The 72089-nt window shown below is 33.5% G+C and overlaps 7 protein-coding genes and 1 long non-coding RNA gene across 9 annotated transcripts; 7 read left to right on the plus strand and 1 right to left on the minus strand.

The window, feature by feature from the left end:
• Nucleotides 1-10153: 10153 nt before the first annotated feature.
• On the plus strand, nucleotides 10154-15156 carry LOC145123516 (F-box protein At5g49610-like). Its single transcript, XM_079058725.1, has 6 exons — nucleotides 10154-10370; nucleotides 10989-11149; nucleotides 11428-11573; nucleotides 12704-13897; nucleotides 14745-14793; nucleotides 14967-15156. Exons 4-5 carry the CDS (start codon nucleotides 12748-12750, stop codon nucleotides 14756-14758), a joined length of 1164 nt encoding a protein of 387 aa, XP_078914851.1. The 5' UTR covers nucleotides 10154-10370; nucleotides 10989-11149; nucleotides 11428-11573; nucleotides 12704-12747; the 3' UTR covers nucleotides 14759-14793; nucleotides 14967-15156.
• A 2408-nt stretch (nucleotides 15157-17564) lies between these two features.
• LOC145125230 (disease resistance protein At4g27190-like) lies at nucleotides 17565-20909 on the plus strand. The gene has a single exon (XM_079060721.1). The coding sequence runs from the start codon at nucleotides 17920-17922 to the stop codon at nucleotides 20830-20832; it is 2913 nt and encodes a 970-aa protein (XP_078916847.1). The 5' UTR covers nucleotides 17565-17919; the 3' UTR covers nucleotides 20833-20909.
• Nucleotides 20910-23162: 2253 nt separating this feature from the next.
• LOC145123608 (uncharacterized) lies at nucleotides 23163-27475 on the plus strand. 2 transcript variants are annotated; one of them, XR_013715209.1, is made up of 7 exons: nucleotides 23163-23367; nucleotides 23470-23627; nucleotides 25614-25954; nucleotides 26225-26326; nucleotides 26605-26705; nucleotides 27046-27195; nucleotides 27260-27475. It is a non-coding gene; the product is annotated as an uncharacterized LOC145123608 (long non-coding RNA). The 2 variants fall into 2 exon arrangements; XR_013715210.1 differs by lacking the exons at nucleotides 25614-25954; nucleotides 26225-26326; nucleotides 26605-26705; nucleotides 27046-27195; nucleotides 27260-27475 and adding an exon at nucleotides 24879-25578 and having other exon boundaries at nucleotides 23165-23367; nucleotides 23470-24168.
• A 2531-nt stretch (nucleotides 27476-30006) lies between these two features.
• Nucleotides 30007-31414, plus strand: LOC145127251 (putative F-box protein At1g53550). Its single transcript, XM_079062472.1, has 3 exons — nucleotides 30007-30060; nucleotides 30331-30809; nucleotides 30886-31414. Exons 1-3 carry the CDS (start codon nucleotides 30007-30009, stop codon nucleotides 31412-31414), a joined length of 1062 nt encoding a protein of 353 aa, XP_078918598.1.
• Nucleotides 31415-45101: 13687 nt separating this feature from the next.
• Nucleotides 45102-47767, plus strand: LOC145127252 (uncharacterized). The gene is made up of 3 exons (XM_079062473.1): nucleotides 45102-45702; nucleotides 45800-46863; nucleotides 46961-47767. The coding sequence occupies exons 1-3, from the start codon at nucleotides 45102-45104 to the stop codon at nucleotides 47765-47767; spliced, it is 2472 nt and encodes an 823-aa protein (XP_078918599.1).
• Nucleotides 47768-47820: 53 nt separating this feature from the next.
• LOC145127253 (uncharacterized) lies at nucleotides 47821-48744 on the plus strand. The gene has a single exon (XM_079062474.1). The coding sequence runs from the start codon at nucleotides 47821-47823 to the stop codon at nucleotides 48742-48744; it is 924 nt and encodes a 307-aa protein (XP_078918600.1).
• A 7118-nt stretch (nucleotides 48745-55862) lies between these two features.
• LOC145123482 (putative galacturonosyltransferase 12) lies at nucleotides 55863-58961 on the plus strand. The gene is made up of 6 exons (XM_079058697.1): nucleotides 55863-56215; nucleotides 56300-56364; nucleotides 56452-56610; nucleotides 57532-58122; nucleotides 58195-58497; nucleotides 58571-58961. Exons 1-6 carry the CDS (start codon nucleotides 56005-56007, stop codon nucleotides 58850-58852), a joined length of 1611 nt encoding a protein of 536 aa, XP_078914823.1. The 5' UTR covers nucleotides 55863-56004; the 3' UTR covers nucleotides 58853-58961.
• A 36-nt stretch (nucleotides 58962-58997) lies between these two features.
• On the minus strand, nucleotides 58998-60850 carry ILR3 (basic helix-loop-helix (bHLH) DNA-binding superfamily protein). Its single transcript, XM_079058698.1, has 5 exons — nucleotides 60544-60850; nucleotides 59925-59987; nucleotides 59728-59805; nucleotides 59488-59650; nucleotides 58998-59396 (listed from the first exon to the last, which is right to left on the minus strand). The coding sequence occupies exons 1-5, from the start codon at nucleotides 60687-60689 to the stop codon at nucleotides 59133-59135; spliced, it is 714 nt and encodes a 237-aa protein (XP_078914824.1). The 5' UTR covers nucleotides 60690-60850; the 3' UTR covers nucleotides 58998-59132.
• Between the last annotated feature and the right edge of the window lie 11239 nt (nucleotides 60851-72089).

The raw sequence follows: 72089 nt of genomic DNA on the forward strand, positions 1-72089 counted from the left end.
TATAATATTTAGTTTGCAGATTATAACAACAAATGAAGCTTAACGGTAAAAAAAGTTGTTAATAAAAAAAAACCAAACTCAACTCATGATAATGTTACAATAATTTTTTAACTAATTATTAAAGTCAGGGAACTGCAATGGGTACTTCTCTTTCTCGATTGTTATATATTCATCCCTAATTCTCATTTTATCTTCCAAACGATCCTTTTGCACCTTAAGCTGTATCATCTGCGTGTCCTTCTCAGCAAGCCATTTTTCAGTCATTTTGATTGTCTTCTTAGTCTTTTTTATCCATTTTTCATGCTCTTTGATTTTGTTTTTATTGAGGTCTATCCATTCTTGAGCTTGTTTGCATTCCGATGCAATTTCATTACGACGTTGACTAAGAAGTCGGGATGACTCTTTATCCTGTTCTTTTTGTTCTTCAACCTTTTTCAATTCTTCAAAATTTTCATCCGACATATATGGGCCTGCTGAAGAGGGTGTAAAAAAAGGGTCGAGTGCATCACAGTAGTAATAATCTACTTCGTTGCATGAGCAAATTTCGAAATTTTGTGAGGAACTCATAATAAAGTCGTGATTTTAATAAAATGGTGCTATAAGTGGTATTTATACATACTAGTAATCTGCAAATCACAGTCCAAATGAAACCACTTCGTAGTCAGAGTTGTAATTCATAGTCAAACTTTGAAATGACTAGACATTAATGACAAGTCACTATAGTAACCTGCAAATCGTAGTCAAACTTTGAAGTGACAAGACATAAATGACTATTTGACATGATAAGTCACTGTAGTAACCTGTAAATCGTAGTCAAATTTTGAAGTGACAAGACATAAATGACTGTTTGACATGATAAGTCACTGTAGTAACCTGCAAATCATAGTCCAAATGCAACCATTTCGAAGTAAAAGATTTAATTCATAGTCCTCTATTTATTATTATAAATAGATGTTTAAGCGCTACGAAACGAACACCCATATCATCTAAACGAAACCAACACCCATATTTACAAATGTCGTCGAATGCAGCAACTTCTTCGAATGAAGTACATGCTTCCAATTCTGAACGACCATGGACGACAAACGAGCTGTTGGTTCTAACACAATGTTGGCTTAGTGTTAAGGAGGGTGTACCGTTGCTTGCTCCCCCGCATTGCCTAGTAGGTGATGAATGGACCCGCATAACAACTTTGTTCAACAATGAGATGGGAGAAGGACAACAACGACAACAATCAGATGTTGTTAGTAAGTGGATGGATATAAAGGAAGAAGTCACATGGTTCAATCGAGCGTGTAATTATGTGAAAAGTACCAAACTTCGTTGTCGAGACGAAGAAGAGTTCTTGGAAGTTGTTACAGATTTTTACATCTTGGAGCGTGAAGGCAGAGACTTCGAATATGAGGAAGTTTGGAAGGTTGTTAAAAATAATCAGTATTTCATGTAGACCGCTCTATTTTCCGTTAAAAATAACCCATGGACTTGTTTTTTATTTTAATGCTTTGTTTGTAGTAATGTTTTAAGTTTAATGTTTCATGTAATGGTTGTTAGTTTAATACTTTAAGTTTAATGTGTTGTTTTTAGTAATGTTTTAAGTTTAAGGCGTATACTTGGAATATTTGTAATGTTTTAAGTTTAATGGTTCATGGAATTGTTGTTAGCAGTGTATTGTAATGTATCGTGAAAACTAATGCAATGAGCATTTATTAATTAAAATTAAACATAGGAGGTGCATCCAATACATACCTAATACATGAAAATAACCTAGTACACACATAATAAATAGAAATAGATATTAAATAAATGGGATATATTTCAAAATATTCCAAGGGGCTTCAAACTGGAATTCCAACCCGTCACTTAATGACTTGTATTCCTCCTTAGCAGCTTCCAAGATGACCTCCTCAGTAGCATTTAAACGGGTGTCGTCAATTTTGGTATAAAGATCGTTGAATAATAGAACTTCAGTTTTCATTTCATACCATCTTGCTAAGATGTCCAGTTCTTCACGATGGTTTGCTGTAGTCATTCGGTTTTCAGCGTTGAAGATATTGGTTAAACGAGTCCAAAACATTGGATTGTTCAACTTGCTGGTTTCGTACACATGAATATATGCACGTGTAAGAACCAAGTACTCCTCATTGCTCCATGGTATTGAATTCATTTTTAGTGAAACAAAGAGAGTAAATTTTCAAAAATAATATATAAATAAGTATAATATCGTTTAGTAAAATGTTTTTTAACTTAAAGTGAATTTATAGTAGTTTACACACAAAATCACAATCAAATCTTCTAATTTGTCTGCAATTCATAGTCCAACTTAACTGAAGAACGCAATGTACTAACTGAGAACACAAGAGATCATTGTTCGAATTGACAAGGCGTTGCATCGAATGACAACACAATACACTGCTACTTGAGTTGACAAGCCATTGCACCGGCAAAATAAGTACTCACTATAAATTGTTGTTGATATCCATTTTAATTGTATCACATTGCATTTTCACCTTGCATCTATGGACTCACCTGTACCACTTAGATGGAGCAACGAAGAGGAGGTCGCTTTGGTTCAAGCTTGGATTGTAACTGTAGATGAGGATTTTCCACCGGGTCCGCCACAAGTTCGCGCTGGATCATTTTGGTCTCGTGTATGTTATTTGTTTCACCATCAAATGGGGCGTACTCAATATCGAAGAAGAAGAGATGTCAAAGTGAAGTTTTTGGATTTGAAAAAAAAAGGTCAAGCATTTTCAACGTATTTATAACGAGCTGGATAATGAACATGCGAATATGGATGAAGACATTCTCATACAGGTGGTTATGAAACTATACCGTTTTGAATCAGATGGTAGGGAGTTTACCCATGGGGATGCATGTAATCTTTTAAAGAATGTCCCTCACTTTTAATATCAATGTTGGTTAAGTTGTTTGTTTTTCTTAGTTACGTTGCTTGTTTTTGTACGTTTGTTTTGTGAGTAGTTAATAAACGTCCCTTACTTTTAATGTATTTTGTTTCCTCAATGACAATTAAAAATGAATTAAGAAAACACGTCCATAATCAATTCATTAAAACATTAACCCATAACTAGTACATAGCAGGACATAAAATGCAACGTCGTACATAAATAACTAAAACATAATAGGACATAAAATGCAAACAGGGTACATGAATAACTAGTACATAATAGGACATAAAATGCAAACGGGGTACATGAATAACTACTTCTTTTTGGGAGGTAACATGACCACCCTTTCGTTTGGTATTTCCCAGTGCACATGTGATGGTATAGAATTCACTGGCTCAGATCCAAATGCAACTCGATACACGACAACAATGAACTTATAATCAACCATTTCGTGAATGGCTTCAGACGTGCGGGCTCTTAGAGATGCTATAGCGTGGCCACATGGAATACCGCTTTTTTGCCATTTCCCACAACTACATACCCTACGTTCAAATTTTACTTTCCTGGTGTCGAAATTGTCATCGACTTCAAATGTCTCCCCATACATATGTCTTGCCACCCAATTATAAGACTTATTCACACGCTTTTGAACCTTAATCTCAACATAAGGAGTCACCCCAACAGACAACCTCCCTGCAATATTTGTTAATTTTAAATTAATAATACAAGAAAAAACAAAATATAAGTATAAAGTTACCTGCAACTTTAGCCCGTTCAGCATACGTTGATTGTATCGACTTATTGATTAACTCAATTATCGTTGTTATAGGAAACTCACGTGTGGACGTGGATATAATTTTCACCATTTCTGGAATATCAATCGATTTAACATTGTAACATAGTTTTGGGAAAAATGCTCGTGCCCATTTTGAAATTGCTTTATTGTTAAGCCAGAAAATTGGACTCCTAGGCAAGGTGCAGAAAGGTGGTCTCTTACATACATTTTGCAACCTTTCCAAACACAAGTAAAAATCATGAACACTATATGCATTGCATGACTTCCAAAACAACGTTTCGACTTCTGTATCATTATGTCTGACAGAATCTCGTATTTTTCGAGCTATATCTTTAGGACAATATCCATGATACGAATCTGGGTAGACTCTATGAACAACAAAGTCTATTTTATCACATAGGTTGCTTATGAAACCAACCTTTGTATCCTCACCTAAACACTCTTTTAACTTCATCATGAACCATTCACATGATTCTTCACACTCTAAGGTTCCCAAACCAATTGCTAAGAGTAGGGGTTCATGGTTTCCATCCAAAGCCACCGCAAAGTACATTGTTGTCAAATAGTTGCCAAGTAGGGGTAAATAACCCACATATATTAACGATACCATGCACATAAGGAAGGTACGAATCTGCATAAAAAAACGAACACTTATTAGTGATAAGAAAAGAGTAAACGAGATACATTACCAAGAAATATTAATTAACTCAATAAAACAAATATTTTATACCACACAACCTAAAGCCACGAAACATAATTGAAAGAGGTTGGTATCCGTTTTCTTGATGGCTGTGAAGGTATTAGGATTTGTTCTTTGAAGATTATGCAAGAATATTGGTAGCTGAGAAAAGCTTCTTTCGGTGTGAGTACTCATTTTCACAAGCAATGAAAGTGTTTTACAATCATCACACGAATCCAATTATAATTATATACAAGTTGGTGCTTCTATGCAGTTCATACTTCATAGTTCAACTTTTTGAATTCATAGTCAAACATTACTGATCGATAAGACAAGACAATGTACTTGTCTACAGTTCATAGTTCAACTTTTTTAATTCATAGCCAAACCAGATGATTTCATAGTCAAACATCAGTGATCTACAAGACAACACATTGTACTTGTCTGCAGTTCATAGTTCAACTTTTTAAATTCATAGTCAAACCGGATGATTTCATAGTCAAACATCAGTAATCGACAAGACAACACATTGTACTTGTCTGCAGTTCATAGTTCAACTTTTTTAATTCATAGTCAAACCAGATGATTTCATAGTCAAACATCAGTGATCGACAAGACAACACATTGTACTTGTCTGCAGTTTATAGTTCAACCTTTTAAATTCATAGTCAAACTAGTTCATTTCATAGTCAAGCCTACTTGTCTGTAATAAAATTTCTTCTATAAATGGATGTAAAATCACTCCATGAAATTTATCTGTGAAAGTAAGTCATTTTTGATCGAATAAATCAGGCGAATGACATATTGCAATTGCGGAGGTGAACGTGTCATTAGGATATCGGGTACAGCTAAAACCCCAGGAAGATTATTTTACGCTTGCCCATATATGGTATCATGATCTTAAGTTCCTTGATATTTACACCCTCATATTTTAATGACAACTATTCTTATTGTCAATGTTTAAATATACAGGGACCAAAATGCAGGTTTATCAGTTGGGTTGATGAAGAGAAGGACCAATCGTCTATAGTAATAGCTAAAGTAGCTAACTCTAATAAGCACTTTCAATCAGAAAATAAGAAGTTAAAGACAACCTTGGTTTGTAGTTGGGTGTTGTTTTTGGCAATTATTTTTTACAAGTTGTAAGCTTATTAATATTATTTTGATAGTTTTGAAGTTGTTACGTCAATAAATTGTTGTATTTCTTGTTATGTTTAAAGTAGTGTAGTTGTAACGTTAAAACAAATGGTGGTGTCGTTGTTATGTTGTAACTATTGAAGTTATTAGTACGTCATTAAATTGTTGTAATTGTTGTTATGTTTAAACTTTTGTAGTTGTAACGTTAAAACTAAAATTAGACTAAGGGTTTACACGTTTGTAGTTGTAACATTAAACGCTTAATAATCAAATCCAACATTCAATTACACACACACACACACACACACACATATATATATATATATATATATATATATATATATATATATATATATATATATATAATCCAACTACATAGGACCAAGACTAGACCCCCAATAAATTTTTGCCATCCTTTGGCGAATCTCTAAAGTTGCGTTTCTTGGGTCAATAAGTTCACGTATTGGTTGACCTGAAACTAATTGTTCCATAAACATACAAACAAAAACAACGCAATCTCCTAACTGACTACTTTGTTGGGGAACATTTGTTTCCAAAATGAATTTCATATTCAATTGAATCCTTGGGATGTTCCTCCAGGCCCAATAGTTAATCTTGTCTAAATGATCTGCTACCCGAGCTTCAAATTTGGTAAAGGTTCCATCAGAGTTGAATTTTTCATAAGCCCCCTTACCGAGACTGTCATGAAGATGGACCTCCATTGACTCCAATCGTAGTTCCCCAAATAACAGTGATTAGGGAATGAATGAATCGGCATTAGGACCTATCCAAAGTTAAAAAAAAATATTTATCTTTACATACCACAATACAAAAACAAAACGACAATAACAAAATTAATTTGAAAAAATAAAATTCAGTTTACCGTATCCACATTCCACCAAACAACCATGAAGTTGGGGTATGTAGCAATACCAACGATAAACACCCTCCAATCGTAACCTTCCTCAACATGATGGCAAGCAAAAAAAATTTGGAGGCATTATTGTATACCGGTCGCTATCAATTCGTCTCTTCATCAGTAGTCTATACCAAATGGTCATGCTGCAAAACTTATGATACTTTTGTTATTAACTAATAAATAAAACACAATTACAATAATAAATTAAAAGATATTTTACCCCTGCGTCCAACCATCCGTCGTGTGTATGCCCAAACAACGCACTCCAAATATCTCTACCTAACACAAAATTGTACAAACGGTGCTGCACGTTATATGAATGAAATAAATATTTATGTATCACAACCTCACCGCCTGCTACATAAGGTTGCAAGCGCAACTCCGAGAATTCGTGAACAACAGCAAATGCTGGAGGACGAACGGGGCTTGTTGATTTGCTATCAACCTTCTTCTTTGGTCTTCTTTTTTGCTTCGGTGTCGTGTGCAACTAAAACAATATTGAAATGTTTAAATCTCTATCTTTCAAATAATTCACATAAAAATAAATTTCTATAATTACGATATAAGCTTTTAAATTGAACGAATAACTCGGTGTAAGGAGTACACATATACTTTGATGGATTTCGAGCCCTAGGTCTACATGGTGCAACTTCTTTGCCATCAAAACCACAATCATCATAATAATTTACATTTCCCGTAATTAATAATTCTTCCTCCGACACCTAAATTAATAAGAAATAATCTTTAATTAAAAAATGTATGGATCTACTATAAAACAAAAAAAATAAATGTAAGTATAACAACCTCTTTAGCTTCATTATCGTCAATATCAAACACATCATCATCGAATTTGTTCTACTACGACTCGCATTGTCTATCCTCTCCTCCAACTCCTACATTAAAATTAAGACATTATAATTATTAACGAAAGACACAGTTACATTAAACAATTAAAATCGTAATTGTAATATATATAATAACCTTGTCGTCTTCAATATCACAAAAAACATTTTCATTTGTTTTATTTTTATTCATCCCTTTATCTTCTACAACCTACATTTTCAGCTATATAATATTAACAAAAATTTTCAATTATGTAAACAAATTATATAAAAAATGTAGCGTGTAACTAACCGCTTCACCAAAATTTGTTTGGAATACTGCAGGGTCCTCAAAACTGATGTTCTTCCATATATCTTCATTATCCACTTCTTCTACAAACACCTCAGTAGGTTCTCGGTTCATAAACACTTGTTGCTCCGGTGCATGTAGCCGTTTCAACACCTCCTCTAACCTAGGTTTCCCACTACGTCCACCTCTACCGTGAGAGCGACCACTAGACGACATACTAGACACAGATTCGTCTTGTCTCCTAAAACGGTCACGTACTGGGGATGGAACTGAATTCCGTTCACCATATAGATACTCTTCCCATGACATATAATAAGAAGATGTCATCTCATCATCACTAGGTGATATTTTATTTCTTGGACGTTGTCCCTCCTAAAAAAATTTAACATATTATAAATGCATATATAAAGTGTAATAAGGAATTTTTTAAAATTAAAACAATTTTTATAAACCTTTGTCATTGAAAAAATTTTGTTCACATCAACCCATTTCAAATTTTTTGTGTCACTCCATCGTTTCATCCGAGACATGTCTCTGTTTTTTCTCAACACAAATCCACCACCACGAACAGTTGGAAGCATCTTATATATCAATATCTACAATTTTCACAATTATAGTAACTAACACAACAATAAAATGTTACAAATAATAATAAATTTTTATACCCTAAATGGCGCCGTAAATCCTGAAACGGAGTATTTAAATGTTTGACGAGGCTCCGGCAGTGAAAAATATTTATTTATCTTGTTCCACGTATCCTCAAGGTCGTCATAGGTAAAATCCCATAAATAGCTACCACAAGCAAAACTGCAAAAAAAAAAATTATAATATACATTAACATTAATAATATGAAACTTTCAAAGTAAACAAAAAATACATGTTTCACACATCCAAATTCTCAGCCAAAAAAAACCAGTCTTGTGGCACCCGATCGTTTATTTCTTTTCCCAAAAATCCTTCACACAAAATGTATATCAGACAGACTCTAACCGCATCATCGTCGCTAGCTTCTAAGAATGGACGATTTAAAATAAAACTTTTCAGGTCACCGATTTTCACCGAACTATTTGTATGGTTCGGAAATAGACGTTCACGCAATAAACATCTTTTTTCAGTACTAATTTTTTTTTCTGACACTTTTTTGCCAATCATTTTGGGATACTCGCCAAAATTAAACCTGATTATCAAACAAAACTCTTCCGGGCCATATACCATTTTCGTATCCTCCACTCTAAAATATAAACGTTTTATGCCATTTGAAGATAAAACAGCGTCCGACCGTATCTGATGAAGAAACATCTTGTGGAACAACAATATGTCCCCTTGTAAATGAGGGACGTCCAACAAATAACCAAATACAGTTTGTCTAAAAATATCGCGTCTAGCACCATCTAACACCTCAAATACTTCCCAGATGTTACATCCAGATCCTTTTAAGTTCACAATAGCTTTAACATTCAAATTATTATAATCATGCTGCAAAAAACAACAACATATTAGAAAAGTAAACAACTATTTCCTTTAAAAATATCTGGATATTAAATGGAATAAATAATGCAAAATAATCCAAAATTCAAATAATGCAAAAATAATCCAAAATTCAAATTACAAAATCCAAAATTCAATGCAAAAACCAACATTCAATAAATAAATTTAACATTTACGCTGAAAAAAAATAACATACTATAACAATTTTTAAACTTAAACGAAAAGTATATACAATTTTTCAACTTATATGACAAGTATACAATTTTCAAGTTATACGGAAAGTATACAATTTTGTAACCATTATTGTAACAAATTTTAAACTTAAACGACAAATACATACTATATACAATTTTTCAAGTTATACGACAAGTATACAGACGACCACTAACCAAACATATTGTAACCATTATTGTAACAATTTTTTTTAACTTTCAACTTAAAAAAATAACGTATTCTAACCATTTAACTAAATGTACAACAAGGCAATACACATTCTACGCAATCTATACTTGTACATTCATGCAACCACTAAGAAAATAGCATAAAAACTTCAAGGATACTAATAAACAATATTACACAATTAGCCAATAACAAAAAATATAGTTTCATTTTCTTTTACAAAAACTAATAGAATAAATAATAAATAAATATAAACATACACTAAATAAATGTTGATCAAAACATAAAATGAGTTAAAATCTTACCATATTTTCGGGATTGTTGAAGAAATCGTCCATTTTGTTGAAGAAATCGTCAAAAGAAATCGCAGAGAGAGAGCATCTTTCTAAAATGGAGAGTGAAAAATGAAGGAAAAAAAAACGTTTTTATACAAAAATCAGGTCAAAATCGCAGATGGACTTTTCCATCTGTGAATGTACAAGTGCCTAAAGCACATGTACATTCGCAGATGGAATGACAAAATCGCAGATGGACTCCATCTGCGATTTCAGTGGCTATATTTACAATTTCGATTATTTTCTGGCTATTTTACACAAGGTGATTAATGTATTTGGTTAAATTTGCAATTATCTGGTATAAATATTTTTTGCAAAAACTCTTTTTAATTCTTTATTTCTTTCTTCAGCTAAACACTTTGAGATAAGCAAATCCCAAACAAAACCTTTCGTGTAATCCTTGAACACGATCAATAGTGATGAATCTTCATCGCACAAACTTTCGGTTCTTAATCTTCTCCCATGGCGATCTGCCATGTTTTCATCTACAATTTCATGGATTCCTTTCACTGGATTGCTCTTGCTCCATGGAAATCAAAAGTTATTGTTTTTGTGGGAAGCTCGGGTTCCATAATTACAGGTAAATCATACTGTTGACCTATTTGTCTTTCTGAAATCCAACCAAGATTTCAAAAAGGTAGCTCACTATGTCAAGAATCGAGCATACTTTTCAAAATTAAAACTACCTTAAGGGAAAATCATTCATGCAACATGTACTTTATTAGCGACTGAATTGTGTGAGTAGCATAGTTTGAGTAAATCCGTGTGTGATTGTGTCAAATTGTCGAAATGAGATTTTAGAGAAGCTTCTGTTTATGGTTAGCCTCAATCGTTATCAATCATATACCTATGTTGACAATTAGGTAATTCTCCACTTATTTCAACAATTGGTTGTCTTGCATAAAACCTTAAAATCATATCACTTTGTACAAAAAGTTGATTGTTTTGATCCTAACTATTAGAATAATAATCAGTTTTACATAACACTCTAAACAGATAAGTTTAATCACATCCAAACATCTCCTAGGATTGAAAAACACTGACTTGCTTGTGTATGCTCAATCTGTTGATTGTCAAGTTTTCCAACTATGCACAACCATAGCAATTACCTTTTTAATCAGGAGATTTACTGGAACACAAAATGATTATCATTATTATCATTTTATCTTTTTATCTACATTAACTTCTTTTATTTCAGAGCATGGATGAGCTGATGGGCATACATTGGCTTCCATGTGGATTGATGCATGTATTCCAGTCACAAAGAAGTTTTTCAATACCAATTGCTTCCTTTGCATATTTGCAAAGATGCAGTTTCTATTCCTCAAGGGTCACTCCTAATGCCACATAGGAGATAATGTAAGCTTTTCCATTCCAAAGATATGATTTTTTTATTTGTGGGGGGTTATGTCTGACTATGTAAGAGGATAATAGCTCATTAAAATAGTTTGAACGGATTAGAGATGAATACCCTTTTCATTGGTCTTTTCATTCCATAAGTTTGACAAGTGAGGGTATGTATTTGGTAAGAATACACATAAAGAAAACGTGAACATTTAACTCAAGTACTCAACAAAAACAAGTCAAAGTACATAAATCCACGGCTTTTTCTGATTCGGTTATATAACTTTTTATAGAGATGTGGACACGTGGATTATGAAGCGGTGTGAAATTACTTTATGCATTCATGAAGCATTTATAAACACAGCTAAGGAAGCAAATGTGCTTAGTGATCTCCGCTTCTCTTAGGAATTAAGAGGAGAATAGCCGAATTCTTCATCGAGTAAGTGGTTTGATTCTTTGTTCTTAGGTTCTGATACTGATCTTGCTTTTTTAGTAGACAAGAGTTGATTGATATCTAACAATTGCACAAACTTTTTACTTGATTGAAATTGATGATGATCATGGGGTTAGCCAACTGTGATCACATATATTGTTCTTGAATCTGGAGTCATTTTTGGTTCTTGAATTAGAATCTTTGTATGCTTGATTAATTAATTTGCAGATCTATATACTTTTAAATTTGGGAATTTCTTGATTTGGAAAGAAATCGATGATGATCAGGTGGTTAATTTGGTTGAAATCGTTGTCATCGATGGAATTGAAAATTCATTTCCACATTGACAAATGCATGCGATTTTCGAACCCCTTATAAATTAAACACAAAAAAATTGCTTTTTTTGGGGGACATACATTGGTTTCTCAATGATAATTGCAGATTATGTATTATCATAGGGTTAAATGCATAATTATGCAATCTCTCTTCACTTTTTTTTACCAATTTACACAACAAAATGGTTTCTGACACGAATTATGCAACCATGTTTCGATTTTTTACCTGTTTATGCAACAAAATGGTTTTTGACACGAAATGCACTCATGTTTCAATTTGTTGCTAAAATTATGCACGCGTTAATTTTCATTGCAACCCATTGGTAAAAATTTGGTTACAAAAGGAAAGATTATTGCATAAATGGTAAAAAGACCATAAAAACAAATAATTCACTAAAAAAAAATAGAACAAGTCGAAGTAAACACAAGCTTATTATTTTAGTTTTTCAGTAAAAACTGTAAATACATGACAATTTGTCTTAGTTTTCAACATATTTAATCAATTTAACTTGTAGATAAATCATAAAAGTCATAAAACAACATCTTTTTGGATATTTTAGTTCGTTTAGCTTTTATATATAAAGAACCAGGCTGAACATATATAAACTAAACCTTCAGTTTTTCAAAACGGTTTGTTTTTTCCTTTATTTTTTTCAGCCGTTTTTTTTGCACACACCATGTCATGCATACAACTTCTCATAGTTGAAAGGAGTTCTATTATAAATTCATAACGTTATTTAGTTTTTCTACTCAAAATCATCAGCTTCAAATATAGTATTGATATGTATTCATTTATTGCAGATGAAATATTGGTAAAACTGTTGATAATCAATCCATTCTCTACAATGATTGAGCTATTCAATAAGCTAAAGCGACCTTTCAATGGTATTTGGGATGCTGTGGAGTCCAACAAGGTAACCTTTGAGTCCATATTACTCAGGCTTCCTGTGAAAAGCATATTAATCTTCAAATCCGTTTCAAAGCTCTGGTATAATCTAATGTCCAAAAAGTCTTTCATCTTATCACATAGACATTTCTCCAAACAAAACCCCAAATTTTTCGTCTTCTATGCTCCCGATGAAGACCTTGAAGACAACATACTTCATGAAATGCATCTAATGGAACCCAATGGGGCCTACACCGAATCCTACACAATTCCCATTTTTAAAACCTTACAATTACATCACCCGATTTTAATCGCTTCTTTCAATGGTCTAATATGCTTCATGAATGATATGACTCCATACGAATCATCATATGACATGGCATTACACATCTGCAACCCCGCCACCCGTGAAGTCCTAACCCTCCCGAGAAGCCACCTGTCATATGACATACCGATTTTCGGGGTCTTGTATTCGAACAATTTCCATATTTATAAAATCTTTAAGTTTTTTAGTGACCCTGTTGATCCCGAAAAGGGTTATGCACAATGTGAAGTGTACTCTTCAAAATCAGGAGAATGGAAACTAATCCCGCGTATCACTTTGCGTCCTTTAATAAATTTTACCCTTTCATTGGCATCGAATCATGTTTGTGTAAATGAAAAGTTATATTGGTTTGTCTCTCAAGATTTTGATGAGGGTTTTGAATATCCGACTTTGATACTTATGGTTGATATTGACGATAATTTCCATGAAATCGAGATTCCAAATGGTTCTGAAACCGCGTTCTTGATTGAGTTTTGGGGGAGGCTTTGTTTTGTGGATTGGACAAAGTCAAAGTTTTATATTTGGCTTTTTAATGAGATGAATGAAGGTTGGTATTTGTTGGAGATAGTGAAATTTCCTGTTGATTCGATGGAAGTTGCTTATTTTGACTCGGTGGCTGCATGTGAGGATGAAATATTGTTTGTTTATAAAGATGTTAAGGGTTTGAGACATGAGAAATTGTATGATGTGGGCCATAGTACATGGAAAGAATTCCATATAGCTGAGGATGATAAAGATAAAGCAATTGTTGTGTTTCCGTTCTTTGAAACTCTCCTTCCGTGTAGTAAGTATCATGGAAAAAATATGTTTATCTGTTTATTATTTATTATTTTATTCTACTTTCATTTATTCCTATTTTTGACATTATGCTTTGAAAAATATGCCTAAGTATAGTGTTGTAAGTTCAAATAAGAATAAACATCGGAAGTACAATGATATAATTGGGTGGGTTATTTTAAATGTGATATGCCTTAAGAAAAAGATTGAAAGTATACTATTGTAATAGAAGAAATGAAAGTAGGATGCTATAATAAACAAATAAATGGAAGTATGATGTTGTTTTTTGTTTATTATAACATAATACTTTCATATCTTTCTATTACAGCATTATAATTTGAAAAAATATACCTAATTATATGAATATCATTTAACTACAATACAATTCTTGTTGCTGTAATTAGGTAGAATTTTTCAAAGTATCATGTCTTAATATGAAAATATAAATGAAAAGTAGAATGATATAGTTGGGTATATTTTTAAAAGTACAATGCCTTAATAATAAAAGATTGAAACTACAAATTAGAATGCTATAACATGCAAGTAAATGAAAGTACAATGATGTGATGGAAAGAAATGAAAGTAGGATGCTATAATTAACAAATAAATAAAAGTATGTTGTTGTCTCTTGCTTTTAGCCCTATTTGTTTATTATAACATCCTACTTTTCCTTCTTTCTATCACAAGGTTACTTTATATAATTTAATGCAAGTAGAACGCCATAATACACAAATTAATGAAATCAAGACGTTCTTTCTCTCAATTAGCCCTTTTACTTGTAATCATGTATCACTAGAACGTGTTTTAAACAGTCTATATTTCAGTTCCTAACCTTTTCATTGGTACTTTTACAGAAAGTCACTGGTAATAAAGAGCAAAAAGGCAAATACTTGTTACAACATGGTAAGGTTTACTCTTTTATGAATTATGACCTTAACAAGTCATGAAAACATTATCAAAATGTTAAAAGACTCTTTACAAAGATTTTTCTTTCCGAATCCTTGCAAAATTAAGGTGTTTTGGTGCATTGGGTTGCTTTGTTAGACATGACATGACATAAGTTTTTCTGGTTGCAGATCTGCAGGTAGGAATATGCAACTGGGATCTGGTTCAGGTGTCTGAGTGGTGGTGGTTTTCTTAAAAAACTGTGTGTGAAGTGTGAACTGTAAACTCTGTTTCTGTTGTTTGGTTTGTTTGAACTTCTTTAACTGTGTGGTTTGTGAACTCTGTGTGTTTTGTGTGCTATAAACTTGAATTTGATAACTATCTGCTATCGTGTGGTTTGGTGTCGGTTTTTTCTGTTTGTTGAAGTGATGTCAACATGCTTAGCTTGACTGTAGAATTTTACACATACTCTTATGGTGCTGGGTCCTACTTTAGCAAAACTATTAAATCTTCATTGTGATGGCATATTAATAGCCAGTGGCGGACATTAGTGGAGCCCGGGGGGTCCCGAGCCACTGTTCTGATTTCGGCAATTAGTGTATTCTTTTTTCTATTAGGCGCAACGTCTTGAAATACGGATGCCACTATTAATTTAGATTTGTCAGAATTTTTTTTTGAATGTCACCACTACTCAAACTTTCTACGTCCGCCACTATTAATAGCTATTGTGGGGGCATATGTGTACGTTAGCCTGAGCCCATACATCTCTGCATATATTTGTGATTGTTTATCATAATGAACACAAATAATTATTCAAATCCATAATAACAATGCATTTATATTTTGTATATAATAATGGCATATATGCATTCTTTACCCATAATAACATCGTAATTACAAATTCATTATTTATAATAGCAAACTACTAAAAAATTTAGTTGATAACAAAAATATATAACAAATAAAGTATAATTATCCATATTAGCAACAAAATACAAATAGTTATTTGTAGATATTGTGGGTGAAACATGTACTTTCTTATTTGAATTCGTATGGTTTGTATATATTATTTTTAACTTTTTTTAAAATGATTATCTACAAGTTATCATTAAATGATTCTTATTTCTTAGTATACCATAATAAAATTATTATTATAGAAATACATATTGATTATAATAATTCATTTTTAATAATTATTCGATCTTTCAATTTCCAAACACAAGCAACTTCATGCAAATATAGGTCTGACAATCGTGTCGTGTTCAGGTTGGCGGGTCAAAATATACCAACCCGAACACGACCCATTTAAGTATACAGGTCACGGGTTGGCGAGTTCATGGGTCAGATTTGGGTTCGTCTGTTCGTGGGTCAGATTCCATAAATAAAATTGATAATTAAACATGAATAAATTCTTGATGCAAACATATCTGAATTTTAGAAACTTAAGTTTTAAGCATCTAAATGAAAATTAAAAACATTCATGGAAACATGTTCAAACTAAAACATTAATACAAACATAGATAAATTAAATCGCAGGCGTTGACGTGGTTCGATAATGATTTAATCATTCATGTCGCCGTTCTTCATAAGTTCGTTCTGTCGTTCATCATAGAAAGAAGACCGGGAGAATGCGTATTTGATTTTGTTTGTGAGATACTGAGATTATTTAGTGAAAACACCAAACGTGTTGCAATGCAAATCAGTAAATGGTTACCCACAGGTCAAATGGTCAATGGTATCGAGTATTTTTATCCTAGTATAAAGTATAAACTGTATAGTGTATAATACTTAATACATTTAAAAATATATAATTTTTTTTTATTAAAATTCTAAACGGGTTGGCGGGTAAACCTATATATTTTTTGAGAAACTTATATATGACCTGTTTAGTAAACGGGTTGACGGGTTGAAAAACTCAACCCAAACCCGTTTATTTCGTGTCGTATCGCGTCATGCATATGTAAAGAACATTGAGTGCTTCTATATTTTCAAAAGTCTACTAAAAAACAAATATAAAAATGGCGTTTACTTTTTCAATGCTATTTTATTTACTTTGAAAATCACAAAAAAAAGCTTAAAATTGGCACCAAATTTCATTTAAGTTGATAAGGACACAATTGATCTTGACAAATGACAACTAATTTGGTCTATATTATATAATTAATATGAATTATCTTGTCTCAAAATTCACAACATGTTATTAGTGATTTTAAAATTAAATATACATAAAAGAAAATTCATTTTTACAAGTAACCCCCATAAAATAACGGACAAATACGGCCCAGCCCACAGATATTTAAAAGTTTAAACCGACGGACTTTTAACAGTTTTGGACATTTCGTTATGGCGCGCTTTTAACAGTTTTGGACATTTCGTTATGGCGCGCTGCTTGCTGTTACCGCCATTTTTGTGAAGGATTCAAGGCGTACTGGTGAAATTCTCTTTCCGAATTGCATAATCACTTTGATTTCAATTCCGATTGCTTTGTTTTTGTTTGATTTCATTGCTATAATCAAATGATTTGAATCGGTATATTGTTTCGTCATCGAAGGAAGTTAACGAGGGGATACGAACTAGGGTTAAGTTTACGATATAGAATGTTTCAGTTGGTTTGGTATACAGCGATAGGATTCAGGAGAGATTGTGCTTTTTGCATAATTGCATTCTTGTTGCTATACTTGGAATACATGATTCTTTTTATGTCTAGATTTAATCGTTTTCGAAAACGATCTGAAATAAGAACAAAATTCTCATCGTTGCAAACAAGAGATTCACATAATTTGATTCCACACTTGCTCTTGAAGCAAACAATACGTGGACTTCATGATCTAAGATTCATAGTACTTTACAATATTAAGTTTAATTAGCAAAGCTATTTTGGATCTCCCAAAGCTCTTAACCTAGGATTCCTGTGATTTGCTTCCTCTTGAGAAACGCCAATGTATTTGTTTTTTAGAATCATAACAACAATATGTGTTTATGGAAGGATGTGTTCTTTTTTTACCTTATCGATACTGAACAAATAGCTCCTAGTTTTGTCAGATAGTTAGTCCCAGTCTTTACTTAAGGCTTGGGTTGCTATTAGCTTATAACCACAAATGAAATCAAATTGATCTCTCTCCCTCTCTCTCTCCATTTCTCCCCATGGACGCCATAACTTCTGCTGTCATTGAAGGTGCCAAATCAATCTTTAAGTTAAGTCTTTCAGGAATCAAGACCCTTTCCAAATATGAAGAAAACATCTGTGAACTTCAGGAAGAGATTTCATACCTCAGGAACAAAAAGATTTTGATTGAAGAAGAGGTCTCCATAGCCATAATGGATGGAAAAACTCCAAAACAGCAAGTAACAGAATGGTTAAGGAAGGTTTCTCGAGCTGAAGATGCAGTAAGGCCACTGCTACAGATGCTACAGACACCTGATGAAAATATTAATGGCAGGAGCTTCAAGATGCTGCAACAGTATCAGCAGTCTTGGAGAGTAGCAAACAAACTTGATCATGTGAAAGAGCTCAATTCTACTTATTTTGAAACCGTTGCCCCTGAGAAATGCTCTCCAATAAAAGCTATGGAGGAAATGCAAGTCCCATCTCTTGTTGGGCAGCAGGCAGCTTCAGATATGATGAAGCTTCTTGAAATCTTGAATAGTGATGATAACAAAAGGATTGGTGTGTGGGGGAAAGGTGGCATAGGGAAGACAACTTCTGTCAAGAACTTGATCAATCACTTGTGCAATTCCTCTCCAAATTCTTTTAATATCGTGATCTGGGTTCAAGTCTCGAGGGAATTGAATTTGAGCATGATTCAGACTCAGATTGCCAAGAGACTTCATTTAAAAGTGGAAGCAGGAGACACCACTCACAGTTTAGCCAACAGAATTCTTCGAAGACTGAAGATGAGGGTGGAAGCTACCAGAAGGAAGATCCTTTTAGTCCTTGATGATGTCTGGGAAAAGATCGACTTAGATGCTATTGGTATTCCTTCAAGGGATTCCTGCTGTAAAATCCTCTTAACCACTCGATCTTTTGATGTCTGTAGAGACATGTCTGTTGATGTTCCTTTTCAGTTAAATCTCATGAGTGAAGATGATGCTTGGAATCTTTTTGTTCAAAGTGCTGGATCTGTACTTTATCTAGATGGGATACAATCTCCTGCAAGGAAGATCGTGGCAAGCTGTCGTGGACTCCCATTGGCTATAAAGACTCTTGGAAAATCCCTGAGGGACACACCGCAGACTGCCATCTGGCGAAACACGTATCTTAGGTGGCGATGCTCATCACCCTTGTTCAAGAACATTGAAAAAGAAGTCTTTAGGCCTTTAGCAGTGAGTTACCATTCTTTACCAAGTAAGATTCTTCAACAATGCTTTCTGTTTTGCTCTTTATACCCTGCAAGCTTCTCAATAGATGTTGTTGAATTAATCCAATGTTGGGTGTCTGATGGGTTAATCCATGAGAATCAAACTGTTGAAGAAGCATTCAATTATGGGGTTGCTTTGATTGAACACCTTAAGGATTCTTGCTTACTTGATCAAGATGGAGGACAAGGAACTGTGAAGATGCATGATGTTTTTCGTGATTTGGCCATACTTTTATCTCAGAATGAAGAATTATTTGGGTTTCATTGTCAATCAAGTCTTCCATTTAACCAGATGCCAAAAGAATCTTCCAGAAGGGTATCTTTAATCGGTTGCAAAATCTATAGGTTGCAAGAGTATCCTGTATATTCCAATCTTACTGTTTTGTTTCTCCAAGGTAACCCTATAAAGATCATCCCAGATGACTACTTTCTGAATCTCAAGTCTCTAAGGGTACTGAATTTAAGCAAAACCGAAATTACATCTTTGCCCTCGTCTTTTCTTTGCTTAGTCGAATTACGTTCTCTTTATCTCAGAGGCTGTTTTTCTTTAACGAAACTACCTTCTCTTGAACCTCTTTGTAAACTCCTTGTTCTTGACCTTTCTAGCACCCCAATACGAGAGCTTCCGGAAGGTTTAGGAAGTTTATGTCGTTTGAGAGAATTAAACCTCTCATACACTCGTTTGTTGAAGAAAATTGCTTCCGGAAGCATTTCAGGGTTATCAAGTCTGGAGACTCTAGACATGTCTTTCAGTGCTTATAACTGGAACCCTAAAATGGGTTCATGTCATCAAAATGCAACATTTGATGAGTTGCTATCATTGGATCGCCTTTCGGTTTTAAAAATAAGGCTTGACTCGGTTGACTCGCTTGCATCTGCATCTTCTTGGATCAAGAAATTAAAAAAGTTTGATATTCAAATCAGTCCAAATGACTCGAATTATGATGCTCAATCCAATGAAAAAAGATTGGTTCTCAGAGGAGTTGATCTCCTTCAAGAACACCTTCAAAGTCTTCTACACAACACAACTTCCCTCAGCTTGTTAACATGTGAAGGCATGGCTCAGAGACACTGGCTTAGCTTATCATCGCTGATGTCACTCACTATATCCAATTGTAGTGGTATAAGAATTTTGATAAGTCAAGAAAGAAGCTCGCATGCAATGTTCCCAAATCTACAACACTTGGTTCTCGATCATTTGAAAAATTTGGAAACTATTGTTGAAGGGATACTTTCTAGAGGGATTTGCCTTAGCAATTTGAAGACGATTCAAGTTTTTGATTGCCCAAAGCTAAAAGGAACCATTTCTTATGCAATGCTTAGACATGTTAAAAAGCTTGAGGAAATTAAGGTGAGTGGTTGTGAGAATATGTGTAGGGTTATTGAATCAGGGGGGCAAAAGAAGAAAAATCTTCCGGTTTTGAGGGTGATTGAGGTAAAGAACATGGTGAAATTAAGGACAATATGTGATGGGATGTGGGTTTGTCCAGTGTTGCAGCAGATTGAAGTTTCTCATTGCTTTCAGTTGAAGAAACTTCCTATTTCGGTTGGGGATTCGTGTAGTTTGAAAGAGATTAGAGGTGATGTTAAGTGGTGGAATAATTTGATATGGGAAAATCATGATGATAAGAGCTTCTTTCTGAAACACTTTCAAGCCTACCCCAGGGAGGACTGCTTAAAAAGGCAAAAATACAAGTAAGAACATCATGTTTTATGGATAAATTGTTGTATACATAAGGTCTGTATTTTTTTTGGTAGACTGAATACACCGTTTGAATGAGACTAAATCGCCAATTTACCCTCTCCCATTCTAAAAAACAATTTTAACAATATTCATCATTGTTTAATGTGAGAGGAGTTATGAGGAAAAAAAATGGGCGATTAGGTAAAAAGTTACTCTCTCAACATATTAAGCAAGGTTTTAATTTTTTTGGTTTAACCCATTAAGTCATTCAGTCTGGATTTGGACAAAAAGAAACAAGCATGTATAACTGTCCAGATTAAGTGTTTAACTCATTAAGTCAAAATGAAACATCCCCTTATTCTTCTCCATAACTCTGAGGACTTATTGACTATTGTCGTGTCTTAAATAGCCATTTCTTGCATGTTTTCACTTTGGTTCTGCATTTCCAACTGTCTATACTATTATCTTTTATCAACATACTAATAAATAAACTATAAACCAAACTAGTTGATTCAAATCTATACAAGATGTCTTGTGTACAATTAGATAATTGACTGATTACAATGACCCAAATCTATTAAGTTCATAAGTCATTTGTACTTGTCCAGTTCTCCTAGAAAACATGTAGTCCTCAGTTCAAATAGCTACAAATTAAATGGAATGACGGGTGTTCTTGCAACAGATTTGATGATGGTTAATTATAGTTAAAAGCTAAAATTGAAAACTCTATAAATGAATAAGTCGATATAGATTATTTATTATCTATCACGAGTCAGATAAGTAGAATCATAAATATCAACCAAGAAAGAATTGAGTAGAACATGTCAAAAGGCAAAGCAAGACGATTTTGTTATTGAAGGTGACATTCTATTTCCAGGCAAGTGCAAATAATAACAGCCCACATAGAAGAAATTGTTGAATCATAGGAAAAGGGATGAGACGCTAAAAGTAACATATGTGTAACATATGTTTATTAATTTCCCAAGTACAAATCGATGACATCATTTTCCATAAGTTAACAACCAAAGAACATATGAGCTATTGAAATGGAAATTTCAATACCACTTTCCACTAGAAATTGACACCTATTTTCCTAGGAAATTCCAATAAAAGAATAGGTGGGTCTAATCATCTCCACCCCTACTATCATAATATTAATTTACATTATGAAAGTTATACTTATTATATTTAAATACTAATAAAGTTAAAAGTTAAGGGTGGTGTGGTGAACTAGACCAAAGTGGGAAGTATTTTGTAATGGCATTATTGTTTAAAGTATATAATCACACCATACCTTGAAGCAATGAGGATATTTGTTTCAGAAAAATCATCCAATTTTCACACACTGCATTTATATCTCAATCAAATAAATTCAAAGAGTTATAGATTCCAAACCAATATTGACTTCCAAACATGTAGTTTTATTCTATCATTTGTGTGTATCTAACTCTATTAAATTGGCCTGAATTTCAGGCCAATCACATTTCATGAAGACCAAGACAAGTAGTTATCCACAATTTCCATAACCTTCGATTTACGTAAGGATGTAACATACATGGTTCCCCTTTTACTTGTTTGTCTTACATGTGATCCGTAAACATCACGTGTGGAAACACATGGCATAATTCCAACAACGTTTGATGAATGAAGAATAAATCTTATGGCTAGTTAGATATATCATTTGCATGATGATAAAAACATTGCCCCATTCTTACAAAAAACGACAAAAGAACTTGAATTTTAGTATTGCATGTTTTCTCTTTTATTCGTATTTTCTCTCTTGCATAATATATGGTTTTTAGTAGATACATTATCTGGACTTTTTTCTCTTTCAGTGTCGATAGAATATCATATGCCATCACATTCTTTCTTGACAAATTGGCCACCAAACGAGCTTCATTAACAAACAGTCATATTACATATGGATGGAATTCCAAAATGCAGGTTTATCGTTATGTTTTTCACATACCACACTTAACATCCAAAAGATACAATATTTACCCTTTTATTGAATCGATAATTACAAAAAACAAAATTGCAAAAATGGTCCCTGTGGTATGCATTTTTTTTGGGGTTTCAGTCCAAACCTCGACTTTTTTGGATTCATGGTCTTTTTGGCCTAGTTTGTACGCAAAATTGGTCCCCCGACTTAACTGCCGTTAAGTTTTTTGCTGTTAACCTCCTCATGTGCATCTCACATGAGAGTATATTTGTCTTTTCACACATAAGAGTATATTTGTCTTTTCACACATAAGAGTATATTTGTCTTTTCACACATAAGAGTATATTTGTCTTTTCACTTCTAAGGGACCATTTTTCCACCTTTAAAAAGTAATAACTTTTTATTTATTTTAATAATGAAAAAATAAAAGTTATCTCTCTCTCCACAATTGGGAATCGATCTCACCAGATCGATTTTCATCTCCAAATCGCCCTCGTTCATCTCCTTACTATCGACATCAAATTTAATCTCATTTCGTTATATGATTCAGAAAACTGAGGACGAAGAGGGTACGGCCAAAAACCCATTAAAGGATCTCTACATACGAGGTAAAATTACTCTCTTAATTCACCCTTTCACGCTTAAAATTCATTACCCATCAAAAAGTTTGAATTGGAATCTGCCATTAATTCATCTCTAATTTCTTCTAGTTCTTCCCCAAAATCCACAGAGGATACTACAAGTGTAGTAGTATGAGAGGATGCCCGGCTTGAAAACATATCGAGAGAGTATTGGATGATCCAAGAATGTTGATTGTTACTTACGAAGGAGATCACAATCATGCTCTTTTTGTAGTAGAAAATTCTAGGTTGATCTTAGAATCATTTTAATTTCATCAAAATCGATCTCTTTTTTCAGTTTTTTTCTCTTTATTTTTTGAGATGCCATGTTTTGATGATGATGATGATGAGAATTTGGCTGGGTGAATAGACCAAACTAAAATGACTAGGGTTTCGACTGAACTAGAAGTTTATAGTGGATGGAGGAGGAGATTTCATATGCTGGAAAACACATTGGTTACCTATATGATTTCTTCCATCTTGATCAATCAGTCCATATTGATCTGAACTAGAAGTTTATATGCCGAAAAACACATTTGGTTACCGGAGGACCTCAGTGAAATGCAAGTACTTGTCTCCCTTCCCTTGCTCACCTCCTGTACCTTTTTTCCCGTCACCACTCACCACCTGTCCTCCGCTAGTGACCCATAAGAGATCAACAACTTGGGGAAATCTTTCAGCTTCGAATCTACATAGTGTTTTGATTCATTGTGAAGGAATGAAAGAAGAAAGGGCTTTTACGGTGGAGAGAGAGATCTTTTATTTTTTCATTATTAAAATAAATAAAAGGTATTACTTTTTAAAATATATATATATATATATATATATATATATATATATATATATATATATATATTTAGGTGCAAAAATGGTCCTTTAGAAGTGAAAAGACAAATATACCCTCATGTGAGATGCACATGAGGAGGTTACAGCAAAAACTTAACGGCAGTTAAGTCGGGGGACCAATTTTGCGTACAAACTAGGCCAAAAGGACCATGAATCCAAAAAAATCGAGGTTTGGACTGAAACCCCAAAAAAATGCATACCACAGGGACCATTTTTGCAATTTTGTCTTAAAAAAAATTGTCAGAGAGATTTTGTCCTAGAGATTTTAGTACTTTTATAAAAAAAAATGTCATGGAGATTACATACATACACACATGCATGCATACACAGAGAGACTTACAAAATGAAAGATAATAATGTGGGCACCAATAGAGTATAGACACTTAATAACTACTCGATCACATTGTAGAAAACAATTATGTGGAGGGAGGGGTTGAGTTGGGGTTGAATAGTTGGCCATCAAAATATATAAATAATAAATGAAACGAAAACAATATGGGTAATTTAGTTATTTATGTATGTTAGGTGTTGTTTATTTTTTCGAGGCAAAAATGTCTGAAGTCTGCGGATCACCTCTGTAACCCTCTATAGCAGAAGATGGGGACCAAACTGCTGCAACATTTAATAAAAAGTTTGTTTTTTAACCTCTGCAGATTGCTGCAATAAGTTAAAGTAATGTGTGAAGAGGTTTGAAGCAGAGGGTCCAGTGTTGCGCCACACAGCACACGCGCAACAGTTTTTAAGTCAGAAGTCTTCTGAAAAACAAACATCTGCAAATGGCCAAGTGTTGCGCGACGCAACAATAAGTGGTTAGATGTGATTTTTTTAGAAAAAACAAACAACACCTTCGTGACCAAAATAAAATCAAAACAAAACAACATGGTGGCTATTTGAAGTACTTACTGACTTATTGTGGTTTGGCACCGGTAAAGCTAGAGGGAGTGGTGTCACTTTTGCTACAACATTTTTGTTTGTCATGTAGGCACCACCCCATTTTTGTCAAATCTCTTCAATATCTTTTCATTTAGAGGGGATGGTATTTATAAAAATTTTGAATTAGAAAAATTAAAAAATATAGCTGTTGGTATTGGCTGGTCAAAGAGAGGGAAGGCTCTAGAGCTCGTTGTTGAGGATGAGGTTTCAACTTGGCATGCCGAGGTCAAGGTCCGGTGTTTATTGAGTCCATCTCAACAATGCTAATGGCATATCCATTATTTTTTATCAAACATTATTTTTTATCCTTTATTTTTTGAACTGCCATCTAATAGCTAATTATTAATACTATTGACGACGGTGAGTCTAACCGTCGTCCTCAAAATCTCAGCCCTTAAAACTCCACGTTCTTTCAATCTCGTCTGCATAAACTCGATTTTGGCGGTTTCTTGCAGTTCATCTTCCTGGTTCTTCTCTGCACGATTCCGTCTGTACCCACGTTGTAGACAATTGGCTGTTGTTTCCTCAAGAAACAGTTGATTTGGAAACTGCATTCAAGTGTAGCACGCATCCGACTTTTGCCGTTAACGGGAAATTGGTTTTAATCGATAACCGCACCACACGATTCCATGGTTGCTAGAAATCAGGTGGCTTTCATTAACCGTCTTGCCTATATAAAGAGTTGAATTTCAAGGTAATTGCTTCAATGAGAGTTGTCGATTGACAATTGTTGGAATAAATAGTTGCTTCTGTTGCTCCAATGTCTTCCGATTCGTCTGAGATACCTTCAATTAAGGTAAAAATTCATTTGTTTATTCGATTTCCATTGTTTGTATGTCATTGCATTTTTTTGTTTCAATTAGTAAACTAATTGATTCGTTTGATGTCATGTTTTTTCCAATTCGTATAATCTTTCTTCACGTAAGGTTAGCTTATTATCTCGATTCATTTGATATTTAGTCCATTATATAATCAAGTTCGATATAATCGAAAGTAATGTCCATTAATGTTTCAAGTTTCGATTTCATATGTATTAATAATTTTGTTACGTATACTTTTTATATAGAACATTGAAGTTGTTGCTGGAAAAGTGAATCCACCGAAAGATGTATCGAAATCGACAGTTAATCCTAATGATTCCAATTCCTCTAACATACCTTCAGCTGAGGTAAACATTCAATTGTTTAATTGATTTCTGTTATTTGTATTTCATTGGAATTGTTTGTTTAAATTGGTAAAAGTAATTGATTCCATACATTTATGTTTTGCAATTCGTTGGTTGTTTTCCCAGATAAGGTAAGCTTTTTTTACTCTGTAATCGTATCCTTTGATTGTTACTTAATTGTATTTTCAAGGTGGATGTCTATTTTAAGTGAAGGTTCAACTATGTTTCATATTTCGATTGCTTATGTAATAACAATTGTGCTATGTTTAATTATTATGTAGAACTTTGAATATGTTTGTGGAAAAGTCGATCCACTATAGATGTATCACAATCGACATTTGATCCTAATGATTCCAATTCGTCTGACATCTGCTCACCTAAGGTAAAAATTTACTTATTCAATCGATTTCTATGGTTTGTACTTTTTTGTTTGCAATTTGTCTATTATTTCTTCACACAAGGTAAACTTATTGTGTTTGTAATAGATTGATTTTATTTGTTATTCATTGTATATTCAATTTCGTTGAACTTAAATTTCATTTATTTCTCACAATTGGATTTCATATGTATTAGCAATTGTGTTCTTTGTGATTGTTTTGTAGAAATTTGGAGAATTTGATTGAAAAGTCAATCTACATTCAGATGTATCAAAATCTTCATTTATTACTCAAATTTGGATTTAATATGTATTAGCAATTGTGTTCTTTGTAATTGTTTTGTAGAAATTTGGAGATTTTGATGGAAAAATCAATCCACATTCAGATGTATCAAAATCGAAATGTCACTCTGACTCTGATAGTGTTGAAATAATCGACTTTAGTGTTCACTTCAGTCCCTACAAATCCCAGTTGGAGAGGGTAATTTCGGAAGAGGTAAAGATTTTATTATTTATGTTTTTTTGATATATATGCATGTAAGTTTGTTTTTCTATTTCAGATATCTTTAATTGCCAAAGAAGAGGAGAAGCTGGCAAAAAAAAGAAAAAAGGAAGTTGGCTTTGTTATGTTGGAAGTGGGAAGAAGTTGTAGATCTATGTGAAGATGAAGAATTGGGTGTAGATCTACCATTCATACCAGTGAAAAAGAAAGTGAAAGTTTCCATTCAATCAAGAAATCGAGTCATGAAACTTTTTGATGAATCAGATGTTGATGAGTGATTTAGATTAAGTTTGTGAACTTTTTTTTTATTTTTTTTTTTAGAATTGTTCTTTTGGATTTGCTGCATTTAGTGGTTAGTTGTTTTTTTGGATTAATGTTACTAAGTTTTTCAGTTGTAGTTAATTGTTTTTAATGTTAATTCACTTTTATTGCTTTCAATTAAAGTAATCGAATATCCTTATCAAATATTTTCAGCATATTTTATTTCGTTTAGTACTGTTTACCCCTCATGCATCATTTATGGTTTTGGACCATTTTACCCTTTCTACCCCAAACTGTATTGTAATTGTCATGGATAATTTTGGTTTGCAAACAATAAAGAAAGTCAATTATGCAAATAATAGATTTTAATTGCTAATAGAGTTTATGTTAATGAAATTTGATATGAAAAATAATAAATGATAGCATCATAGTTTGTTTATATATATATATATATATATATATATATATATATATATGTTTTTTGTTATTGTAACAGATTGCTAAATGGGTTTAATGATATTGGACCATTTTACCCCTCCTGCATTGTTAATGATTTTTAACCGTTTTATCCCTGCTTGCTTTATCAGTGTTTTATGTTATAGGTAGTTTTGAGTTTTTGTTGTAAAAACCACAAATAATAAAAAAAGTAATTATGTTATATTTTCTTAATTAAGCATTATACTTTAAATTATAGCATCATACTTTACATTTTAATTCTTATTTACAATTAAAAGGTATGGTTTTTTGTTATTGTAACGTATTCGTTATTCGTTGTAAGTATTTTGGACGATTTTACCTATCCCCAATCTTTTATGAATTTGGATCGTTTACCCATCCCCCATTTGTATTGAAATGATTATGGGTTGTCAAATAAAATATGAATAAGAAAAATAGCATTATTTAAAAAAAAATGATGTTATATTTGAAAGTACGTTGCTTAAATAGTTACATCTTTTAACTTTATTTACAATACATTTGTCGGAGATGTACAATTGTTTTATATATTTAGAAAAAACTTAAATCTGAAAAAAAAAAAACTGAAAACTGAGGTTTGTGTCTTCCACTTACAACTTTAATGCAACAAGTTCTTTGGCTAAAGCTATATTCCTCTCCTGCAATGTAAGGAAATCCAGATCTGATTTATTAAGTTTCTATTGCATGCTTAAATGTGAGAGACACACCCTCCTTACATAATGGTTATATGCAAGAAATAACAATGTTCTTTAATTGATTTGTTTATCATAGCATCCCACTTTCATTCTTTATATTAAATATTTTTACTTTGAAAATCTACCAATCATAGCAATATGATTCAAATAGAAATGAATTTTCATTAACAGATTTCTAATCGGTTTTAATGATATTGGACCATTTTACCCCTCCTGCATTGTTAATGATTATTAACCGTTTTACCCCTGCTTGCATTATGAGTGTGTTATGTTACTGGTAGTTTTGAGTTTTTGTTGTGAAAAACACAAATAATATAAAAAGTAATTATGTTATCTTTTCTTAATTAACCATTATACTGTAAATTATAGCATCATACTTTACATTCTAATTCTTATTTACAATAAAAAGGTATGTTTTTTTTTGTTATTGTAACATATTCGTTATTCGTTTTAATGATTTTGGACGATTTTACCCCTCCTGCATCTTTTCTGATTTTGGACCGTTTTACCCCTCCCCCATATGTAACTTCTCTTTGGTTTTTTCAAGCATTTTAACCTAATTTATACCTACTAAATTCAGTTAAGTAGTTTCAGAGTATTAAAAATATAAGAAATTTTATGAGGGAAATTTAAATTATGCGTTTTTGCTTTTTTCTTTTGTTTTTATCTATTATTTGTTTATTTAAATGTTATTTATATGAATATAAAAAATAGAGGGCAATAATGGAATTTGCACGGTTTACATGATTGGAGTTTACGAAAACTTGGGAGTAAAGTTGAGGGGTAGTGTATGTAACCGTTTCTTCTGTAACCTGTTACATCGGATTTGCTCTGCACGTTTATTCTATAACTTGCGATCAAATGAATTATGTGCATTGTAGCATATCGAAACATTCTCTGTGTCCATAACTTCTTTCATTCTGCTTCAATTAGTCGAGCAATCTGAAATTGGAATACATAAAAGGGTGATACAAGGTATTAACTTCAAATTAGTTATTACTTATCTTTTTTTAATGTTTGTTTATATGTTTGTAACTTATTTATGTGACAAAAGGTATGAGTTTTGTGAAATTGGATTAGTAATTCGTTTAACAATTGAAATATTGTATTGTGTTTTCAAGTTGTTTTGTTGTGTTTGTTGATTTTGTTGTTTTGTTTGTAAAGAAAACGTCTTACATAAAACAAAAACGGTTTATTTTGCCAAATTTTGTTTGTTTTTGCGTAAAATTGTAGATGAATTTATGTTTTATTTTATTTTGATGTAAGTTGTTTGCTATACAGCTTTTTCTTTCTCATATCTGTCAAGATAAAGAAACTCTTTTTTGGTGTGTAATTATCTGAAACAATATAACAACTTTATTTGATACAATAAAGAATGGATGATGCTGAAGGTTATGAAATCAATCGTCAAACACAACTCCATACGAAGGTATCTTTTTCAATTATATTTATGTCAACCCTACTGTTAAGTTCTCGACATTGGTAATTATTAAATAAATCTATAAATGGTGTGGGGTTAAATGGGAGGGGTGTGGGCATAATGGTCATTCTACTTTCAATATACTACCATTGTATTTATAATGGTTATTTTTATACTTTCATCTACCTTTTTAATCATTCATATGTTATATGCAATTTAAATATTTATTTTTAGTTTATGTTTGTTCATTATATGATTATTTTAATTGTTTTACAACAGACATTATTGGACACTGACGTGTTTATTGAAATTCTTTCAAGAACATCATTAAAGGCATTTCATATCATACGTTGTACAAGTAAACATCTTGAAAAACTAACGTACAACAGCCATGTTCTTGATCTTTTCAAGGGGAAAAATAATGTGCTTCATGGAGTTATTGTTCAACAAAAGAAAGTTTGGGGATCGATAGAACGTAAGTTTGTTTCGTCTTGTGGTTCGATTAACTTTGACATTGGTTGTATACCAAATTCGTGTACAATCTTAGCAACTTCATTGAACAGACTCATTCTTGGTGAATGTGATTGTCCGGATGAATATCCGGAAAAGTTTTTATTTATTTGTAAACCGACGACATTAGATTGCAGAACATTACCATTTCCGATATATAAGTACATTGCGGTCAAGTTTGCTATGGTGGTTATGCGTTCGAACCCGTTGCATTTCAAGATAATTCGTTTATCATATGCAGAGTCAGAGTAAGTATTTTTTACAATTATTATTTAAGTATTTTTTTTATTTGTTTGTATAACTTTTATGTTTCTTTCGTTGTAGTGACGTGACAAACGATCATGACTATGAAAACTTCCGACTAGAATTATTTCAGTCCACTACATGGGAATGGAGGGACCTTGGTAATATTCGGTTACCATATTATGTTCATCCGGTATCGGACGAAGCAATCATAAGTAAAGGTGTAGTTTACATCTTATTGTCAAACTATCAAATTTTGCAGTTTGATGCATATTCTGAAGAATATGTAATCATATTCTCACCTTCTACAAATATAAATTACATGTCATATACATCGAGGCTAATAAAATTTGAGGGAAAGTTGGGATTTTTTTGTCTGAATGGAGATCGTATGTGGGGTATTTGGGTTCTCATTCGTAATCAGTGGGTTGAAGTTGATGTTATTAGCATCAATGCAGATGCACATGAATGGTGGGATTATCGAAACAATGAACTTTCTTTTTTTACAGGAAAAAGAATTGAGTGTGTTGTTCCGGTTAATCGTTGTCATGAAGTCTTTTCATTTTGTTCGGATTTTGAGACGATAACTATGCCAAGAAGATTTATTTGATTGTATTTATTTGACATTGAATTGATTAATCGTTGTTTATTTGTTGGGTTTTATATTTTAAATATTTGGTTTTCATTTTATACTTTGTTTTTATTGTAATTTATAATTTCAATCATCGAATTATGTTGTTTTATGTTATATGATCTGAAATTATTTGTTTATATATGTGTTGAAGAAGGGAAACCAATTATTTCCATTTTTAGGTTGTAATGACTAATTTTGTTTGAATATATCTTTCAATTGCGGTTTAATTGTAGTCACAACATAACCTATATTTATGTATGTTCTTATTGACAACTTGGGGACTACATTTATGAATAGAGATGCACAAAGACCCGATCCGATCCGGTTTGATGATGTCACAAAGAATCCGAATTCGCCCTTAATCCGAACCGGTTTTAAACCGGATTTGACCGGTTTTCCGAGCCCCGAATCCGAATCGGTTTAATCCGATCCGATCCGAAATCTGATCCGATTTTGCATTTTTTTTTAAATAAACATTTTTTGGACCTCATATATAACACAAAATGCAACAAAGGTTCATTAAAATAGTTAAAACATACATCAAACGTCGAATTAGAAAGACTTTTCAAACTAGTTAACTAATAATAATAATAATAGAGTAGCGTTATAACATTTAGCCAAATATAAATAGTTTTTGTGGTCTTCCACTTCGTGTCGCCTTCATTTAATTATTCTTCAACCGCCACGCAAATAACTAGGGGTCTCATCAATACCATATTCTTCATCTTCGTCTTCGTCTTCGTCTTCAGCGTCATCGTCTTCGTCTTCCGGAGGTGTTGATAAGCCTTGTGCATATTCTTCATCCATGATCTCTGGTTCAACATTTTGTGGTAGTGGGCCTTCTAGTGATGCCAAGTGTTGTATACGTTCCACAGAATCCAAGTAATCCTTCAAGCAAACGCAAACCTCTACCGCAACCGGGGTAAGATTCGTCCTCAACTTTGATAATACTCTACCACTAAAAGAAAAAGTGGATTCCGAAGCTACCGTGGAAGCTTGGACGGTTAGTAAATCACGGGCCATGATGGAGAGAATAGGAAATTGTGCTTCCTTTTCTCTCCACCAAGCCAAAAGATCCAAAATTTTAAATTGTGGTGCACTCATGAATTTTAAAAAGTTTGAACCCATATAAATTCCAAGTTCGCTACTAGGCGTTAATGTGCGTGCTCTTTTGTTTTGATCCTCCAAAAGGTAGTTATAGACGTCGATATGAAAATCCGTTCGACCCCCACCACTACCCGATGCACCGCTAGTAGAGTCGGTTACACTTGCAAAAGTGTTTGACATATTGCCGTATTTTGTAGCATAAATGTCAAACAAATTAGTAAAAGTATTATTAAAAGTGTTTATTTGGTTACGGATGTAGTTTGAGTTATCTTTGTGCAAATTTAAAGACATAGAAATTTTGGTAATCAAAGCCTCTACACCCGTAACATTGATACATGAGTTTAATGCCGCGGCGCAAGTAAAAAGTGGTGGCATTTCTTTGAAATATTTGACTAGTTTTTGTCTCATCGGTCTCGTAACCAAAACAAATATTTCACTTCTTTGTTCAAAACGTTCCAATTGTGCGGACATCAACCATAATTCATTTAGTAACAACGGACTTGTAGGGTAATACACGCCCGATAAAAAAGTGGTTGATTGTTTAAAAACTTTTAACATTTCCACAAACTCTTCCATCAAATCCCAATCTGTAAAAACCGGTAAAATTCGGTCAGAATTCGACGATCAAACCCCCGTGAGCCGTTATGCAATAAAGACCAATGGCACGTAAATTGGGGTCTATTAAGTATATGTGTTTGTATTTCTAATTTAACCAACCGAGATTTAACGAATTAATAAATGTTACGACCTCATTATATATATATATATATATATATATATATATATATATATATATATATATATATATATATGTGTTAATTACTTTTGCAAAATATCTAAATACAAGTATGATATATAATGTATATATATTCGAAATAAATTATACACTTAAGATTATGTATTGTGTATGTTTCCAAAGGACCAAATTCATGTTATAAATACATACACCAATACATCGATTTAATCAACCAAATTCAAATAAATAAATTATAAGTTAAAGTTAAATACAAAGTTATAACAAATTATCATTATACACTAACAAATATATAACAAGTTACAATTATTCAAATATATCACCATTTACAATTATTCAAATATATAACCATTATCATTATACACTAACAAATATTTAACAAATTTACAAGTATTCAAATATATAGCAATTATGTAAGCTGTCAAATTGAGGCAATTGTAAATCTTCTTCCGTGATTCCAGCACACTCAATTCTTTTTCTCCTTGTTTCTTGCAAACCATCAAACAAACCCAATTCATATTCTTTTCTTTCTATAACTCGTTTCCAGTAAGAACACTTGGTTCTTAAATTCGTGTATAACATCAACTTATCTGTCAAATGAAACAACAAAACAATTGTTTTTCCCTTCTTCAGTTTCTTTGAATCACCCAATCCCAAACACCCATTGAATTCTCATTCATTCTCCTGTCAAAAACAAACCAAAACACCCATTTTTGTGCCCCATCGGTTTCTATCAAGAACAACCAAAAGAAAAAGGAAAACCTGTATCAAAGCAAGAACACTCTTGTTCTTGATTCTCGAGTACACCTGCAAACAAGAAGAACAATAACACGTTTGTGTTTCCTTCCTTTTCCTGTCATATAGCACCACCCAAACACCCTTATGCTTCAGACATCGCAGCTTCCAAGCACCCATGAGATGATTCCTTAGCAACAGTAGCCAATCAACTCCTTTTCTTCTTCCTTCTACATCCGAGCCAAACCAAAGCACCGGAGGTGTTCTTCTGATCGGAGCTAATCGTTACTGCTCTTCCCGTCGCCCTAATTGTCTCGTCGAGGGCTCCTTCTGATGAAGAAGCTGTCTGGGAATCAAGAAGCTGCCACCGCCACTCCTAAACTCTTCTCCAGTCGCGGAGCAACCCACAAACCTCCCCATCAGCACCGACGATTTGTTCGTCCTTCCCTTATCCCCTTCACGACCCTACCTGTTTCCCCGATCGGAACCACCCAACCCACCCTAAACATCGACTGATGTTGTTATTGCTCTCCAATCGGATCGATACCGGCGAAGAAGCAAAAAGGATCAAGAAGAGCTCACCTGAGAAGTCGTCTCCCCCTCTCATGATTACCATCGGCCATGTCTGCCTTCGTCTTCAAGCTCCAATCGAATCAAGCCCGGCGCATCCTTGAACAGCGACTGAGGCGGCTGCCTCGTTCCCTCGGGCTAAGTTTTCCGTCGTCTGAGGTAGAACCTTCACAGGGACGTCGGAGCCGGGCGGTGATGGTGGTGATTCTGATGTTTTTCGGTTCTATGACCGCTCGCCTCCACCCCCGTACCTGTTGTTCGCCATTTTGCAGTCCCGTGCACCCGAAGCTCCCGACTGAGTCTTTCTTTAGGAAGCGATCGGGCATAATGAGGGCAAAAGCCCTAATCCTTGATACTGGATCGGATACGGGGCTCCAACAAAAAAAAAAGGGGAAATGGGTTCCGGGTTTGACCCAGTCAAAGGTCAAACATAAATCAAACCTCCTTTTAAATTATCAAAACTTAACCTCCTTTGACAAATACCTTGCAATTTCAGTCCAAACCCCAATCTTTGATTCCAATTGTTGATAATAACCCCTCCTTTGAAATTATTTTTACCCAATCAGTCCCACTTTGGTTAAAATAATTTACAAACAATCCATATACTGTAAACCTGTTACAAAACGGTCCCGGTAATACTTCAAGGTTCAAGGATTATGAATTTGCGGTTCACTCGGAATGTTTTTCGTTTCTCAAAGGAATGCAAATGCCGTACCAATCGAACTCACGCTTCAAGGGTGAGTTCATACCCCTACATTTACATGTTTTTCTTAAGTTTTAAGGGGGGAATACAAGTAAAATCATCAAGAACACAATTAAACTTTTTCTAACAGATTACATCAGAAAAGATGGACTTTAATCACGGACTGTTTTGGTCAACTTAAATATTTTAGTTTTCAAAACTGTTCCAGGTGCAAGTAGTTCAAACTCTTAGCTTTAAAATGGATACTTGCACATCTCCATATGATTTTTCTACAATTTATGGTGATTTTTACAAAACTGTCTGTCATTTCAGAGGCAAACCCGGACCAGTCTATGATTATGGACATTTTCACCTCTGTTAGAGATCACTAAAAATCTTGATAAAATTTACAAACAAACTAGACTCATATTCCAAACTCTCAAAATTTTCGGATTTGGATTTGGAGCTTTGATGATTTTTCTATAAATTTTCTAAAAACAGTAACAGAAACTGTTTTCAACAAAAAGTTGCTGTCAATTTCATTTCACCTTGTAACATGTTGAGCAAGGTGTATATCTTTATATGATTATATGTTATTGCAATATATGTCATTTTATCTTAATATATGGACACACATCAGTTTACAAATGGATTTGGACATATTGAATATAAAGAATAACAAGTGATTATAATCAAAGTACAACCGATATATTCAAACATTTAATAAACTATTTTAAATATAGTTTGCATACATTACTACGTACTACCCTTGGTTGATAAACTATAATAGGTATAGTTTATGATACATTACATAACACATACATTTAAAAAATGGTACATTTATACAAAGGATATTTTCATTAAGCAAGGTACGACCATACGGTACCAAGTTTTCATAACACGTAATTCCGTTAATTACTTTGTGAGACATTTACTTCAAATTACCATTAAGTCCTGTATTGTAACCAGAGTCTCCTTGAGGGAGAGCGTGATACTTGTGTATAGATCTATATTGGGTTTGACAAACCCACACCTAAGCTGCATGCAACAGCTAGACCGGCAGGTCTGGGGTGACAAATGTCATAACATTTCCGACGCCTGAAGAACGTCGTTTCAGGCCAACTAGGTCATAGCATGGTTATAATAACTCACATAAAGTATTAATAAACATTGGAATTTACGTGAACTTCATTAAAATTTAACGAGTTTATGTCGATTTAAACTTGCATTGTTTTACTATAAATATGACAAATTACTTGTACATTTCGGTCTTTGGGTTTTAAGACTACATTTACACATTAAGGAAAATATTGGATTTTCTAACACAAATACTACTTTCACAAACGAAAGGCTTTAATAATACCAAACAAAAGCTTATGAACTCACCAACCTTTGTGTTGACACTTTTTCAAACAACTTGTATTCTCAGGAACTCATTAAACAGGTAATCAAGTGCTTTTGAGGATGGGACGCTAAGGCGTCTACTATTTCATATTTTGTCAACATATTGTAATTGATTCGTAAACATGTAATTCATACAATGATGTAACTTTTTCAATTATATATATGTTGGTTGTGTTTGCTTGAATTACTATTACAATTGTTGTTATGATACTATACATGAAGTCCTCCACCTCCGGACGTTTCCGCCATCCTTGGTTTGGGGGTGTGATACAATCATAATCCGAAACCGGGTTTTTTCCTTTTGAAATTGTGTCGTAAAATAATTGCAAAGAGATTCTTTGACGTGTCAAACTTTCAAACATCATGCATGTTGAACTACATCTAGTGTCAACATCCCAATGAGGACTATATGGAGTTATGTTAATGGAAATGACAAACTTTCGATATTTTTCCATTGTAGCTTTATTTTTTCCAAAAACTCTAGTTAACACAGTTTTGAATTTTTCAATCGTTGAATCTATCATTTTTAAACCATCTTGTACCGCAAGATTAATAATGTGACAAACACATCTAGTATGAAAAAATGAGCCATCCAAAATAGGTTTATATTTTGCAATTAATCTTTTTGCCGCGACGGTATTGTTACTTGCATTGTCAAACGAAATAGAGAAGATTTTGTCGCATAAATTATAAGTCTCTATAACGCTTACTAAAATTGCAAATAATCGTGCCCCCGTGTGAGGATGCGCAAAAAGTTCAAAAACAATAACTCGTTTGTTCATTACCCAAGTAGAGGGATCTATCCAATGTGCCGTGACACAAAGATAGCTTTTGGGACAACTTGCGGTGGAGGACCAAACATCACAGGTTAAAGAAACACCGGTTTTTATATTTATAAATCCCAACTGCATATCTTTTTTGGCTATATCCCAATACTTTAAAGCATCACGTCTAAGAGAAGTGCGACTTACTTGCCGGTATTGTGGTTGCATTTTTTCCGGCAAAATCCTTGTTAATCGGGGGTTGTCGAAGTGGTTGAAAGGCAAGTCCTCTTGAAGCACGAACTTGCAAAAGCTTTCACGAAGGTCATCATTGTTGTAAATAAAGATCGACCCGTCGGGAGTAATATTTGGTTGATCCGGATCGCTTTGACCTTTTACAGTCGGACAAGTTTTTGTTGTATGACTCCTCAACGTGCTATTGCCATCTTTTCCCAAAAACATTCCGCACTTCTTGCATCTCGCTTTTTCCTTCCCGTTCGACAACAAACACAAATCGTAATGTTCCCACACTTCTTTACTCCGAGTGGTTGATATGATTTTAACCACCGTTGCATCCGAATCTTGACCCGCGGTTGAATTTCTTGAGCTCATTTTTTGGAGTATTATGAAAATAAGTAGTAGATTTTTTGTGTAACTTTGAAATGTAACAAATGAAAGGTATTTATAGGTGTTTGGAAGGGCCAAAAAGTCAAGAAAAGTCAAAGTAGCCGTTTTTTAGGGGTTCCAACGGCTAGAAAAAAAAAACTCAAAAAAATCGAATTTTCCCGTTTTTTAACGGTAACAAAAAAAATCCGGTTTGAAACCGGTTTCCCTCAAATCCGGTTCATGATCCGGGGTCCAATCCGATTTCCTCTCCGAAGCGCTGATCCGGTTCGAATCCAGTCACCGGTTTAATCCGAACCGGTTCGGTCAAAACCGGTTTTGACCATATCCAGTTTCCGGATCAGATCGGATCCTATGGGCCAAACCGGTTTTTTTGTGCATCTCTATTTATGAAGTAAAAAAATTTTACTTTAATGTTAATGTTTGTTTTACATGCAAGAAGTAACAAGCTACTTTAAAGTTAAATTTATTTTTACTTAAGTATTTTACTTTGCAAATTATTGCTTCATTTATATGTTTAATATACCATAAATTTCATTCTAATTTATGAGTTAGTACACTTTACCTAATTTTCCCAATCGTTAATTTTGCTTTCAAATTTGTACATGACCTAATGAGGGTCAACCCTAACCCATATGAATTAAAAAATTCATTTTATATATTTATTATAAATTTATATATAAATTTATTTTTTTGTATGATAATAAAAAAACAAAGCTACCATGGATATTACATTTAATTAATATTATAGATATTGATGTAAATACTATATTAATGTATAATACAAAATGGGTAATCATTATCGTAGCCGTCGTTCAAAATCCACCTCCCATGTAGCCTGCGGAGAAGTGATGGCCTCAGTCGACGTCCCTTCACCTCCGAATGATGATCCTTTTAAACCCTTCCCTTATGTCAATTTCGTCATTCTCACATATTCATTACGTTACGATAACTTCGATTTATTGCTCTTCCTCTTTGAAAAAAACTACCACGATCAATTGAACCGAAGATGAATGTTGATCCGTGGGCACGTCCGAACTTCCAACTATGGAGTGTAAGCGCCGAACCACCAAGAATCACACCGGTTGTAGAATACGGGAAGGCAAACGAGAATAGATTCACCATTCGCGTTGTTCATGGTGGGTTTTTTACAGACTACCCAGGTAAGGCGTATCAACAGACAAAGGTTCACTTTATTTCTCATGTCAACATCGATTTGATCAACATGGAGATGCTTGGTCGTTTTTCTAAAAGCCTTGGGTATACAACTTTGGGGAACTGGTATCATATGCCAACCGAAGAAAACAGTGGGTTGTCAATGATTCCAATTCTAAATGATGAATGTTTGGGACCTTTCAAGACGATAGTTAGGGCACACAAATTCAGAGAGATTGAACATCTCTATGTTGAACACAGGACTGTGTTTGTTCCAATCAATTTCCCACACTTTTTGATGAACTTACCATCCAAACATGTTGAGAAGCTTATTCACATGTTTGTAACAGAACATCCAATGGCAACAGTTGATGATGGAATAGCATACATCAAACATATGCTAAACATGACCATTCCAAGAGAAAAAATGGAGGATGCTATGGACATGGCCAAAGAGAATGTCATAGCATGGAAAAACATAGTGTAGGTGAACTATGTTGTACTCCTTTTTGTGTTTAATACAGAGTAAACATGACACTCTTTTTTTTTGTAATTAGTATGAAACTCTTTTATTTTATGTAATGTTATATATTATGTCTATATGTGATGTTGTTTTGATTATATATTATGTCTATATTTAATGAGTTGTATGTTTTTTTTGTAGGGAAATTATAGATGATTTTGTTGTTTTTGACAAATTCCATTTGGAAATATTTCATTCTGTTACATTTACATGGACGGATATTGGTAATATACTATTACCATGTTCTGTCTGTCCTGTTTCTAATGAAGCAATCGTATGTGGAGGTGTGGTTTACATTTTATTATCAAATGGTGACATTTTGCGGATTGATGCATATTCGGAAGAATTTTTAAAAATTTCTCCACCATTGACAAACAATGTGTATGGTTTGTACACATCACACCTTTTTAAATTTGGGGGAAAAGTTGGATATGCTTTACAAATTGATCATTGTTTGTGGTATATTTGGTTTTTGGTTGATAATCAATGGGTTAGGGTTGGTAACAATAATAAAAATGTTGATGCTCATGAATCGTGGGTTTTCCGAAATCACAATTTGTATTTCTATAAAGGAATTTCGTTTTAAACATTCTGTACCATTTTACTCCTCCTGCCTAATTTTTTTGGGACCGTTTTACCCCTAATTGCATTTTTAGTGTTTTACCTTATATGTAGTTTTGAATTTTTGTTGAAAAAACACAGATAATAAAAAAAGTTATTTAACTAAAAATTTACTTTGTAATTCGATTAAGCAGGTAGAAAGGTTTGAAATGTAAGATATTTAATGAGTAAAAGTGAAATGATACGTGTTGGTTTTTTCTTGCTTTTTTTATCTATTATTTGTTAAATTAAAGGTTAGTTAAATCAATTAAAAAAAGACGGTTGAATGCACTAATGGAATTATCAGTGTCAAGGTTATTGGAGTGTAGGAACCATGTTATTAAAGTTGAGGGTTAGTGGGTATAACCGTTTCTTATATAACCCATTACACCCGATTTTGCTTTGCACAATCATTCGTCCTATTTAAATGAATTTAATGAACTGTGTCCATTTTATAACATCGAAACCTTCTGTGTCTCCAACTCTCCATACGTTTCTTCATTGTGCTTCAATTACTCGGGTTTTCTGAATTCGGAACACATCTAAGGGTGATATAAGGTTTCAACTTCATAATATGTATTACTATCTCTTTTTTAATGTTTGTTTATATGTTGTTAAGTGTGATATACCACAAAAATTATATGATTTCGGTGAAATTGGATAAGTTGGATCGTTTACCCATTTAAATATTGTATTGCGTTTTCAACTTTATTTAGTATGTTTGTTGCTTTTTTTGGTTTGTCGGTAAATAAAACGTGATACAGAAAACAAAAATGTATTATTTTGCAACATTTTGTTTGTTCTTGAGTAAAATTGTAGATGTATTTATGTTATAATTTATTTTGATGTAAGATGTTTTGCTATACATGTTATCTATTGCTTTATGATATCTGTGAACACAAACAAATTCTCTTTCGGTATGTAGTTCTCTGAAACAATAGATCATCTTAACTTTTGTTTCTTAGTCAATAGTATTAACATGTTTAATAGATTTTATGGTTTAGTTTTTTTTTAAATTTAGTATCATACTAATATGATATTTAACAAGTATTGCATTGGGGTTTGCCAAATTAATAAGAAAGCTGTTAATCATATCAGCTAATACATTTTAAACGTAATAAAGGAAATCTAAATTTATTATAAAATTATTTTTACAATTGTAATTATAAATGTATACATAAATAACATCTTATTATGTAATGACATCGTATTATTATATTTGTCATATTAGATTATCGTTTCATAAACTTTATTTAATTTAACTTACTAATGTTTATAGAGGATGGATGGGTATGTCAATGTTGAAGTTTTTCAATCTTTTCGATTCCAATATACTGGAGTTTCGTATAAGATAGCATTTGTTCGAGTTCATTCTGTCTGGCACGACATTGAGAGAAAAAGAAAACTGGTTATATTCATTGATAAAAATGTCGGGATATATCTTTCATATTGATATTATATTTTTCATAAAGTTTTAATAAATTTATATTTTTAGAGAAAAAAAAATTGCAGGTTTTGTCCTAGAAGAATTATTTCATTTATATGGTGATCATTTGATGGGATGTCTTTTTTTGTTATCGTCATTTCAAGTAGGAAAATTTCACTTCCATGAATACCCGAGATATGAAAATTACTGTTTCATTTATGGTGATTTAAAGATTATTATCAATGAGAAGACACAACTCACTCCGATAAAGGTGGATGTTGACAATAGATTTCCTTTATATCCATTAGTGTTTCCTATTAAAATAGTTGTGCATGACAGTGCTGTTCGAAAACTTATAATCGGTAAATATAAAACCATACTTATTTTGTGATCATATTAACAATTACATATATTAAATATATATAAGTATGTTATTACTTTATGTTTTCATTTTATGTAGATTTTGTTGGAAAAATTGTCTCGGGCAAACAGATTAAATTCAAAGATGAGTTTATAATACTTTTGGAAGATAAATTGTAAGATATATATCTTTATTAAATTTTTTCATAAGTATTTTGTAAGTAAAATGATAGAAAAATCAAATGTTTTATTAAAAACTATAAATTATTTGTAGGGGACATAGAATTCAAATGAATCTATATGACACAAGAGCTTCGCTTATTGTTCCAACGTATCGTGCAATATCAAGAAAATATATCATTTTTGCGTCTCGGGTCAAGTTGGTTCGCTTACCGTCAAGTATGTTATGAATCATATTTTCCTTATTATTATACAATATATTGTGTTTCAAAATATTAAATGAGAGTGTTTTATCTGTAATATATATTACAGTTTTTTTGCAGTGTGTCTTTTGGTATCAACAAAATTTACGCAGCTTGCATTTAAACCAGATATGTCTGAAGCACACAAGTTTTAGATTTAGTATATTAGTAAAGTAGAATTTTACTTTGATTAGCTATTAGTTTATTTTTATTAGATTTTTTTAAACCTTTATATGTCTACAATACTGTTTTATTTTCAAATTTGTTTAACTTATGTTTGTCTTATAATGATATAGAGAAACCAAAAAAATTGCTATTCGGTTATATTTGAAATAGTTAACATTTTGTAAAAATAACAATCAAATTTCATATGTATGTTATAACATAAAAACAATAAAGAAAGTCAATTATGCAAAGAATAGATTTTAATTGATAATTGTTTACGTTAAAGCATAACAATATGTTATTTGTCTTTTAAGTAGTGTATAAAACGCTTTCTTTATGGATCTAATGATGTATAATATGTTATCAAAACAGATATATTGTAATGGATAGTCTTGGTAATACATCTGTTCATTCAAGTGACATTGATTTTCCGTTAACAACCGATGTTTCTACCGCTTTACCTTCTGATACTATTGAAGACGAACAAGTCACGAGACGACGCCGTGGAGGTCGTCCTAGGGTAAGAGGACGACCTCCAGATTGTAGCATTGGCGATATTACTTCCCCAAGGTGTCGTCGTGGGCGACCATCTTTTGTTGTGTCTCCTTACCTTGTTGGTGACAATGCTCATCGGTATTCACAACATGGAAGTATACATGTCAATGAGAATATTATTACTTCAAATTCGGTACCTAGCATGGCATTCTCATCAGGTTTGTATACTTATTTTTGTAAGTAAGTTACTTACATTGAGCAACCATATGTATCATTTAAATTATATAATTTTATATTAGTCTGTACTGTCAACATCGACGTGACGCGCGCTTCCAATCGGCCATCACCTCATATGATAATTTCTTCAAGTACAACTATTGGTATTGACGGGAATCCAGTTCATTCGACTATAATGAGTAACTTGAATGCTCCAAGTACAACTAATAACTCAGTTGTACATTCGGTGGTACAAACTTATAGTCTGCATAATGGTAGAAGTTCTATTTTTTTACCTTCTAATACCTTTGAAGCCCCAGCAGTCAGGAGACCAAGTCGGGGAGGTCGTCCTCGGGTAAGAGGACGACCTCCAACTTTTAGCATTGACAATATTAGCTCCACATGTCATCATCGTGGTAGACCCTCTTCTGGTGTGTCTCATTTCTTTGTTGTTGTGTCTCTTACTTACATTGATCAAGGATATGTATCATTTATATTATATATATATATATATATATATATATATATATATATATATATATATATATATATATATTTCTTAGCCTCTCCTCTCAACAACGAAGAGATGCGCACTTCCGATCGGACAGCACCTCATAGGATAATTTCTTCACATACAACTTTTGATATTGGTGGGAATTCATTACATTCGACTATAACAGCTAACTCGAATGATCGGATTACAACAAATAACTCTATTGTACATTCGTCCATACCAACTGTGGATAACGCAAGAAGTTCGTCTTCTAATGCATCACAAATTATACAATCTCAACGTAATCCTTGAATATATATTAATCACTTTTCCAACTTTGTAATAGCATGTCATTTCCTTATATTTAATTCCTTTAAATTCATGTTCTTTAGGTCGTATGTTGTCGTATTGGGATTGTGGCGATGCAACTCGCACATGTATACACTGTGAAGCTATATTATGGTATGAGGAGCGGACCATTAAAACGTATTCGCCATCCATTCCAAAATTCTCCATATGTTGTTGTGAAGGGAAGATTAAATTGCCTTTGCTTATCCAACCTCCTCAATTGTTGTGGAACTTACTGGATTACAACGGTGATCGACGTTCAAAAGTTTTTAGAAAACATATTAAGCTTTTAAATCGTATGTTTGCGTTCACGTCAACCAGAGGAAATATACATACGAGTGGTAATGATGGTAGAGGTCCATATACATTTCATTTGAATGGTCATAATCACCATAGAATCGGTACTTTGTTACCTACACACGAGGATGGACGTCCTAGATTTGCGCAGTTGTACATTTATGATACTGAAAATGAAATCGACAATCGATTTTATGCGTTACGCAATTGTGTTCTTACAAGATCAGATGTAACTATGCTTCGACTCTTGGTTCAAGAACTCATGTCTATGCTAGATGAGAATAACTCATTGGTTCAAGCATTTCGTATGGCTAAAGATAGGTTCCATGAGTCATCAACACAGTCGGTTAAGATTCGATTAATTGGTAACTGAACCAAAGACGGGAGACAGTATAATCTACCAACTGTATCTGAAGTAGCTGCATTGATTCCAGGTGATGGTAGTCCTATACAGTATCGTGATGTACTTATTGAGGATCGTGGCGATGGTACTGTGTGAAGGATAAGTGAACTGCATCCATCTTTTATGGCGTTGCAGTATCCGTTACTTTTCCCATATGGAGAAGATGGGTTCCATTTAAATATCCCTTTATCGAGTAATTCTACATCACACAAAAGAAAGAATGTTACCTTGAGGGAATATTATTGTTTTCGTTTGCATTTTCGGTTAAATGAAGGTAAAACTCTACATAAAGCCGGTCGTTTGTTTCATACATTCATAGCTGATGCTTATGCTGGAGTGCTTGAACATGATTTAGAATGGTATAAGAGAAACCAAAGTACTATTCGTTCCGAGCTCTATCATGGTTTGACTGATAGTTTATGTAGAGGCGAAACAAGTGCTTCATATGTGGGTCGTCGAGTAATACTACCATCATCATTCAATGGTGGATCGAGGCATAAGATACAACAAAATCAGGATGCAATGGCCATATGCCGTTGGGATGGAACTCCGGATCTATTTGTTACGATGACGTGCAACCCTAAATGGCCTGAAATTAAACGTCATATTCAACAAATGGTACCTGGTCAACCAAGTACCGATCGACCTGACATTGTTGCGCGTATGTTCAAGATTAAGCTTGATGGGCTGATGAATGACATAAGGAAAAAACATCATTTTGGTCGTACAAAAGCCGCTATGTTTTCTTAATATATTTGTTTTCGTCTTTAATTTTAATGTATGTTATTTTGCTGTATAATTTTAATTATATGTGTATGCAGTTATTTACACAATTGAGTTCCAAAAACGTGGGTTGCCACATTGTCATTGTCTTGTGTTTCTTCATCCGCCAGATAAAATAACCACAGCCCAAAAGATTGATCAATTTGTATCGGCAGAGTTGCCTTCTCAGGAAAATGACCCAGTTGCTTTTGAAGCTGTTCGTAGTCACATGATGCATGGTCCATGTGGCCAGCTTAACACTTTAAGTCCATGTATGCACAATGGAAGTTGTTCTAAAGGGTACCCTAAGGAATATTGCGATGAAACTTTCATTAGGCGTGATGGTTGGCCCTGTTATAAAAGGTCTAGCGATGGTTCGAAAGTTAAAGTTGGTAATGAGGATATCATGCTTGATAACCGATACGTTGTTCCTCATAATGTCGATTTGCTTGTCAAATATGGTTGTCATATAAATGTTGAGTATTGCAACCAAGGCAGTCTGATTAAGTATCTTTTTAGTTACATTAATAAAGGCCATGATCCTGCCACTGCTGTTTTAGAAGGTCCAGATAGAACACGATCCTTTATATCGATGTTGCACAACGAGAATGAGATCGAAGAATATATTAATTGTCGTTACATTTCTGTATCAGAAGCATGTTGGAAATTGTTGGGATTTGAGATGCAATATCGCTCGGTTGCAGTAGAAAGACTACTATTTCATGAAGAGGATTGTCAAAGAGTTTACTTTAGAGAAGATGATGATATTGCAGAAGTTCTGGATAGGAGGGTTTCTGCGGTGTCTAAGTTTACTGAATGGATGAGAGCAAATCAATTATATGCAGAAGCCCGATTGTTAACTTATTCGGACTTCCCGACGAAGTTTACATGGCATGAAAAAGGGGATGTTAAGGAATGGAGGCCACGTAAAAATGGTTTGGTTATTGGTCGGTTATATTTTGTAAATCCAAATGAAGGAGAAAGGTATTATCTTCGTATGCTACTAAATGTTGTACGTAGACCCTGCAGTTTTAAAGATATTCGCACTGTTGATGGTGTTGAGCATCCGACCTATATGTCTGCTTACAAAGCGTTGAGGTTACTAGGAGATGATGGTGAATGGGTTGAGTCAATCCGAGAGGCTTCCCAATGGCAGTCAGGAAAGCAACTTCGAGAACTATTTGTAACTATTTTGTTATTTTGTGATGTTACTGATCAAGAAAAGTTTTTTTTGGGATTCTTTCCCGTTTTTATCAGAAGATGTTGCTTATAATCAACGTAGATTGCTTGATAATGAAGATCTAATGTTCTCGCATGATGAGTTGGTAAACTACACTCTGCTTTATATCGATAATATTTTATATGGGAATTGTCGTTCGTTGGTTGATTTCCCCAATCTACCTCAGTTAAACCATAGTTTGTTAAGTATAGGTTCGAATAGGTTAATTGCTGCTGAGCGGACATACAACGTCGAAGAAGAAATAAGGATTTTCAATGAGCTTTATAGTGGTTTAAATGTGCAACAGAAAGAAGTTTATACTATTATAATTAATGTTGTCAATGAAAAGACAGGTGGCTTTTATTTTGTCTCTGGTTATGGAGGGACAGGCAAAACATATTTGTGGAGAACAATTATTGCTTCTATTCGATCTCATGGAAAGATTGTTTTATCAGTCGCGTCATCGGGCATTGCATCTTTGTTATTACCTGGTGGTCGTACAGCGCATTCCAAGTTTAATATTCCTATTGATATTGATAAAGACTCAACTTGTGGTATCGATGTTGGCTCAGATCTCGCAGAGTTGATTAATATTGCTGAGCTGATTATTTGGGACGAAGCTCCACTACAACATCGTTACTCATTTGAAGCTGTTGATCGTGCATTTCGTGATGTATGTCGTTATTATGTTGCTGGATCTGAAAACAAAGTGTTCGGAGGGAAAGTGGTAGTTCTTGGGGTGATTTTCGTCAAATTTTGCCTGTTATTCAACATGGATCCCGTTCTGATGTTGTGTCCTCTTGTATAAACAAATCAGAAGGTCTATGGAATTCATGTCGTTTTTTTGTTTTGACAACGAACATGCGTTTGTCTGATCAAAACATTACTGGCGATGAACTTATAAAAATGCGTGAATTTAGTAAATGGATTCTTGAAATGGGTGTTGGTCGGCTTCCTACGTGTACAGTTGAAGGTGAAGACGATGGTACATGGATCACTATACCCGATGATCTTCTTATTCCTGTTGCTGATAATCCTATTGATGCTGTTACATCCATTGTATTCCCAGATATTTTGAGTAGACTTAATGACATGTGTTACATACAGGAACGATGCATCCTTTGCCCGACAAACGATGATGTTGACATGATCAATTTACATGTGCTTTCTAAGATGTCTGGCGACATGCATGAAATGTTAAGTGCTGATGAGATTTGTCGAAGTACTCATAATTTTGCCGAATTGGAAATTATGTATTCTTCAGAATTTCTTAACACGTTGCGGTTCTCAGGAATTCCAAACCATGAGTTAAACTTAAAGGTTGGTGCACCGATCATTTTGTTACGTAACTTAAATTTGCAAAGAGGTTTGTGCAACGGGACTCAGTTGGTCATCACACAAATTAGTCGGAGGGTTTTGGAGGCGGTGATTATTACCGGTACTCATATTGGAGAGAAAGTATTAATTGGGAGGATTGATATGACTGCATCGGACACAACATGGCCTTTTAGATTTAAAAGAAGACAATTTCCTGTCAAAGTTTGCTTCGCTATGACAATCAACAAAAGTCAAGGGCAAACGTTTAATCATGTATGTGCTTTCTTGGTGAAACCTGTTTTTTCACATGGTCAGCTTTACGTGACAGCGTCTCGTGTAACCTCTCGTGCTGGTCTTCACTTTTATATTGACAACAAGGGGAAGTGTGGTAACAATATGACAAAGAATGTTGTTTACAAAGAAGTTTTCTATAATTTACCATTACATGGTATAAACAACATTGAATGACTGCATTGCTAGTTCCGATATAGGTATAATCCTGTTCATAAATGCATAAGTTCATGAAGAGGCTTATTTCTTAACAGGTACAATTTTTTTTTTCAGAAAAATAATCATGTAATGGTTTGTTCATCCTTTTTTTTAATACAAAAATTTCATATATTATATTTGATTTATTAAAAAACTATAATTTTTTAAGGAAATATATATACGCATCATTTACTAACTTCAAACATTCGGTAGTAAATTAACAACTACAATCCCTTTATTACTTCCATTAGGGCTATTAATGTAATTTAGTTATTCATTTATTTATTTATTAATTTTTTTTAATTGATTATGATTTTTTTAACTTAACGTTTTACCCTAATTGATATCGTCTATCTCCATTGAATATATCCGACTTATCCCTCATTCCTATTTCTCCGCTGTTAACTGCCAACGATCGGTAGCTCCACGTTCTCTTCTAATGTTTCAACTTATTCGATTGTTCAGGGTCTTCAAACTCTTGTCGATCACTATTGTCGCCTGGTACTGTATATTGTGCTTCAGGTATAGTAAACATACTTGCCTCTTTTTTGATTTCATAGTATAAAGAATTTGTGCGTGCAAGGTTAGTCTTAGTTAATTTTTGTTTGTTGAAGAATGTAATAATCGATTAATGATGACACTGATTAATGATCACACTGGTGCTGTTCTAAATCGAAGTTCTGGTCAATTTCTTTATTAGTAATTTTGATTTATGTTGGATATCGATCGTTTGATTGCAATTTTGATTTTTGTTGGATATCGATGGTTTGATTGCAATATGTTATGGATATGTATATAGGAAGACATGACGATCAGTTCCAATTATCTGATGATAAGTGATTTGAGGCCTAACATTACTGATAAGTTGCAAGTACATGTGATGGTCTCACGTAAGTGGACAACATACAACCCTTCAACAGATCGTGTTTTCTCTTTAGATCTAATTCTTTGTGATGAAAATGTAAGTTTATTTGATTAAGTATTTCTGACTTTGCATTACGATATGGATTTTGTATGTTATGATATTACTTGCATTTAACAGGGATCTTCTATTCATGCAATCATTGCAAGTTCATTCATGTGCAAGTTTACTGATGTTGTACAAGAGGGATGTGTTTATAGGATATATAAATTCTCGGTTTTACCTTGTCAATCATTATATCGGCCACTTCGTAAGGACATCTTTATTAAATTTCTTGTTGATACGTCAATTGCTGCTTCCCACTTGCCATCAACAATCTTTCAACGTTATGTTTTTGACTTATTTCCGTTCAATGAGCTTAGTTCACGTGTTGGTGACGACAAATATCTTACAGGTTAAAATTGTTTTTCTACGTTTGTTATTAGATTGCAAAATCTTAAGTAACTTCTTATAAAATTGTAGATGTCATTGGGAATCTTTGTGAGTGGGGTTCTCTTGAGGAAACAACACGACCATCTAACTCATGTAAAGTTGGATTGCGAAAGATTGTTCTTTCTGATCAAAGGTATATTATGATTATATATATATATATATATATATATATATATATATATATATATATGTATATATATATATATATATATATATATATATATATATATATATATATATAATTGCGATAATTTAATATGTTACAACATTGGTTGATGGTTATTACTAAATTTATTTGGTACAATGATATGAAAGTGAGTATAACATTGTGGGGTAAGTTGGCTAAGAAGTACACCGATGAACACATCAAAAGTTTTAAGGAGATGAAAATTGTACTCATTGTAACGTCTTGCAAAGTTGTATTGTTCAAAGGTGTAATTTCATTTTTTTATAAATAAGATGTTAATTATGTTTACATGTAATATATATATATATATATATATATATATATATATATATATATATATATATATATATAAATTTTATATTTGTTACTATTGTAGGTGTTCCAAGTTTGAGAACTACAGTTGGATCTGAATTGTATTTTAATCTTCCAATAGACATTGTTGCTACATACAAATCAAAGTAATTGTGTTATTATATTTATTATTTGTTAATTTGTTTTAACACATTTATCAATATACATTACTTTTTTATGTTGTCGGATTATAGTCAAGCGATGCATGTCTTGCTTCAATCGGAGAGGCAAGTTGAACGTCCTTCTGTGGCAACCATAAAAAATATGTATAGTGATATACAAAAAGGCGTCATTGAGGTAATACCTTATTACTATGAAATATCAATTATTATAGTAAATATATAATTAATTATATCTATTTTTCATTTACGAATGGTACACTGTACACTGTTGTTGGAACCATCATTGACATAGATATCTTTAATGATTGGAAGTTCATCCAGTGTTCAAGATGCTATAAGAAGGGTACTTTCGTTGATAATCGCTATTTTTGTTCTGGCTGTCAGAAAAATATAATTAACCCGCGTCAAGTGTATGTTTATATATATATATATATATATATATATATATATATATATATATATATATATATATATATATATATATATATATATATATATATATATTATAAGGGAAGGGTTATTTGGAAAACAAAAAAACCCTAAAAATTATAAAAATGCATAAAAAAATACCAATACATCACAAAACTTTTTTTTGAATTTTTTTATCAAAAAATCGCAGCATTTTTTACAAATTCGCTGAAAAAAAATAAAAAATCATTTTTTTTTTGTAAAAAAAAAAAATTTCAAAATTTTTTTTCAGCGATTTTGACCTAAAAGTTGCGATTTTTTGATAAAAAAATGCAAAAAAAAGTTTTGTGATCTCTAAGTATTTTTTTTATGCATTTTAATGATTTTTAGGGTTTTTTGTTTTCCATAGAACCTAAACCTATATTATAATACTTATATGATGTTTCTAAAAACTTTTGTTTAGGTATAAGTTGGTAGTTTGAAGTAGCTGATAAGGATAAGCAAATGAGATGTGTTTTCTTTAATGAATATGCTACTCAACTTATTGGCCTTACTGTTGGTGAATTAGTTAATATGAATTTATTGGAGGTACTGTTATATATATATATATATATATATATATATATATATATATATATATATATATATATATATATATATATATATATATATAGAAACACCCACACAAATGCTTACATATAATACTATTTTATTATGTTTTTATAGGGTGGTAATGATCCTAATTGGGTACGTACTTTCCTGTTTGAAAGGTTATGTGGTCTAAGTATTGTTTTTTCAATTAAGATTGACCATTACAATTTGGCACCACAATATGTGTGTCGTTTCACGGTTACTAAATACCATGGTGCAACTTGTAAAATTCCAAACCAAGAAAAGACGTTGCCTACAAATGATGTCATTTCTCAATTGCAAACAACTGTTGTCGAATCATTGTTGTCTCCATCATCTGCATCAACGGTAAAGTTTATTGGGTCTTACATTATAAATTTTTTATTGTATTGTTTATATATTATTTTACAATATGTATTTTTTTTTTTGTTTTTTTTATTTATTTTTTTGTTTGCTTATCAAGGAGTTTGTGTTTTTCATTAGTGCAATTCTCATGTAAATAATCTTAAATTTACAAATTATGCTACGGATCATGTTTCGTTTATTAAATGATTTTTACTACATATTTTCTTAAATTATCTTAATTTAATATGTTCATTATTCATTTTTTTTCGTATTAGGATGACTTACGTAATGTCAAAGATGAGGGTTTCAGTGCTTCTATTTCGGAATTAAATCATACGGAATGTAAAGATGTAAGTTATAATGTTTTGTTTACCAATTTTATTTCTGTTACATATTGAAATTCTTCATTTGTTACTTTGATATTGTTTTTTTTGTGTGCATACTTAGGATGATGTTGGTTTATTTTCGATTCAAACAAATGTTGTTGAATCAGTGTCACCTAAATCAGCAAGATCAACAATAACGGTACTGCTTATTGTATTTTTTACTACAAATTATATATATATATATATATATATATATATATATATATATATATATATATATAAGTTATATTCGTTATATCTTATGTTTCTTTATGTATTTCACTTGCACAATTATTAGGTCGTTTGTGATAATCATCAGGTTGATGTTTCTGACAAGCTCATTTATAAAGTAAATAATATTGAGTGCAATAATTAATTCATACCATGTTTTCTTTCAATCCAGTTTAAATTGTTATATATTTAGTTCAATTACATTATTTGATATTCTTATTATTTAACTTTTATTTTTTCTTACTAGGATGCTTCTGGTAATATGAAAGATGATGCTATTGTGTCACCTTAGACATGTGAAATATATTTAATAATGTAACTTGTAACTTATGTTTTGTCATATGGTTTTACTTATGTTATTTTCTTATAATTAGGTTGCTTCTAATAGTAATGAAAATGATGGTGTTACAAAAAGTGTATCTGATGAAAAGGATGTGGAAGATAGTGACAGATGTGACAATGTATTATTATATTTTTTTATACTATTGTTGTATATTTTTTTTTAGGTTTGAAGTTTTCTTATTCTTCTTATTGATCTATTCAATTAGGATGGTGACGATACTATTAAAGATGATATTTCTAAGACACCTATCTCCATATGTGGTTTACAAGATGATGGAGAAAGTGAAGTAAGTTACAACATATTGTATATAGTTTCTATTTTCCTTACGATATGGAACAAAATTTCAACGATTATTGTCACCTCATTTGATACATTTGAAGTTTTCTTATTCTTCTCATTGATCTATTCAATTAGGTTGGTGATGATACTATTGAAGATGATATGTCTAAGACACCTATCTCCATATATGGATTACAAGATGGTGGAGAAAGTGAAGTAAGTTACAATATATTGTGTACAAAATTTCAACTATTATTGACACCTCATTTGATACATTACTTTGTTAGTTATTATTCTTATTTTCCTTTTCCATTTTTTTTACAATTAGGATGCTTGTGCTGTTATTGAAGTTGATTCTTCTGAAAAATCATTTATCGGATCCTTAATAACACCAATGAAGCGTCGACTTCCACGATTGTGTGACGAGTCTTTGGAAGATAATAATGTTGGTTGAATTCATTTTACTTTTTAAGTTTTTTGACATTGTTTTCTAAATTGTCTTTCTCTTCCAATTTTCAAATTTCATTTTTCATATTATCGTAGTCCTCAGTTTTTTTATAGTTTAATTGAAATTATTAGGTAGATTAAACTTTTTATATTAGGTTTTAGACATATTTATTATTCGATAACTTTAAATGTATGGAATGACATGGGTAAACGATCCTGTTTTTTTTTGTCTTTATGACGAAACACATTATTGTTGGGGTGCCATATGTCAAATGATCTTACTAGGTTTTTCCATAAGATATTACTTGGTTTGTCGGTGTGGGTGATTTTATCTGAACTAATATATAAATGAATGAAAGTAATATACAATAAGCTTAAGATAAATCAAAATATTATTTATATATTTGTCAACCTGTCCACCGGACGGGTATGACACTAGTTTTTTTTAGTTATTAATTAGTTTTGTCAAACATAATCATACACGATCCTCCTTTGATAAATATGGATAGAAAAACTATATGCTGAAACTTTATATATTAGGAAGAAACACATGAATCATTTTATAAATTACTGGTTGAAAGGTTGAATCTTTTTAAGTATTTAGTAAATTATACCAACTTTAGATAAAGATAATATAAAAAATGAATTTTGAGTAAGAAACAAAATGAAAATAAATCAAAACGACCAATTTTAAGTGCATGCTAAAATAGTTGGTTAGATCCATCCAGAGGTGCACATCAAGAACCGGTTTTTTTAAGATCGAAAAAAAACCAGACTCGCTTTTTGAGAAATGGTTTTAACGACTTTTTTGAGAACTGGTTAGGTTAAAACCGAACCACCCATTAAGGAATAGGTTTTTATAAAAAAACAGAAAATAGATTTTTTCTCGTTATTTCTAAAACAACCGAACCAAACCATTTTTAACTGAAAAAACGATTTTAATGCAATTTCACTTTTAAAAAACCGAAAAAATCTATAACCGAAACCGATCTAAAAATACCAATTAAAAAAAAAAACAGTTTAATACCAATCCACCATGTAACTTTACCAAGCCTAGCCCAAATGAATAAAATAATTAAATCTCAAGTATTCGACCCAATTAGTAGTCAACACGTTCATGGAAGTGTCACTTTCTCATTTAGGAGATGTGTTTACGTCGCCCAAAAATAGAAATATATATATCACGTATTTTAACTTTTAAATATTTGGGTGGTAAATAACTTTAAAGCCAAACCATCACCAAACTACATCCTTCTTTTTATTTTTCTACTCTTCAACTGTTGAATCAAATAATATATTTTAAGAAACATATTTTAAATGATATTTTTTCACTTACGTAAACTTTTATCCATATTAATTAGATGAAAGCACAGTTTCACTACAACAACTAATAGCTTATACATTTTAAATTCATCGTTCTATAAAACTTAAATCCTTTTTTTATTTTGCACTTTTAATTATAAGGATACATTTTATGTAGTGAAGTATCTAAAATATATGCTTTAAAGTTTAAACCATAAAACATATATAATTATTTTTTAAAAACATCTTAAAGTCTATATACACACACCCTATTCAAGTCACATGTCATATTCCACCAAACACCCTTCCCTCTCTTCACAAACAAAATAAAATAAATTTAAATAAAATAGATTATGAAAATTTCCATAAAAACCACTGTAACAATTTTTTCCAGTTTAACCACTGATAATTTGTTTTAATTTTCAGAAAACCCACTTCATAAAATATTAGATTCTATAAAAATCACTACTATTTGAAACTTTGATTTGTTTCATCTTTAACAAAAAAAAAAAAAAAAAAAAAAAGGTTCCGACTGGTGTTGGCTACTAAATTAGTGTTATTAACGTATTGTGAATGTTGATAATGGATATATAATTTCAAAAAACTTAAAAAGAATATATTATAATAAAAAAGGGAAAAAAAACACTAAAGCTTAAGCAATGTGAAGGTTAGGTAGAAGATGGGAAAACCTCAACAACATTGAATATAGGAATAAAGCATCCCCCTTCAATTTCCAAACCATCTTCTCCCATATCTACCCAAAACATAGTATTACCAAAATCGTATCACGTTAAATCATATCAGAAGAAGGTTTCAGTTGTACGTATATATTTAGGGTTGGGTTTCTTGTTTTAGTGTGTTTGATAAACAAAAAAATGCAGTTACATATATCTCCAAGTTTGCGACACGTTACACTGTTGCAAGGGAAAGGTGTGAGAGAGTTTATAAAAGTTAAGGTTGGGTCTCGAAGGTTATCTTACAAGATATTGTTTTATTCGCTTTTGTTGTTCATATTTCTTCTTAGATTCATCTATGTGTTAAGTACAGTTGACACCATTGATGATGAAACCAAATGTTCCAATATTGGTATGTATATGCATATTTTAATATGTTATTACTTATTACTTCTTAGATATAAATTGTTTGATTTCTTGATTATTTGGTATGTAGGTTGTAAGGGAGAAAAACTAGCATCGGGTGTTTTAAGGGGGAGAAGCCTTCGATTGAATTCAGTTGTAATATACCAAACATCCAATGTTTTTTATTTGAATTCTGAGAATTTTGAGACTAAAATGTTTTTTTTTTCTTTTTAATCTGAGAAGGTACCAGAAGTGATATATGAAATCTTGGAGGACCGGTCTAGCGAAGATGAGATAGTGGGAGGGCCTGATATTCCTCAGAGTTTGGAAGAATTTGTTAATAGTATGAAAGGTAGCAAAAGAATAGATGCAAAGACATTTGCCATCAAGCTTAAGTCCATGGTATCCTCCCTGTTTATCTTCTATATAACACACAGAAACACACAAACATACACAATATACTTGGTATTTTGTGATTATATCATTATAAGTTTTGACAGTGTAAAAAAAACCATTACCTCAAGTTACTTGGTTTTGAGAAAGGCCAAGAATACAAAAAAATAAAAAACACAAACACTTTCACAATGTTGTCAATCAGCCATTGAATTATTATTTTTTATGATTATGAAAATAAATTTTGATTAGCTAAATTGGTAAAAAAAATACTGACTAAACGATAAAAATAGTCCACTAACTAAAATGTTGTGTGTGTGTGTGTTTTTAATTTGTATTTTGTTGATATCAAAACTAGTTAACCGAAGAATATAAGCTTGTTTTATAAATAGCATAAAGAAAATGTAAGATCATCATTAACATGTAACACTATTTTTTCACCAATATGGTGTGATAATTTATATGAACAGCATTTTATTTTTAACTATGTACACAATTTTTTAGACAAAAAAATTCCAAGTATATATAAATTCTTTTATTTGTAACTTATATAGATTTCAAAAGACATCCCTTATTTTCATACTTTTTACGAATTTGTCTTGTATTTTATTTTTAAAATACTTTTACAAATTATATTATGACTAATTATAACCGAATAAATTATCCATCTATATGATTAATTAATATCATTTATATATATAACATAACATAAAAAAAAATTTCATTTAAACTATAACTATGATTAATTAACTAAAAATACATAAACTCAAATTTAAAAGATTAAAATTATACACATGAAAATTTAACATCATATTCAAATGTAACAATAAGAAATAACATAAAAGTCAGATTTACTGTTGGGTTAAAAATTATTTAAAATTTTAATCGTTCCAAAATAGTTGAAGTTAAATGGTTTTTATGTTTTTTTAGGTAACACTTCTTGAAAAGAGGACTAGAACAGCCAAAATCCAAGAATACCTCTACAGACACGTGGCATCCAGTAGCATACCCAAACAACTCCACTGCCTCTCCCTCCGCCTAGCCCACGAACACGCCACCAATGCAAACTCCCGCCTCCAGCTCCCTTTACCGGAGCTAGTCCCCACCCTCGTCAACAACTCCTACTTCCACTTCGTTCTTGCCTCCGACAACATCCTCGCCGCCTCCGTCGTAGCAACGTCTCTCGTTTACAACTCATTACGCCCTGAAACGGTGGTCCTTCACATAATCACCGACAGAAAGACGTTCGCTCCGATGCAGGCGTGGTTCTCCTTGCATCCTTTGTCTCCGGCGGTGATTGAAGTCAAGGCGTTGCATCATTTCGATTGGTTTGCAAAAGGAAAGGTTCCGGTTTTGGAGGCCATGGAGAAAGATCAAAAAATTAGGGCTCAGTTTAGAGGGGGCTCATCCGCCATTGTTGCTAATAACACCGAGAAACCTTACGTCATCGCCGCAAAGTTGCAAGCTATGAGCCCTAAGTACAATTCCGTGATGAATCACGTTCGGATTTATCTCCCACAGGTGAATTTTAAGGAATTCATGTAAAAATCGAGTTTAATCATCAATCGACGCTCACCGGATCTGGTTTTGTAGATGTTTCCGAGTCTAAACAAGGTGGTGTTCCTAGACGACGACCTGGTGGTTCAATCAGATCTGTCGCCGTTGTTTGAGATTGAGATGAACGGAAAAGTGAACGGAGCAGTTGAAACGTGTCACGGCGGCGATAAATTTGTGATGTCGAAGCGATTTAAAAGCTACCTAAACTTCTCGCATCCATTAATATCGAAGAATTTTGACGCAAACGAATGTGCTTGGGCCTATGGGATGAACATTTTCGATCTGGAAGCTTGGAGAAAGACGAACATAAGCGAGAACTACCATTACTGGCTCGAAGAGGTAAGTGATTCAACACAGATCATGAACACATACACACGATCTAAGTATCTAATTTTTTATATTTCGAATGCAGAATTTGAAATCGGATCTAAGTTTATGGCAGCTAGGAACGTTACCTCCAGGTTTGATCGCGTTTCATGGACATGTGCAAGTTATCGATCCTTTCTGGCATATGTTGGGCCTCGGCTACCAGGAGAATTCAACCATGGCAGATGTTGAACGTGCTGCTGTTGTTCATTTTAATGGCAGAGCGAAACCTTGGTTAGATATAGCGTTTCCACAGCTTCGTAAACTATGGACTAAATATGTCGACTTCTCAGATAAGTTCATCAAGTCCTGCCACATTAGACCATAGGCCACAACAATCGCAATACTTCATGGGCTTTTTTTTGTATTATATATATACACATAAGGCTTTGTATATTTGGTTCACGATTTAATGAAAACATATGGATTCTTTTCAAGGAGGCATTTCATCGAACAGTTTGGAGTGCAAGATGTGAACACAAATCACACACATAAACGGTTAAATTATAATAATAGTGTGTTTGATCGTAGTTATACAAACAGAAACCTAATACAGAGTCATAGATCAATGACAACCTGCCTGAACATACATGCAAAGATTGCTGGAATTAGGCCACCGGAGGGTGGAGGACATGATCTTGTGAGGTGTCAACAGCAGCAGGCGGCATGAATTGCCACATCGCCATTCCTGGGTAACTAATCATCGGAACCAACTTATTGGCTCCATATGCAGCAGCAGGAATTGCAGGTGGATGATGATGAGCCATTGGCATGAAGCTTGGTTGTGCGTTCATGGTGTCTAGTTGTTGCTCAAGCTTCTCTTTCTCCATCTTCAACCTCTGCTTCTCATCCCGAAGCTCGTTCTTTTCAGTCTACAAACAAACACCAATTCCAAAAAAAAAAAATGAAATCACAAGACACAAATTATTGAATATATATTTTGAAAATAGAAAGATTAAATACCTTGAGCTCTTTGATTTTCTCTTGAAGATCAGAACTAGAATCTTTCAACTTCTGTGCTTCTTTTCGTAATTGAGTGACTGTTCGAACAGCATCAACCAAAATTGCAGCTTTATCTATTTTAGGTGGTCTTTCGGGTTCCAGAATTGAAGCCAATTCAAGAAACCTAAAATAGTAAAATGTAATAAGTGATAATAGATGAGAGGACTAAAGAGGACACGTGGCAGAAAAAATAAATTGTACTTGTCATTTAGTTTATCTCTTCTCAATTTCTCTCGACATGCTTTGCTACTTGTACCACTGCAAGATTCAGATCTTCCCCTATCAAAGTAACAAATTTTGTTTATAAATCTAACAGAAAAAAAATGAAGAACACATCTTTTCACAGCCTTCGTATATATACACATGCATATGAACTTAAAGAAGGAAGAAATAATTACCGTTTTTTGGATCTGGAGTCATTATGGCTGTCTGAATCCACAGTTGAGCCATCAAGATCCAAACTAGAAGCAAATTTGAGTAAATAATATGAATTAATGGAGGAAACAGTAAAAAAATTGAGAAACATCAATCAAAGTCCTTTTATCTCCTATAAATTGCATCTAATGTCAACAGAAGAAGCCAAATTAGTGAAATTAAGATTTGGTCAACGCCATTAAAGCTCTACCACCAACCACTCCAAGGTACTGATACGATTGTCAATGTTTTCCACCACAAATTCATGAATCTATATAAAGCATCTATTGGACCAAAATTAGGGCAAACAACAGAGGAGACCTAGAATTCTGCTAAAGGAAGAGAACAGGCATAAACGATGCCCTAGATACGTTGTATGATTAAGCTGTAACTGTGTAACATCTACTAACACCCCCAATTTCGGTTAATCATTCTCTAGTTCTCCTTAGTTGCTCTATGGAACTACTTTGATTCCTCCATATCATACATCAAAACATGTAAGGTTTTTATAGCTCATACATTTGATCGAGCAATCAATGTTTCTGATATAATCAGGTCGATTTTAATGATAAGTGCATTTAACAAAAGAAGAGAAGAGAGCACCTAGGGTTTGATGAGAAACCGTTTAAGGTCGCTTGAATTGGCCAACTGAATCCAGAAACAGGAACGGTGTAATTAGCATCAGGTACAGCAATATCATCAATCAATCCGTATTCGTAGATCCAATTGGTGTTTTCCGGGGAAACCATTGCCGGAATATAAACAAATTGAAGATTTCCCGATGGAGGTTATGGTGGAAAGGAAGAACAAGTGGGGTTTGGGTGTTATTGTGTAGAGATGGGAGAGAGAAAATGGAGATTTGAAAGGGAATAATTGGTTGATTGGTGGTGTTGCTGTGTTGGGGTTCTTTTAGATTTTATTTTATTATTCGTCCACTAGATGAGAGTGGTTCAGCGTCATTGAGCAGACTTTGTTTTTATTTTAAAGTATACTTTAAATAAATGTTGAAAATTTATTAAAAAAATCAAAAATATTATGCTGTTTTTTATTTATATATTTATTTACAAAATAAACCTTTTAACACTTATTTTAAAATATTTTTTGCATCAAATGAAATGATTACAATAAGCAATAATGTATTCTTATTTTTTTTATAGGTTATTGTCATTGTGGCCCAATAAAATTTCGTATATTGGTTTAAATGGTCCCTCGTTACTATTTTTTACATTTGAGGGGCACGTACTTGTGTTTTACTGTTTGAAAATGTTCTTTTACCCATTTTAGCCGGTATTCATGCCTAGTCACTTGCCAAGTAAGCAGGTTAGTGAATACATATAACCCGGTGAGTCAACATAGACTCACTAATGAGTCGACTCAATGATAGACTTGCAGGAATAGGGTCAACCATCCACATCTCTTTGACCCTTTCTTCTTAACCTATACATACACGTTTTTTGTTCTAATGACCTTTTTTCTTCTTCGTGCGAATATACACATGGAGTGTTTGAATCATGGCTTCATCCATGCTGAGAAAATTCATAGGTACAAAGACCATCAAGTGCAACACATGATTAGGGTTTCAATTTCGCTCATAGGGTGGAAGACCTCCGACCAGTGTACGCTTCTACCGGATCAACTCTTTCTTCTCCAAAATCAAGATATGTTACTGTTAATTTAATGGAAATGGGTTCGATGAGCCCATTGGCGCTCGGTTCAACTCCACCGATGTCCCCTCCAACATCTCCAATGTGGCAGAACAAGGTGAATCATGTGACGCCGTTGGCGCTGCAATTTCCGGAGAGTAGGTTGAAGACGGCTCCGACTATGGGTTTGATTTGTCGATGACAGTTGCTCAGGCAGTCATTGACACAGATCAATCCCCCAACAAACCTCCACCTTTTCTGAATGGGGTTCGCCGGGGACGACGTGCATTGACACTGGAATGCCATCCTTTTGCTCTGATTACTTTGTAAGTGAAGGAATCGGTGAATTCGGTCTTGAAACTTCTGAAATCTCTATACCTTCTCCATGATTTCTCTTTCCGATTCCGAAATCTCCATGTGACATCACATTCATTTGGATTTGGGGTGTTGACTAGTGTTTGATAGTCGAGAAACACTATTGATTTGAAGTGTTTTAGGTTGAATTTCTTGATAGCCATCAAAACTCCCCTATCAGAACAGTTTACTAACCTCGTATCATCGCAAGCACCAGAGCTCAAGCTCAGATTTGTAGCATCGCAAGCACCAACGACAAAAGCAAACCCCAACAAGACGTTTCCTCTTCTTCTCATAGCCGATACCCCTCGACTTTGCCTGAAATTCACGAACCTCCACTGAAAACCGCCACACTTCCACTACCACTGTTGGGTTTGGTTCTCTCCATGGTCCAGTAATGTCGGCGATTAACCCAGTCACAGTCATCACAGTCGCAAATTGGGTGGAGGGAGATAGTGAAATCTGGAGCGTGAGATGTGGAGAAGGGAACAAGAGTACAATTCGCTCCAAGATAGGATGGCCCAAATGAAAAACTAAGGTAAACATTATCACATCTACGTGGCAATGACCTGGACTTCTTTAATCTAGATGGCAATGACTTGGAATTGGCAAAATGCAAGATAGGTTGGGTGTCACCGGGTGACCCCTTCAAAATTTTCAAAATGGCCTTTTAAAACATAAACACACAAGTACGTGCCCCTCAAATGCAAAAAATAGTTACGAGGGACCCTTTAAACCAATGTACTAAAGTTTGTTGGGCTACAATGACAATAACCCTTTTTTATATTGTTATATTTAAAAAATTTATTTTCTATTAAATCGTTATAGTTTGAGCTTTTGGTTTAGTTATAGAAGTATCACTTAAATGCAAATTATTTTTTTGGTGTTCTTTAATTTATTATCTTAATAGTTTTGGAAGTCATTTGAAAAAATTATGGATTAAATAAATTTTTATAATAATCTTTTATATTTATTTTTAAGGGCTTATTTAACCCACTAAATTATTAAAAAGGCTTATATCATAGATATTTTTTTTGGGACGGTAAATCTAATTTATTCCTAAGTTATTCCAAATTTCATCTTATGTTTTAGAAAAGAACTTGAACCATAGACCTAAAAAAAAATTATCTTATACCAATGGACTAGAAGCCATTTGGTATTAATAAAATTACTATATGTTTTAATAAATACTAAAAAGATATGAATATCTAGCAAATGGAATTTATCAAATTAAGCAAGTGCTCATTTAATTCATATGTTTTTCTTATAATAAGGCGATTACATCATGACGCATCAAAAGTCTCAAAGAGATTAAGGTGCTGTTTGTTTTTTCGAAGCGGAAATGTCTTAAGTCTGCGGACCACCTCTGCAATCCTCTGTAGCAGAAGAGGTGGAACAAAAGGCTGCAACATTTAATAAAAAGTCTGTTTGTTTTTTAACGTCTGCAGACTGCTGCAGTAAGTTAAAGTAAGGCGCGAAGAGGTTTGAAGCAGTTGGTTTAGTGTTGCGCCACGCAGCACACTCGCAGCAGTTTTTAAGTCAGAAGTCTTCATGAAAACAAACAGCTGCGAAAGGCCAAGTGCTGCGCGGCGCAGCAATAAGTGGTCTGAAGTGGTTTTTTTAAAAAAACAAACAGCACCTAAGAAACAAAGATAAAGAAATCAAATGTATATACTTGATTAAGGCGCTGTTTGTTTTTTTAGAAAAACCTCTTCAAACCACTTTCTGTTGCGCGGCGCAGCACACGCGCAGTACTTTCCCTCTCGCAGCAGTTTGTTTTTTGGAAGACTTCAGACTGCAAAACCTCTGCGCGTGTGCTGTGTGGCGCAGCACTTGACTTGCCTCTTCAAACCTCTTCAGCTTTCAATTTTTTGAAGTTTTTTTTAGAATTTTGGTATAACTTACTTTTTTTAAACATTTAAAAAAAAGCTTTTATTTACGGATTTGATACAATTTCTTATTATAGTTTCCACAAACTTTTTTTAACTTAATTTTTTTTAAAAAAAAAAAAAAGCTTTGATTTTTTTAATTTTTTTACCGTTTCTGTTAATAATATTTTCAGTTTCAGTTTCAGTTTCATTTTTTTTAACGTGTGTAATTTTTTACGAACTTTGTACACATCGTTTGCAATGCTTTCTTAATTTTTTTTATTATTTTCTTTTTTATGTTTTTTAAAATTAGTTTTTTTTCTAGAATAAAGTTGTTAGCTTCTTTTATATTTTTGTAAGTTTTTTTTTAAAAAAAGTTTTATATTTTTGTTTTTCTACATGTTATTTTTAGTACTCTTTCAATGTTTTAAGACTAGAATTATTAAAATTTCGGTGTTGAGAACTATTTTAAGTTATAAAATTAGTTTATTTAAATTTCAGTTTACTGCAGCAGTCTGCAGATGTTAAAAAACAAACATGCTTCTTATTATGGGCTGCAGCCGTTTGTTCCACCTCTTCTGCTGCAGAGGATTGCAGAGATGGTCCGCAGACTTCATGAATTTTCGCTTCGAAAAAACAAACAGCACCTAAGTTATCATCTTATTATTAAAAGTTTCAACTTTCAAGCATAATATGTTTCAAATAGATTTTAAACATATTTATAATGGAAAACTATGCATACAAATTTTAAAGTAATTTCAATCGATTTGTATTGATGTTAAATACATGCCATTATGGTATAGATTTCCATAGTATAATATGTTCATTAAAAAAACTATGGATATAATACACTTATAAATAAAAAATTACATTGTTATTGCATGTATTTAACATCATTACAAATTGATTGAAATGACGTTGAAATTGCATTTCTTATATGCATAATAATTTTCCATTAAAATATTTAAATCTATTTAAACATATTATGCTTGAAAGTTGAAACTTCTAATAAGATGATAACTTAATCAAGTCTATACATTTGATTTCTTTATCATCGTTTCTTAATCGCTTTGAGACTTTTAATGCATCATGATGTCATCACCTTATTATAAGAAAAAACATATGAACTAAATTAACACTTGCTTAATTTAAGAAATCCCATTTGTTCAATCCTCAACCCTTTAAGTTTTCCTCTTTATTTATTTATTTATTTTGTGAAATGGCAAGAGGGTAGAATCGTCCATAATTCTCCCAGGGGGGGAAATCGGCCAAATTAGAGCATCTAGCTGCAACAAATCGTGATTAACCTTCAGACTTCACCATGGCGTTCGCCTTGTTGTGTTGTAATTTTCTCCAGATTGCATTGAAACTTCTGCAATCACAGTGAGTGTTTCATTGAAAAGGGTTATCTATGGGGTAAAATATCATGGACACATAGACAGTTATCCCCACTCCTTATAGAAATTGTTCCATTTGTGAATACTGAATAATAAAGTCCTTTTGGTAGTTTGAACAAGATGAGTGAGATTAATTGATAGCTTCAAGCATCTTCAGTCATCATGGAGTTCACCTGAAAAGATGTAACACTAGCATACAAATACTAAAAGAAACACACACCAAGTTTTATACCCCCTCAACCCCAAACTTTCACACAAAAGAGAACACCATGAAAAGAACCTAATTGCAGTCAATTCCTAACATATGTCTACCCTATGAAAGAGACTCACGCCATCTTTTCTTTTTCAGATGTAAATTCTAAGTTCGCATTTGGCTGTGGTTCAAGGTGTAGAGAAACTCTTTGTCCTCGAGTCCTTGCAACAAAGAAGACCCTCTCTCTTTCTAAAAGACTCGTTTCAAGGAAAGAAAAGAATAAGCTCACTAGCTCAGGGTGGCTTTATTATTTTTAGGAGTGCGGTTAATTTGGAAAACTTAAAATGATTTGGTGTTCAAGAGGAAAAGGTGGTTATCGTTGAAAGTAGCGGACGAGATTCAGTAAGTTTAGTTGTGTTTAACTGGGTCCATAGTAAATATTCTTATAAATTTATTTGTTGGATTGATCGGTGTATTTTCTCATTTATTGGTAGTAACTTGTAATGTTTGTATTCTTGTTTAGTTAGTTTCTTGCTAGTCTTTTAATGCATTTGTAGTTCAAAAAAACAAAACTAATCATACCAATCACTTATTTTAACCCGATAAGCATTTGAAAAAAAAAAACTTTTATTATGTATGCATTAATTAAATACTAAAAGAGTATGAGTATGATGGTCGAACAAATGGTGCTTATTAAATTAAGCAAACTCATATGGTATTTATTAAATTAAGCAAGTGTTGGTTAAATTCATTTTTTTTTCTTATAATAAGGTGATGACATGAGTCTCAAACAGATTAAGATGAAGAGATAAGAAATCAAATGTATAGATTTGATCAAGCATTTACATTATTTATTAGATTATTTAATTTATATTTTCAAGGTTTCTATGATTCGCCAAATCATTGATGTCTATATACTAAATCCGTCTTTTAGATAATCTTTGCAAAATAGATGAACTTCTTGAAAGGTCTATAAAAAAATCTTTAATATTTTCAATCGCAGCCTAATCTTTTCAAAAACTTTCAAGCATAGCATGTTCTAAATAGATTTTAAACCTTTTTATAATAGAAAGTCATGCATACAAGATGTAATATCTGGTTTCGAGAAGCTTCTTATTTCGGGAATTATGGGCATCAAATGGATCAAGTTAGGACCCTGGAATTATAGGGTTTTGGTTTGAGACCCAATTAGGTGTGGAATATATCAATGGGGTGATCCAAGCTTTCGGTTGATCTTTTGGGAGTCCAAGGGTATAATGGTAACAATGATGTTTCAGACCTTTTCTTGAATTAAGGATTTGAGTTTGGAAGGTTTCAAGTCGAAGGAGATTTTATGGGATCGTAGGGTCTTTCATTACCTCTCCGAGCATATAAAGAATGCAGAAAAAGGATTTGGAGCGCTTAAGTTATGGTCTTTGGAAGTTTGAATGGGGTAGAGTTTGGCTTGTACGTTGTACGTTGGGCGTACAAGGCATGTGCGTTGGGCATACATGGCTTAAATGATCGTGGTGATTCACCCTAGTACGCTGGGCATACATGTAGTACGCTAGACGTATGCGTGACAGGGTTAAACCCTAATTTTTGGGTCTTGGACCCTACTTAAAGGCCTTAACCTCTTGGAAACCCTTCTTACCTTCAACCTCCACCCTCTAAAGAAGTTCCTTCGAAACCCTAGCCCCATTTGTGAGATTCTTGAGCCTTTGAGTGTTTTGGATTGACCTTGGTGCATCTTGGAGAAGAAGGAGCTCATTGGAGAAGTGTTGGTTGTCTTGGAGTTTGTAGATCCAGACCTTGTTCACCTTGATCTTTCTTCTGGAGGTATAAAGCTTCAATCTTGATGGATCTTTATCATGGATCTTGTTTTAGGTTATGATATGAGATTGTTTTGGTCCCTTGGGTTGGATCTTGTGAGTAGAAGTTACTCCAGAACCTTTGAGTGTCATTTATAAGTTATAAACATCGAATCTTGATGGGTATACATCTTCCATGCATGAGTTAGTGACCTTTTGGTGAAGTTATGAATTTATGGCTTTGGTTTGGACTCCATTAAGCCATGCAAAGTCATAAAGTCAGGAACTTTATGACTTAAGACATCCCTTAAAGGTTAGATTTGTGATTTGGACGAATTGGTCACTAAGCATTAAGAGCTTAAGGTTGTTTTGGCTTCTGTTGGAGTATGTTGGGCGTACCTCTTTGGTACACTGCGCGTAACGGGTTTTGACCAAATTCCCTTTCTTCGATCAAGCAGTACGACGTCGGGCGTACTGGTTTGGTATGCGGGGCGTACTCACCAGAAGGTCTTCGGGGGCCATTTTGGGCATTGAGTCATTTGGATTTTGGGTCATGAATTGTTAGGTCAAGTATGGGAAGGGTAGAATGGTCTTTTACACCCCTTAGCATGATAGAATATGATTGGACCTTTGATGATGGGTCATTACCCTAATTATTGATTAGGATTGATCTAGGATATGTTTAGTGTGAGAAACCATGGTAGCAACAACTCGAGTGTGAGATTTATTGACATCAGATTGAGGTGAGTCTCTTCACTGTATTCGTGGGTCGAAGGCACCAATGTCGGCCCACTGGATTATGTTTGTAGGATGATGGTTGTCTTTGTGACACTTGTTGATATGTCTGTATGTGCTTGTTGTCTTTGTGACTCATGCTTATATGTTTGTATGCTTATGTATATGGGGCGAAACGGACCCGGGGGTTGATACGGAACAGACATAGCTACAAGTTGTTATATAGAGTCATTATGGGCTCGTGGTTGATATGGACCCGGGGGTTGAAACGGACCCGGCATAGCTACAAGCTATTACATAGAGTCATTATGGACTCGGGGTTGATACGGACCCGACACAGCCACATGTTGTTATATTTGTATATATGTTGTATGTGGTATTGTGGGGAACTCATTAAGCTTTGTGCTTACAGTTTTATGGTTATGGTTTCAGGTATTTCCAGTTTAGAAGAGTACCCGACATGACTGCACAACATCCCCCACAGTTTTATTTCGCAGTAGCTGTTTATGACCTTTACTTTGATGTTTAAATATTATTTTTCACCTTGAATGTTTTTTGGGAACAAATTGTTGTATGGATTAATGTTTTAAAAATGAAATTTTTTTCATGGATTTTCTAGATGTTACACAAGAAATGTAATTTCAAAGTAATTTCAATCAATTTGTATTGATGTTAAATACAAACAATTTTTTTGAAGCAACCAACCATTAATAAAAAGAGAGAAAACGAACTAGCAATAGCTAGAACGAATATTATGAAGAGTTCAGAGGGTTTTTAACACAACTAAGTCTATTTATATTACATTTAGGAATTCCTATTGACATACCAATTAATGGAAAATTGATGAATAGAATCAACAATCTCACTTTGTTTCATCGTACCACCCGAAAAAACTTTATCATTTCTAAAACTCCAAATATACCAAATGGTAGTACACGTAATCGCATCCACCAAGCTTTTTTTTTTTTTTTTTGCAGAGATAGGCATTAGGTCGATCAACACAAATGTTTCAGTAATGGATCTTGCTTGAGAAAGAGAGATATCCAACCATTTGATAATTGCATTCCAAGTTCGTGCAACTACCTCTCATTTAAGAAACAAATGTTCTAAATTTCCAACCTCCAATTCGCAAATATGACACATAATCGAAGAAACTTCTAACCCCAATTTTGAGAGACTGAGTAACATGGGAATTTTATTTCTCAAAACCCGCCAAATCAAGATATTGACCTTCCTTATAACCTCGTGTACTGTAGCATTTCGATACCACCTCTTAAAGGACGTCTCCAATTCCAACACAACCCTCCATCTTTCATACGGTTTTCAATAGTACAATCTTTTTCAAGATCAAGTTGAAAAACTCTAGGAAAACGTTTATCTAAAGTACTATCACTCATCCAAGTTTCCTTCCAAAAAAAAGAGTATTCCTTCCATTTCCCACAATCCTCTGTATTGAGTTCACCGCCACACATTTTCCATGAAGCCGAAAACATGAAGCAAGAATTCTAGCCCATGGACCGCCACCACTCCAAGTACATTTAGATTGATCAAATCCTTCGGTTTCACCATATAATTGTTTAATGACTTAAACCCAAAGAGCATTTTGTTCTGTATAAAACCGTTATCGTCATTTTAGAAGTAAAGAAAAATTTAAGGAAACCAAGCTTCCAATATCCAATCCACCATGTTTCTTATCCGCCAACACTTGATCCCAAGCTATCCAATGCAATTTTCGATTATTATTAGTGCCACCTCAAAAAAATTGACTTCTAAGAGCTTTCAATTCCTTAGCTTCATAAAAAACATACTCATAGATCCCAAGACCGATTTCAAAAGTAACGACCTCCCCCAATGGAAAGTGTAGAGACTTTCCAGGAAGATAATTTTTTCAAGAATTTATCCTTAATCGTTTTCCAACCAATCACTCTGGAGATATTCTGTCCCACGGGAAGCCCAAGTAAGTAGAAGGGAATCTACCAGCTTAACTCCCAACCAAATGAGCATACTGCTCAACTTCTTCAAGAGGAACATAATATGTGTATTGTATCAATATGCTTTTTTTAACTTATTTTACAAGAAATTCAATTTCAAAGTAATTTTAGTCAATTTGTATTGATGTGTAACAGCCCAATTTTCACGCCCAAAAACTTCATTTTTTTTATAAATTACTTTAATTAAAACATTCGGAGGAAAACATTGTCAAATCATAACATCTCATAAAACTATGTATAATGTCTGAAAATCCAAATCATAAATAGTGATAATGTCAGAGCACAATCCCAAGGAAACTCATAATGCGGAATCTGGGGTGTGTGTATGATGTGCAGCTACCGCACCGGCTCATTCCCCTTCGATGAAGAGGTACCTGAAACAAAACTGAAAACTGTAAGCACAAAGCTTAGTGAGCTCCCCCATCGTACCGCATACCATACAACACATAGCATACATACTGCCGGGCAATTTTGGGGTGCCCGACCTACCCGATACGGCCATTCTGGGGTGCCGACCTACCCGTGTCAAGCCATTCTGGGGTGCTGACCTACCCATGTCAAGCCATTCTGGGGTGCTGACCTACCCGTCGGTCCTAACAACCGAACTTGGGGACTATTCCCCTCCTACTACCACTATCCCATATAACATATCATGCCAGCATATAAACATATCATCACATACTGTCAGACATATATGGGGTGTCTGACCTACCCTTCGGTCCTAACAACCGAACTCTACTACTATCACATATAACATATCATGCCAGCATATAACATATCAGGTAATAGCAAAACTAGATGATATCACAAAGACAATCACCTAACATACAACTCCTACTGGTGGGCCGGCATTGTGGCCGTAGACCCACCGCTACTGGAAGGTAACTCACCTCAAACGAGTAGCTGCTGAATATCTGTGCGGGGAATCTCTGACTGCTGCTGCTCCGAAAGTCCTCCGGCTATAATCCCCACAAAACACTTAATCAGAATCCTGATATCTACCCTTAGGGTAAAATGACTATTTTACCCCAGACCAAGTCCAAGTCAAAGTCAAGGTCAAAGTCAAAGTCAACTTCCAGTTGACCCGACTCGCCGAGTTGGGTCGTCAACTCGTCGAGTCCCTATCTCTTCAACTGTCCTTCTCCACGTCCCTACTCGTCGAGTTTAGCAATGACTCGACGAGTTCTCCTTCTAACACAACCTCATATGAACCTTCATCCGACTCGCCGAGCAGTATGAACACTCGTCGAGTCCGTCTTCATCCTAAGAACACGTCCTGTCCTCGACTCGCCGAGTTGTATGAACAACTCGTCGAGTTCATCTTCAAGGGTTGGAAGATTGCCTTGGACTCGCCGAGTCTGTTCTAGCACTCGTCGAGTCCCATGAACTCCAGGTCTAAAATGAAGTCCAATGCGTTGGGTCACTCTTTATGTCCTGCTACAACCCTACTAGCACCCAACTGAGTCCTTTTGACCCTCAACAGATATGGGACTCAAAGCCTTGGACTCGCCGAGTCGGTAACGTCCACACCCTAAATCCTCGATTTCTGATGTACAACTCATGACCAAAAGATAGATCTGGGCTCCTACAATCGTTCTAGCACGTAAAGTTACAAACTTTACGTGCATGCATGGGACTTTGAGTCCAAAAGGTCCTAAAACAAGCTCTTGGGTTGCATGGAGTCTTTCTTGGGTGTAAAAGCACCCACTTTCTGCCTTGTGACCCCTTTAAGGACCTAGATCCGAAGCCTTGTCCCCAACCACGCTTGCATTCATGGTTGGCTACCTAAAATGGCTTATAAAAGCCCTAAATCTCCACAAAATGGGATCTAGCAAATGAACAAGCAAGTTAGCAACTTTATACCTTCTGAGGACTGAAAATGAAGCACAAACTCGAACCCCTCTGGTCTCCTCTTGTTTCCTCAAGCCTTTCTCCTTCCTTCTTAAGACTATCAACGCCAAAGTCCACCAAAATGGCTTAGATTGCTTCAACAACGGCTAGGGTTTTCTATAGAGGGTTTCCGGGAGCATAAAGGGACAATGGAGGCTGTATAAGGTTGTTTAAATAGGGTGCAAACCCTCAGATTAGGGTTTTGTCCAGACAGAGCCTACTCGTCGAGTCCGGGACCCGAATCGACGAGTTCATCACTTAAATCATGCGTCTCATCCCGCTTCTACT

Source organism: Lactuca virosa, chromosome 7, assembly GCF_052849685.1.
Source record: "Lactuca virosa cultivar CGN04683 chromosome 7, Lactuca_virosa_CGN04683_v6, whole genome shotgun sequence".
Classification (NCBI taxonomy): domain Eukaryota; kingdom Viridiplantae; phylum Streptophyta; class Magnoliopsida; order Asterales; family Asteraceae; genus Lactuca; species Lactuca virosa.

Coding starts and splice junctions, on each gene's coding strand:
- LOC145127251 (XM_079062472.1), top strand. CDS start 30,007: ATGGATGATGCTGAAGGTTATGAAATCAATCGTCAAACACAACTCCAT. Junction 30,061..30,330: donor AAACACAACTCCATACGAAG/GTATCTTTTTCA, acceptor GTTTTACAACAG/ACATTATTGGACACTGACGT. Junction 30,810..30,885: donor TTATCATATGCAGAGTCAGA/GTAAGTATTTTT, acceptor CTTTCGTTGTAG/TGACGTGACAAACGATCATG.
- ILR3 (XM_079058698.1), bottom strand. CDS start 60,689: ATGGTTTCCCCGGAAAACACCAATTGGATCTACGAATACGGATTGATT. Junction 59,806..59,924: donor GACTCCAGATCCAAAAAACG/GTAATTATTTCT, acceptor TTACTTTGATAG/GGGAAGATCTGAATCTTGCA. Junction 59,397..59,487: donor AGAAAATCAAAGAGCTCAAG/GTATTTAATCTT, acceptor GTTTGTTTGTAG/ACTGAAAAGAACGAGCTTCG.
- LOC145125230 (XM_079060721.1), top strand. CDS start 17,920: ATGGACGCCATAACTTCTGCTGTCATTGAAGGTGCCAAATCAATCTTT.
- LOC145123516 (XM_079058725.1), top strand. CDS start 12,748: ATGATTGAGCTATTCAATAAGCTAAAGCGACCTTTCAATGGTATTTGG.
- LOC145123482 (XM_079058697.1), top strand. CDS start 56,005: ATGCAGTTACATATATCTCCAAGTTTGCGACACGTTACACTGTTGCAA. Junction 56,611..57,531: donor CCATCAAGCTTAAGTCCATG/GTATCCTCCCTG, acceptor ATGTTTTTTTAG/GTAACACTTCTTGAAAAGAG. Junction 58,123..58,194: donor TTCGGATTTATCTCCCACAG/GTGAATTTTAAG, acceptor CTGGTTTTGTAG/ATGTTTCCGAGTCTAAACAA.
- LOC145127253 (XM_079062474.1), top strand. CDS start 47,821: ATGCGTTTGTCTGATCAAAACATTACTGGCGATGAACTTATAAAAATG.
- LOC145127252 (XM_079062473.1), top strand. CDS start 45,102: ATGGCGTTGCAGTATCCGTTACTTTTCCCATATGGAGAAGATGGGTTC. Junction 45,703..45,799: donor GAAAAAACATCATTTTGGTC/GTACAAAAGCCG, acceptor ATGTGTATGCAG/TTATTTACACAATTGAGTTC. Junction 46,864..46,960: donor TAGGAGATGATGGTGAATGG/GTTGAGTCAATC, acceptor TTACTGATCAAG/AAAAGTTTTTTTTGGGATTC.